The following is a 69664-nucleotide window of genomic DNA, read 5'->3' as shown; positions in this document are numbered from 1 at the left end:
GGACCTTGTGTGCAAGACTCATGGGGCCACTGTGGCCCTCAGAGACACCCATCTCCCAGGGGGGCACGTTGAGGCTCCAAGGACTGAAGGGCCCGACTCGAAGGTCAGGGGCTCTCAGGAGGGACGGGACCCGGACGTCTGAGTCTCAGAGAGGAGCAGATGCCCTCCCCTCCATCTGCGCTCATGGGAAATGGGCCAGGGGCCTCCAGCACAGGAGCCATGGCCTGCAGGGAGGACAGAAATGCCCAGGACATGGTCTCCCTGCACCTGGCAGCCCCACCTCCACCTGCCCAGCGTCTGCGCTCCCTTGTCCAGGTGGGAGCTGCTGCATCTCCCATGGAGACCCCGGGGCAGTCTGTCTGTCCTGAGGATGGGATGGCGGTGAGGATGCTCCTAGGCGCTCGGCCACACTGCCTGGCGCAGGGCTGGGGCAGAGGGCAAGGACGAGCAGTGCCGAGACCTCGGCTCCACGTCTCAGGAGAGGGACCCCCGGCTGCTGCAACCTGGGGCCTGTCAGGAGCTGCCGCGGCCTCCCCTCTCCTTAGACCCTGGTACAGAGCTGCACACAGCCAGCGCCCACGTGGTATGGCTCATGCTGATGGAGCCTCCAGAACCTGCAGGGGTGAAGCCCACAGCCCCTCTGCACTCTCCCCTGACCAAGGAGGGCCATGGGCATCAGTGTGAGTCCTTCCCCCCTCCCCTATGCACCTGCTCCAAACCTGCACACAGATGCAAAGCCAGTGTACACCCTGGCTGTCTGGGGTGACCAAGCCCCCCTGTGGGTGAGTCCCTCACCACCAAGAGGTCCTTCCACAGGAAGTCTTCTTGCTGGTGCAGATCAGGTTCCTGGGGCTTCTTTGGTCTTGTAACCTTGGCGAGCTGGGCAAACAGGGCAGCAGAGCCCCTGTGCACAGGACAGAGGTGCCCGCACTGCCATTACCCCTCCCCTGCAGACAGAGGCACCACAGCTGAGTCCCCCGCAGGCTGAAACTCCCAGTAACAACCCTTTCTCCCACCCCCGTGCAGACAGCACCTGTCTCACCTGACAGCCTTCTCAGCTTGGGCCAGGAGCCGCCATGGACACCTGCTGCCCCGCTCTGCTGAGGGACGCAGGAGCCACTGGGGACACAGAGGGCTTGGGGGACCCCAGTCAGTCCCCCCCCGGGAAGTCCCCATCCAGGATGCGATTCTGGCCTCGGGATTCTGCTCCCTCTCCCGGGGCTCCCAGGAAGGGAGACGAGTGGTGCACAAATGAAAATGCAACAACAGAAATCAAATGAACAGAAATCAAAACACAAAAATGAACAAACTCACTCTGCTCCCATCACCAACACAAAACATAAACTGTATCCACTACACCAACCAACAAGGAGACTGTTCTAGTGGAATAAAATGTTAAATGAGAAAACACAAAATGAACCATGAATGGTGGCAAGAAACAAAAAGTACAAAGTAATCAATATGGAAAAAGAAAAAACAAATTTGGCCCAACAGCAGCAGCAGGATCCGATTCTTCCTCCGGATTCCTCTCCCTCTCCAGGGCTCCCCCAGGAAGGGTCAGCAGGGCTGACGTCTGGGAGACCCTGAGCCAGCATCTGACACAGATCAGCTCTCACGGCTCAGACAACTTGAGCACAAACGAAGATGAAACAAACAGAAATCAAATGAACATAAAACAAAACACAAAATGGACAAACTCAACTCACATCACCAACAGAAAACAGGAACTAAATGAACTCAACTAGACGCACAACTGAGACTAACCCTATCGAAACAGCTAAAAGTGAGAAAACAAAAAAAGGAAAAAATCATAAAGAAAAAAATTCATAAACCTTCACCGTAATAACAATCCAAGCAGATGAATCACAGTCTTATTAAAAAAAGGGAATAAAAATGAGAAAAAAAAAACTCAAAGTGAACAAAGGGAAACCCAATAATGGGATGAAAATATAAAGAACAACCACAAACAAGAGAAAAGCCAAGGAAAAAAGTGAAGAAAAAAATCCAAATAAGAAATGAAATAACCTAGGAAAATCAATAAGAAAGGGAAAAAAGAATATGAATGCTGGAGGAAAAAAATAAATAAAATAGAAAAAAGAACAAAATAATCAAAACAGAAAAAGAAAAAATAAATTGGACCAAAACAGCAGCAGCTGGAAGAACAAAAACACAACAAGAAAACAAACAGGCAGGTGTTCCCAGCCCCAGGTCCCCGGGACAGCCCTTCCTGGGCAAATGACAGAACCCAGGCCCAGCCAAGGCTTTGTGCAGGCAGCGGGCATGACGTCACAATGGTGCCCTCTGATGTCAGAGCAGGAAACCGCAGCCGGTGCTGCCCCACGCTGGTTTGCGCAGGAACCTTTCCACTTGAGTAAGACGAAGACTGCACAATTCTGTCTCTGGTTGAAGAGAGTGATAATTATGCTTTCTGAAATTAAACCCTGTAGGATATTTCGAAACCTTTTCATTTCTAGTCTTAGCATCTTCCATAATTTTGCCTTTTGCAGACTCAATGTATCCACTCCTTTCTCTTCAACCCCTGAATGATCGCTCTCAAACCATGGTGCAGCGTCACTGGCATCGCGACGCTACATCAAATGTTCTGTCACTCAAGTCAGCAGTGCTGTGACGGAGCTGTAAAGCCACGGCTCACGGGGCCTGCGTCCCGAACGAGTGTCTGTACATGTCCCAGCTGCTCCACTTTTTGTTTTAAAGGGGTTTCTTTATTTATTTGAAGGCAAATAGATGGAGGACAGAGAGAGGGAGACAGAGAAGGTCCCCATGTTAGCACCACAAACTGTGCACAGCAGGAGCCACAGCAAACATGACTGACCTGGGCCATCCCACAGGCCACCAGTGTGCAACCTGGTGGGGAGTCCTTTCCTACAGAGGCTGCAGGGGGGCCCCTGCAGGACCTGGAGTCCCGGATCTCAGGGGAGCCCCCAGCACAGCCTCTGCCTGCCCTGAGGACTAGCCTATGGGCTCGTCCATAGCTGGGAGCTTCGCAGCCATAACCTCACTCACTCTGGCCCCAGCCTGGGAGGCAGGATGACCACCACCATTTCCCAGCGTGGGGGGTGGGTCAGGTCCATACGGGATCAATATGGGACACCCAGGGAGGCAGGAGTCCCGGCCTGGGGTGGAGCCCATAGGCCAGGAAAGGGAAGACGGCCATGAGCGACTACTGGGGGTTTCCTGTGGGAGGGGCACAGGGAGTGTCAGGTACTCCTGGCCTGGCTGCTCCTGGGTCCCCCTGAGGACAGAGAAGTGGAGAGAGAGTCCCAAATTCAGCTCTGGGTCTCCCCCAGGGGAGGGACAGAGAGGCACAGAGCAGGGGCCAAGAAGGTCAGCTCAGCAGTGCCTGCTCCCTCCTGGGCCAGCACTCAGCACTGCCCAACAGCACCTCTCCAGGTTTCAGCAGGGGGCGCTCACCCCAGGCAGCCAGTTCACAGGGCAACCCGGGGCCTGGTGCCCTGCCTCCCTGAGCCCTGGGCCCTGCATTCAGCCTGCCCCTGCCTTGAGCCTGACATCAGGGCTGGACATGGCCTGGAGACCTGGTGCCAGATGTGAGGACAGAACCCTGATCCAGGGCCCACGTCCCTCGCCTGAGTCCCTTTACCACTGGAAGGCCCCACTCTGCCCCTGAGGGCCAGTGAGCGTCTGCCACTCTCCTGACAGGGACAGCCCCATGGTTCCAATCTCCCCCAACCACAGACGCCATGCAGTGTCCTCCCTTACACACGCCCACTCTGAAGTTCTAACTCGCTGGGTGCAAAGGACCAGGGGCAGAGGTGGCAGCAGTTCCCTCCCTGGTTGCCTGGTCAGTGCCCAGGGCTGTGACCGCTGTTGGCCCTGTTCTTCCCCTGCTCCACCCTCCTGGTGGGGCCCTCACGCCGGGCAGATGTGGCTCTTCCTCTTGGGATGAGGTCACTGCCGAGGGCAGGCGAGTCCTAGCTTCTGCGGTCACCCTGTGGTAGGTCAGCTGCTGAGCGTCTGTCCCCACAGGCTGTCACAGGATGGTGACCCTGATGGCAGGTGACGGTGTCCCTGGAGGTGCACCTGCTGAGGGTTGTGTCCCTGACTCAGGCTTGTTCTGCCAACTGCAGAGCTGTCACTGGCCATTGGCTATTGAGGCTCAAGAGCAGTGGGGCCGTGTTGGGGGCCATGCAGCCTTGCTGCCTGCCTGGGCTGAGCTCTGCCTTTGGAGTGAGCTTTGAGCAGTGACAGGGGTGCACAGAGCTGCCCTGGGGGCTCCGTGGTGAGCAGCGGGAGGTGCCCCACCCACATCCACTGCTCCTCTGCTCCTGGAGGGCGCTGTGCAGCACCAGGTCTGTCTGCCTTGTCCTCCTCATGGGCCAGGGCCTGGGGGGTCTGGGCCACGCCCCCACGCCACAGCCACAGGTCTGCCTCAGTGCTGGTGGGCCAACCCCAACCCGCAGGAGCGGTGGAGGTGCTGCCAGCGCCTCCTCACTGATGGACAAGGCCGTGTCGCTGCAGGGGCCGGCATCGCGTGCAGACTGCAGGATCCGACGCTGGCAGGGCCGGCTCGGGGTCCCGGCGCTTCCTGAAGGCGGTGAACATGACTGCTGGGGCCTTCTGGGAAATGGGCGCCACATCCAAGAAACAGAGAAACCCACAGGAAAGTGACAGGCCCGTGCTCCCTGCTGGATTCCCCAGAGTCCTCAGAGGCACTGCGACACAGGATGCTGGGCTCCCCGACCTCCTGGTCACAGACGCCTCGGACCCAGGTGTGCCCTGCTCTGAGCAGTTCCCTGCACACACATGCAGGTGCTGCCAGAGCCCGAGGCCGCCCCTCTGGAGATGAGGACCCACTGGGATGGGGTCCTTGAGTCAGCCAGGGCGGTGCTGTGTCTGCTCCCACCCTGGTGAGCTGCAGCCTGCTAGGGTGAGACCGCACTCCCACGGCCAGAGGCAGAGCCCACAGGGCCCCCAGGAAGCCCCTACTCCCTCTCTCTCTCTGCTGCCCATGGCCCTGGCCCCTCCTGCCAGCCCTGGGCGGAGGAGTCACAAGCACCCGGGCCACCGGCCCTGCCAAGAGCACATTCTGGGGCCTTCCCTTGGGTTGACCCTGGAACTTGAACCCAGCAGGCACCTGTTCTGCTGGACCTCCCCAAGTCCACGTGTGGGTGTCCATGTGGACAGGGCTGTGTCAAGGCAGAAACAACCTGGGGGCCTAATCAGAGGTCCTGCATCCCCGCCCCTAGAGGACACCAGCCCCAGGCCTGCTCCTAGCTGTGCCCAAACTCACACCCATGAAACCCCCAACACTAAACAAGGCCCAAGCTCAACGTTTCCTGGGACCCAGGCGAGTCAATATAAAATATACCTGATATTTCACCCCTGCTTCTGTTTGGGGCAATGCCCAGGACTCCATGGTTCCAGCCAGCAGGTGGTTCTAATCCTGGGGCGAATGTGGGAGGAGCCACTCGCTGCCACGCCCCCTTAGTGTGCAGCAGTTCAGTGCACGCCAGTGCAAGGGGCAGCTCCCGGGTCTCCGTCCACCCAGCCACGTGGGCCCTCTTGGTTCTCACGGTCCAAAGCAGGGATCCACAGAGGCTCTGAGGACGCCTGACTGAGGTCCTTCCCCCCACCCACCTGGGAGCTTCCAGAACCAACAGAAACCCCAGCCCTGCCTCACTGGCACATGTGTGCCCAGCAAAGTCCCCAGAGGATTCAGAATCCGGTCCAGCCACGGTTCCCTGGGAGCCAAACACCTGGCACAAGAGAGCGGTGCAGCGGAAGGGGTCTGTCAGGGGAAGGGGCTCACCTGTGACAGTGGCGGCCAAGTCCCAGGGGTGGCCGTCTACCCATAGGAAACTAGGAGAGCTGGGAGCGGGCACAGACCCAGACTGCAGGACACAGTACCAGGACCCGGGAGCCGCAGGTTTTTCTCAGTCTCGGGCCGCAGCCGGGAGTCCCAGGTCACGGGTGTGAGTTGCAGAGTGGAAAAGCCACAGCACCGGGGCTCTGAGCCCTGAGGGGGAGCACTGAGACGCGCAGGCTCCATGAGAGCCCCGAGCTGCCCCTGCCCTGCGGCCCTGTTCTCTCCGAGTTCTGGGCAGCTCTGTGGTGCTGCCCACGGCGAGGATGGATCCCCTCGGGTGCTGGGCCCACTCATCTGGACTCCACAGAAACTCACAGACACCCCGGGTGCTCAGTCTTTCCCATCCAGGGGCAGGAGAGGGGGGCTCAGCACCTGCAGGGGCTCTGAGGGTCCAAGCTGCGCCCGGCTCCCCCTGCCACCCCAGATATCATCATTGCCGACAGCCAAAAGAACCGTCCCAGCACAGTGGCCCGGGTCAACAAGGAGTCGCAGACTGAGATCCTAAACACGTCTATGCACTCAGACATTCTTAATTTAATAAAACGTCACCTAGATATCTCTTTTCTACCTCTGCACGGAAAAGCCTTATCAGGTGCTAAATAAATTTCAAGGAAGACATGGACTTAGACCAGGCACCTGCACTGGGCCCAAGACCCAACTCAGACAGCTTCATCCAGGCCCTGTGCTGTGGCTGTGGCACAAGGCCCTGTATCTAGTTCACTAATTAGAAATTAACTAGTTCAGCCGTGGCCGCCCCGCAGGTGTGGGGACTGACTGGAGCCATGGCGCTGATCTCTGCACCCACTTCCCGTGGCCCAGCAGTGCTGTGCACCTGTCCTGGATGAGCCACCTCAGAACCTGCTCCATGTCCAGAGCTGCCTGGTTCTTGTATCATTGTTGTATGATGCTCTTCTCAGATACACTCCACTCCATGAACTGGCCTAAGGACGTTCCTCTGTCACAGGTGGAGCTGTCTCCTCCACACTGAGCCCCTGGGCCCAGGGCTGGCAGCTGCTCCCGGGTGCTGACGCCCCGGCTCTGCCCCAGCTGCTCCCTGGGTGGGGCAGGAATCAGCAGCCACCTGGGCCTGGGAGGAACCGTTCACTGGGGAGGGGCCTGGCTCTTCATCTCGGCCTCAGTTTCCCTGTTTGTGAAGGAGGGGACAATGCCCACAGCCCAGGTCTGCAGGGGTGGAGCTGAGGCTGTGAATGCAAGCTGAGCCTGAGGCAGAGACCCAGCACCACAGGGAGCCAGTGGGGGAGGGGCGGGCACCCAGCACCAAGGCAGCCTAGGTCCAGGCTCACCTGTGCCCCTCATGCCTGTGGCCTCTGGGGCTCTGAGTCCCCAGCAGCGCGGCTCTGTCAGTGGGAATCACCTGGCCGAGTCTCAGACACTGCACGTGGAAAGGTTCTTGGCCCAACCAACCCCAGCCTCTCCCAGCCAGGGGTTCTGGGGGCACCTGCAGAGGGCGGGGGCGTGTCTGAGCACATGCAGGCACTGCGGCCACAGACCCCGGGGCCTGGTGCTGCCACACCTTCCCCTGTGCCCAGAGAAGCCCCGACAGCTCCGTGGTATCTGAAGATGTCAACCTCAGCACTACAACTTTGCACACAGCACAAACCACAGCAGACTCAAGGGAGCAGGTCCGGCCCGTGGGCTGGCAGTTTGCAACCTGGTGTGTGCAAACTTCTCCTAAGACGGCAGGGGGACTCCTGCCTGCTCCTGGTGTCCCGGATGTCTGGGGAGATCCCAGCACGGCCTCTGTCCTGAGGATTCCTCAGATGTCTCGTCCACTGCTGGGAGCTTCGCAGCCATAACCTCACTCACTCTGGCCCCAGCCCTGGGCGGCAGGGTGACCACCACCATCTCAGGGAGGGGGCCGCGGGTAAGGTCAATGCAGGAGGTGGGACACCCAGGAGAGGCAGGACTGCTGACCTGGGGTGGAGCCGAGAGGTCAGCAAAGGGAAGACGGGCACAGTAGGCACTGGGGCTTCCCTGTGTCAGGAGAACAAGAGGGAACTCTGGGAGGTGCAGGTGCTCCCGGCCTGGCTGCTCCTGGGTCTCCCTGAGGACAAAGAAGGGGACAGAGAGCCCCAAATCAGGCTCGGGGCCTCCAACAGGGGAGGGACAGAGAGGCAAGGAGAAGGGGCAAGGACAAAGAAAAGGCCAGTGGGGTTCACAGGAAGGAGCCAGCTCCCCCAAATCCCTGGACCCACAGACGGCTGACAGCTCCCAGAACCTCGCCCAGGCTGGCGATGGCACCTAAGGACCCAGCACTACCCAGCAGCCAGGGGAGGTGGGAACTATTCTGGCTGCTTCCCGCGGCAGCCACCCTGCAACCAGGGGCGCCTATTGCTCACACCCCTTGACAGAGATGGAATCAGAGGCCAAGGGGCAGGGACACCAAGGTGGGCAGCAGCGGGCAGTGGAGCCAGGACTCAGCAAGGCCCTGGACTCGGTGTGGCTCCAAGCTGCCTCCTCCAGGCTCCCAGCGCTCTGATCTCTGTGTGAGGCCACAGGTGCCCGAACCAACACTAAGTCCTTCATGTTTTTCCATTCACAATTTATTGACCTAATGGATTTCTGTTAACTCATAAATCTGTTAACTCTAGGCACAGAGGCAGTAGTGCAGGGCAATCCATGGGCACCAACAGAGGCAACGAAGTTCTTCCCAGGCAGCAGCTGCTCCCCGGGGATGGAGGAGCCACAGGGTCCTGTCCTTGGGGCAGCGAGGATGAGGGACCTTCGAAATGTGTTCTGGAAGGGCGAGGATTCTGAAGCTGGGCGTCTCGGAGTCCATCTTCCCGTGGAAGATTGTGGTGACCTGGGGGCACCAGAGACACCACTCAGCTGCAGCATCTGCCGTGTAGACCCGTTGGTAGCCCCAGGACCCTCCTGGAGTTGAGAGGTCAGAGGGCTTGGCCAGGGACAAGCTTACATGCGAGTAATGTGGCCTTGTCATGACATAACCTGGTCCCTGGTTCCTGTCCCTGTGGGTGAGTCCCTTACCACCAAGAGGTCCTTCCACAGGAAGTCTTCTTGCTGGTGCAGCTCAGGTTTCCGGGGCTCCTTAGGATCCTAAACCTTGTAGAGCCACCTGGACTGGGCAGTAGTTACCTGTGCAGGGGAAAGAGGGGCCCGCACTGCCACCGTCCCTCCCCTGCAAACATGGGAGACCCCAACTGAGAATCCCCCGCAGGCAGAACCTCGCAGTAACAACCCTTTCTCCCACCCCCGTGCAGACAGCACCTGTCCCACCTGACAGCCTTCTCAGCTCCGTCCAGGAGCCGCCATGGACACCTCCTGCCCCGCTCTGCTGAGGGACGCGGGAGCCACTGGGGACACAGAGGGCTTGGGGGACCTGACATCAGTCCCCACCCCAGGAAGTCCCCATGCAGGATGCAATCTTGGCCTCGGGATTCTTCTCCCTCTCCCGGGGCTCCCAGGAAGGGAGACGAGTGGTGCACAAATGAAAATGCAACAACAGAAATCAAATGAACAGAAATCAAAACACAAAAATGAACAAACTCACTCTGCTCCCGTCACCAACAGAAACATGAACTGTATCCACTGCACAACACCAACAACGGAGACTGTTCTAGTGGAAGAAAATGTTAAAATGAGAAAACACAAAATGAACATGAATGGTGGCAGGAAACAAAGTAAAATAGAAAAAGTACAAAGTAATCAAAATGGAAAAAGAAAAACAAATTTGACCCAACAGGAGCCGCAGGATCCGATTCTTCCTCCGGATTCCTCTCCCTCTCCAGGGCTCCCCCAGGAAGGGTCAGCAGGGCTGACGTCTGGGAGACCCCGAGCCAGCAGCTGACACAGATCAGCTCCTACAGCTCTGACCCCTTGAGCACAAACGAAGATGAAACAAATAGAAATCAAATGAACAGAAATCAAAACACAAAATGGACAAACTCAGCTCACATCACCAACAGAAAACATGGACTAAATGAACTCTACTAGACTCACAGCTGAGACTAACCCTGTCGAACCAGCTAAAAGAGAAAACACAAATAAATGAGTAATAAAGCATAAAGAAAAAAATCCCAAGAACCTGAACTATGTAACAAGTAATGCAGATGGCCTCACGGTCTTATTAAAAAAAAATAGGAATAAAAAAGAGAAAAAATACACAGAGTGAAAAAGTAGAAACCCAACAATGGGAGAAAATGCAAAGAAAAACCACAAACAAGAGGAAACCAATGAAAAAGTGACAAGAAATCCCAATGGAAATGAAATATCCAAGGAAAATCAATAAGAAAGGGAAAAAAGAATATGAATGCTGGAGGAAAAAAATAAACAAAATAAATAAGAAAACAAAATAATCAAAATGGAAAAAGAAAAAACAAATTTGATTAAAATAACAGCAGCTTGAGGAACATAAACCAAACAAGGGAAACACAGGCAGCTGTTCCCAGCCCCAGGTCCCCGGGACAGCGCTTCCTGGGCAAATGACAGAACCCAGGCCCAGCCAAGGCTTTGTGCAGGCAGCGGGCATGACGTCACAATGGTGCCCTCTGATGTCAGAGCAGGCAACCACAGTGGGTGCTGCCCTCTGCTGGTTTGCACAGGAACCTTTCCACTTGAGTGAGACAAAGACTGCACAATTCTTTCTTAGGTTGAAGAGAGTGATATCAGTGTTTTGAGAAATTAAACCCTGTAGGATATTTTGAAACCTTTTCATATCTAGTCTTAACATCTTTCATAATTTTGCCTTTTGCAGACTCAGTGTATCCACTCCTTTCTCTTCACCCCCTGGATGATCGCCTCAAACCATGGTGCAGCGTCACTGGCATCGCGACGCTACATCAAATGTTCTGTCACTCAAGTCAGCGGTGCTGTGACGGAGCTGTAAAGCCACGGCTCACGGGGCCTGCGTCCCGTGCTTCTCTCGGGCCTGCTCTCACCCGTCTCCCGGGGTCTGTGTGGTGACTCCACGCCCTCTTGCCCCCACCACACTCCTCCTCCCAGAAACGAATGCACTGCAACATGCGGGGGGGGGGGGGGGGGGGGCTCCTGCAAGATCTGGTGTCCCGGATATCGGGGGAGACCCCTGTTAGGAAACTGGTGCAGTTGGCCGCATGGCCCAGCTACCTGAGCCAGGCTCCACCCCCATCCTAATGGGATTGGCTGCTCCTGCTTCCCTGCCCGCCCTCAGGCAAAGTTTTAAAAGGGCCTGTTCCTGCACACGTGCTCTCTTGCCCCCTCTCTCTTGCCCCTTCTCTCCTGCCCCTTCTCTCCTGCTCTCTCTTGGTTGCTCTCTAGCCTCCTCCTCTGGTCTCTTGACTCTGCTCTCCGCTCTCCTCTTCTCTGCTCTATCTTCTCTCCTTGCTAGCTCCTCTCCTCTCTGTTTCTCTCTTAGACTCTCTTTCTCTCTTTTTTCCTTCGCCACCCCTTCACTCCGGTCTGTAGGGTGTTCCCAATAAACCCTTTCCCTTACTCCGGTGTCCGGTGTGCTTTGCGACGGCTAACATTAAGATATAACAACCCCAGCACAGCTTCTGTCTGCCCTGAGGACTCGCCTATGGGCTCGTCCACTGCTGGGAGCTTCGCAGCCATAACCTCACTCACTCTGGCCCCAGCCTGGGCGGCAGGGTGACCACCACCAATCCCAGCGTGGGGAGTGGTCAGGTCCATACAGGATCAATATGGGACACCCAGGGAGGCAGGAGTCCTGGGCTGGGGTGGAGCCAAGAGGTCAGTAAAGGGAAGACAGCCACAGTAGGCACTGGGGGTTCCCTGTGTAGGAGAACAAGAGGGAACTCTGGGAGGTGCAGGTGCTCCCAGCCTGGCTGCTCCTGGGTCTCCCTGAGGACAAAGAAGGGGATAGAGAGCCCCAAATCAGGCTCGGGGCCTCCAACAGGGGAGGGACAGAGAGGCAAGGAGAAGGGGCAAGGACAAAGGAAAGGCCAGTGGGGGGTCACAGGAAGGAGCCAGCTCCCCCATAGCCCAGGACCCACAGACGCTGACAGCTCCGAGAACCCGCCCAGGATGCCCATGGCCCCTAAGGACCCAGCACCACTCAGGAGCTCAGGAGAGTTGGGAACTATTCTGGGTGCTACGGTGGGGGTACCCTCCAAGGCAGGGGCTCCTATTGCTCATGCAAGCTTGACAGAGCCTAGAAACAGAGCCCCAGGGGGTGGGAAACCAAGGTAGTAGCAGGCACTGGAGCTGGGACTCACCTGGGCCCTGGGTGCAGCTCCAAGCTTCTTGTCCAGGCTCCAGCACTCTGCTCCCCTTGTGTGACCACAGGTGCCCATTATGGTCACTGAGTCCTGACGATTTTTCGTGCACATTTCTCGACATGACATCTGTCATAAATTACAATCAGGCACATTGCGGGCAGCAGAGGCGGTAGTGCAGGGACATCCGTGAGCACCCACACAGGGCTACAAGTTCTTCCCAGGCAGCAGCTGCTCCCCGGGGGACGGAGAAACCACTGTTGTCCTGTGCATGGGGCAGTGAGGACGAGGCACACTCCACACTGGTCTCCACGGCAGCACCCACACGCCATCCAGGAGACTGATTCTGGGAGCTGACATCACCTGGTTCCTCTAGTGGGAGTCCCCAGAGCACTAAGAGCACTGAGCCCCAGGGTGCTGGGCTCCCCACCTCCTGGTCATGGACGCCTCGGGCCCAGGTGTGCCCTGCGCTGAGCAGTTTCCTGCACACACGTGCGGGTGCTGGCAGAGGCCGAGGCCGCCCCTCTGGAGATGAGGACCCTGGGGTGGGGGGCAGGAGTCAGCCAGGGCGGTGCTGTGTCTGCCCCCACCCTGGAGGAGCTGCAGCCTGCCAGGGCGGGACCACACGCCCACAGCCACAGCACACAGGACACACAGAAGACCTGTCCACCTCCCTCTCTCCACTGCCCGTGGCCCTGGCCCCTCCTGCCAGCCCTGGGCACAGGAGGCACAAGCACCAGGGCCACCAGCTCAGCCCAGAGCTCACTCCTGGTCCTGCCCTCAGGGTGGCCCTGCACCTTGCAGACCCAGAAGGCACCCGTTCTCCTGAGACCTCCCCACGTCCACGTGTGGGTGTCAGAGGGGACTGGAATTTGACGAGGCAGAACCTAACTGGGGCCTAATCAGTGGTCCTGCTGCCCTGCCCCAAGTGGACACCCTCAGCCCACGCCTGCTCCTCGCAATGCCCATGCTCACAACTCATGAAATACCCACACGACCGCAAGACCCAGACGCAACCTGTCCTGGGACCCAAGTGACTCAATATACAATATTCCTAGTGCTTAACACCTGAATCTCCCCGGGGAGATGCCCAGACTGATCCTTCCACCCAGCAGCTGGTTCTAATTCAGGGGCAACAGTGGGAGGAGCGGCCGGCTACCATGCCCCATTAGTGTGTAGCAGTTCAGTGCACGCCAGTGCAAGGGGCAGCTCCCGGGTCTCTGTCCACCCAGACACCTGGGCCCTCTTGGTTCTCACGGTCCACAGCAGGGATCCGCAGAGGCTCTGAGGACGCCTGACTGAGGTCCTTCCCCCCATCCACCTGGGAGCTTCCAGAACCAACCGAAACCCCAACCCCGTCTCTCCCCACCTCTCCACCCAGCAATGTTCCCTAGAGGATTCAGAATCCCTTCCAGCTACGGTTCCCTGGGAGCCAAACACATGGCGCAAGAGAGCGGTGCAGGGGAAGGGGTCTGTCAGGGGGAGGGGCTCACCTGTATTGGGGGCAGCCAAGTCCCAGGGGTGGACATCTGCCCATAGAAACCAGGAGAGCTGGGAGCGGGCACAGACCAAGTCCGCAGGACTCTGGACCCAGCTCAACCGGGTTCTTCTGAGTCTTGGCCTGCAGCCGGGAGTCCCAGGTCACGGGTGCGAGTTGCAGAGTGGAAAAGCCACAGCACCGGGGGCTCTGAGCCTGAGGGGGAGCACTGAGACGCGCAGGCTCCATGAGAGCCCCGAGCTGCCCCTGCCCTGCGGCCCTGTTCTCTCCGAGTTCTGGGCGGGCTGGGTGGTGCTGCCCACGGCGAGGGCACATCCCCACGGTGCTGGACACGCTCATCTGGACTCCACAGAAACTCACAGACACCCCGGGTCGCTCAGTCTTTCCCATCTGGGGGCAGGAGAGGGGGCTCAACACCTGCAGGTGCTCTGAGGCTCCACCCTGTTTCCGGCTCCCCCTGCCTACCCAGATCCAGTCATTGGTGATGCCCAGAACAACCATCCCAGTACACCGGCCAGGGTCAACCAGAGTCACAGAACCAAGTTTCTAAAACAAGGCTTTGTATTCCGATTTCAGAATTCAATTAAACGTCACCCAGCCACCTCTTTCTACCTCTAGACGGAAGACAACGTCACAGGAAGCCTTACCAGATGCTAAATAAAATTCATGGGAAGCCACGGACTGGATAAGGGACATGCACTGGGCCCAAGACCCAACTCAGATGGCTTCATCCAGGCACTGTGCTGTGGCTGAGGCACTAGGGTATGTATCCAGAACACTAATTAGGCTGTGAGCAAATAGCTAGTTAAGTGGTACCCGACTGGCAGGTGTGGGGACTGAACTGGAGCCCTGGTGCTGATCTCCCCACCTCACTTCCTGTTGTCCAGCAGAGTTGTGGCACCTGTCATGGAGTGGGGTCCTCAGCACCTGCTCCAGTTCTGGGAGCTGCCTGACTCGTGAACATTTCTCTGTGATAATGCTGTCCTCAGAGAGACTCCAGTCCATGGACTTGCCTAAGGAGCTTCCTTCAGTCCCGGGAAAGAGTTGTCTCTGAACCTGAGCCCTGAGCCAGATCCTGGCATCTGCTCCCGGATGCTGACGCCCAGGGCTCTGACCCCAGGGCTCCCAGGTCAGGGGAGGAACAGAGGACACCTGTACTGGATACGAACAGAGGACAGAGAAGGGGAGAAAGAGCCCCAAATCAGGCTTGGGGCCTCCAATAGAGGTGGGGACAGAGAGGCAGGGAGAAGGGGCAAGGACAAAGGAAAGGCCAGTGGGGGTCACAGGAAGGAGCCAGCTCCCCACAGCCCAGGACCCACAGAGGCTGACAGCTCCCAGAACCCCACCAGACATCAAGGCCTCTAAGGACCAGCTCTACCCAGCAGCCAGGGGAGTCTGGTGCTGTTCCGGGGGCTTCCTTGGAGGCAGGTGCTCCTGTCACTCACATCCCCTTGACAGAGCCAGAAACAGAGCCCCAGGGGGTGGGAAACCAAAGCAGTGGCAGCCGCGGGCACTGGAGCTGGGACTCAGCCCAGGCCCCGGGCGCGGCTCCAAGCTGCCTCCTCCAGGCTCCTAGCGCTCCGCTCCCTCGTGTGTGAGCACAGGTGCCCGAACCCACACTGAGTCCTTCATGCTTCTCCATCCACAATTTATTGACCTAATGGATTTCTTTTAAACCATAAATCAGTTAACTTGCAGGCACGGAGGCAGTAGTACAGGACAATTCATGGGCACCAACAGAGGCAACAAGGTTCTTCCCAGGCAGCAGCTGCTCCCCGGGGACGGAGCAGCCACGGGATCCTGTCCTTGGGGCATGAGGATGAGGACATTCAACACCTGTTCAGGAAGGGCGTGGATTCTGAAGCTGGGCGTCTCGGAGTGCACCTTCGGGTGGACGATCATCGGGGCAGGCAGAGTAGCGACAGAGTCCGGTCCTTGGGGCAGTGAGGACAAGGGACATTCAGTACCTCTTCTGGAAGGGCGAGGATTACAAAGCTGGGCGTCTCGGAGTCCTTCTTCCTTTAATGATTGTGGTGACCTGGGGGGCAGCCAGGGAACCCATGGGGTCCTGTCCTGGGGACAGCGAGGATGAGCGACATTCTACACCTCTTCTGGAAGGGCGAGGATTCTAAGCTGGGCTTCTCAGAGTCCATCTTCCTTTGGACAATCGTGGTGACCTGGGGGCAGCCAGAGAAGACACGGGGTCCTCTCCTGTTTGCAGCGAGGACGAAGGACATTCAACACCTGTTCCTGAAGGGCGAGGATTCGGAAGCTGGGGGTCTAGGAGGCCTTCTCGTGGTGGTAGATTGTTCTGTCCTGGGGGCAGGCAGAGAAGCTCGGGGTCCTGTCCTTGGGGCAGCGAGGAAGAAGGACACTCTACTCCTGGAGACCTCAGAGGCAAAGATTCTGAGCTGGAGGTCCTGGAGTCCGTCTTCCCGTGGGAGATGGGGAGACCTGGGTCACCAGAGACATAGCTCTGCTGCAGCATCTGCCGTGTAGACCCTTTGGTCGCCCCAGGGCCCTCTTGGATTTGAGAGGTCAGAGGGCAGGGGCAGGAACAAGGTGACAAGGGGAGAACACGGCCCTGTCACGCCATGGCCTGGTCCCTGGTTCCTGTCCCTTTGAGACCCCAGGGCACTTTGGTGACAAGGCCACAGACTAGCAGGCAGGTGGCAGGTGCCTCATCCAAGCCAGAGGAGATGCCCACTCTGGGGCTCAGCCCTCTAAGGACAGACATGGGGAGGCAGTGCTGACAGCACAGAACTATAGGGATGCCAGCACCTCTGCCAGGCCCCAGCACAGCCCTGCCGCTGCTGGCCTGGTCTACAGCTCACGGCAGGGACCTCCGAGGCCGGCAACCACAGAGCGGTCCCCTCTCTCACGTGCTCACCACCCATAGGCACCGTGCAGGACCTGTGTGCAAGACTCATGGGCCACTGTGGCCCTCAGAGACACCCATCTCCCAGGGGGCACGTTGAGGCTCCAAGGACTGAAGGGCCCGACTCAAAGGTCAGGGGCTCTCAGGAGGGTGGACCCGGACTGTGGGGAGCAATTCGGACTAGACTATTACTGGAATTAAGACTTATTCTGTGCATCTGCTCTCCCACAATATGGCGCTGGGAGAGAAGAAAACAGCTTTTACACAGCTGCCTCCAGTTCAACCAATAAACTGTAGGACTTGCTCCTGATTGGAGAGCAGCGTACTCGGCGTGTGGGCAGCCGAGTTAGGATTGGCGGAGGAGGACTATAAAGGAGGAGAGAGACGGCATGCACCAGGAACATCTAAGAGGAACATCTATCTGAAGGAACACCTGTGCAGCCTCCGAGAGAGCCGGCCGGCGGTGTGCCGCTCCCCCACGGAAGTGGGGAAAGTGGCAGGGGGAACCGCCCTTCCACGGAGGTGGAAGGGACAGTAGCCAACCCGGGAAGAACCAGCAGCAAACCCGGGGAGGGCCGAGCAGACAAAAGAACAGCGCAGGGTCCTGTGTCGTTCCTCCACGAAGAGGGGGAGCGACATAATGGTGCCGTGACTCGGATAGGAAACCTAGGATGGATAGGAAACTTAGGAGGAAAGAAATGGGAAAATACCGGAGAGAGAGACTAGCAAACAGCCTAGGGAAAAGCTGGACGGAAAAGGTGCCGGAAGAAGCTATTGAAAGCCTAGGCATAGACTCGGATATGGACTGTGGGAAAGAAGTTAGGATTGAAAGCGAAAGTGAAAGCTTTCATAGACTCGGATGCAGACTATGGCGGGGAAGCTAGGAGATTGAAAGCGAAAGTGAAACCTGGAGGAGGCTTGGACTCGGATATGGACTGTGGGGAGTAGCCAGGAGAAATGAGAGGAATATTGTTGGAAGAAAACTTAAGGAAACATACCGGGTAGAGAAAAATGTTAGGGAGGATGAAGCCGCGAGTGCAGGCCGAGGCGGAGACATAAGCCACCTTGGAATTCTTCAAGTCACCCCGGGGAGCAAGAGGCGAAGATCTGGAACCAGAGGCAGAGACGTGGGCCGCCAGGATTCGCCAGGTTAGTCCGGGGAACTTGGACTGAATGCCGGTGGTGGCGGAAACATTCGCGGAAGCCGCCGCGTGCAGAGAGAGCACGGGGCGTGAATAGATAGGGAACGCGGGGCTGGCGCGAGGCCGTGGTGCGGGCGCGAAGTGCGTGGAGACCGCGGAGCGTGCGCGCAGAGCCAGGAACCCGCCGGCGGGGCGAGGCGCCGGGAAGCCGCGCAGAGCCGTGAAGCTGCCGCGGGGCGAGGTGCCGAGAAGCAGCCTCGGGGCGAGCGCCGCCGGGAAGCCTCAGGGATAAGAGAAACAGAAGTTTAGAAGTAAAATGAGAGAAATAGGAATGTTGGCAGACAGAAGTAAAATGGGAGAAATAGGAATGCCCGGAGATAGAGAAATAGAGAAATAGAAAGGCCTCCCCACAATACTGCAATGAGAAGGCTTGGATTCGGTCTGCCTGATTAGTGAGGCGATGAGCACCTGCGGGCGGCTAGCAGCTTATGCGCTGCAGGTCACCGAAGACAGGCACGTTATCAACACCAATAAGTCACCCCACAACATGGCAATGAGAGAGCTTGGATTCAGTCTGCCTGATTAGGGCGGTAAGCACCAACAGGCGGCTCGACCAGAGTATGAGCTGCAGGTCACCGAAGATAGGCACGAATCAACACCAATAAGCCTCCCCACAATATGGCACTGAGAAGGCTTGGATTCGGTTTGCCTGATAGGTTTTGTAAGCACCTGCAGGCAGTTCTAGCAGAGTAGAGCATGCGCTGCAGGACACCGAACACAGGCATGCATCAGTGCCTAGAAACCTCCTCACAACATGGCGAAGAGAGGACCCGGATTCGGTTTGCCTGATTGATAGGACTTGTAAGAACCTGTGGCAACTCTAGCAAGCAGAGCAGAGTATGTGCCGCGGGACACCGAAGACAGGCGCGTATCAACGCCAAAAAATAAAAAGAAAGGGGGATCTGTGGGGAGCAATTCGGACTAGACTGTTACTGGAATTAAGACTTATTCTGTGCATCTGCTCTCCCACAATATGGCGCTGGGAGAGAAGAAAACAGCTTTTACACAGCTGCCTCCAGTTCAACCAATAAACTGTAGGACTTGCTCCTGATTGGAGAGCAGCGTACTCGGCGTGTGGGCAGCCAAGTTAGGATTGGTGGAGGAGGACTATAAAGGAGGAGAGAGACGGCATGCACCAGGAACATCTAAGGGGAACATCTGAGGGAACACCTGTGCAGCCCCCGAGAGAGCCGGCCGGCGGTGTGCCGCTCCCCCGCGGAAGTGGGGAAAGTGGCCAGGGGGAACCGCCCTTCCACGGAGGTGGAAGGGACAGTAGCCAACCCGGGAAGAACCAGCAGCAAACCCGGGGAGGGCCGAGCAGACAAAAGAACAGCGCAGGGTCCTGTGTCGTTCCTCCACGAAGAGGGGGAGCGACACCGGACATCTGAGTCTCAGAGAGGAGCAGAGCGCTCACCTCCGTCCACGCCCATGGGGAATGGGCCAGCGGCCTACAGCACAGGAGCCATGGCCTGCAGGAAGGACAGAAATGCCCAGGACACGGTCTCCCTGCACCTGGCAGCCCCGCCTCCACCTGCCCAGCGTCTGCGCTCCCTTGTCCAGGTGGGAGCTGCTGCATCTCCCATGGAGACCCCGGGGCAGGCTGTCAGTCCTGAGGATGGGATGGCGGTGAGGATGCTCCTAGGCACTCGGCCACACTGCCTGGCCCAGGGCTGGGGCAGCAGGGCAAGGACGAGCAGTGCCGAGACCTCGGCTCCACGTCTCAGGAGAGGGACCCCCGGCTGCTACAGCCTGGGGCCTGTCAGGAGCTGCCGCGGCCTCTCCCCTCCTTAGACCCTGGTACAAAGCTGCACACAGCCAGCGCCCACGCGGTATGGCTCATGCTGATGGAGCCTCCAGAAACCACAGGGGTGAAGCCCGCAGCCCCTCTGTACTCACCCCTGACCAATGAGGGCCCATGGGCATCAGTGTGAGTCCTTCCCCCTCCCCTATGCACCTGCTCCATTTCTGCACAAAGATGCAAAGCCAGTGGACACCCTGTCTGTCTGGGGTGACCCCGCCCCCCTGTGGGTGAGTCCCTTACCACCAAGAGGTCCTTCCACAGGAAGTCTTCTTGCTGTTGCAGATCAGGTTTCTGGGGCTTCTTTGGATCCTAAACCTTGTAGAGCCACCCGGAGGGGCAGTAGTTACCTGTGCAGGGGAGAGAGAAGACCGCACTGCCACCACCCCTCCCCTGCAAACATGGGAGACCCCAACTGAGAGTCCCCCGCAGGCTGAATCTCGAAGTAACAACCCTTCCCCCCCCCCCGCCCCCGGGGACACCACAGTCCCACCTGACAGCCTTCTCAGCTCGGGCCCCAGGATCTGCCATGGACACCTCCTGCCCCGCTCTGCTGAGGGACGCGGGAGCCACTGGGGACACAGAGGGCTTGGGGGACCGGCAGTCAGTCCCCGCCCCAGGAAGTACACATCCAGGTTGGAATTCTGGCCTCGGGATTCTTCTCCCTCTCCCGGGGCTCCCAGGAAGGGAGACGAGTGGTGCACAAATGAAAATGCAACAACAGAAATCAAATGAACAGAAATCAAAACACAAAAATGAACAAACTCACTCTGCTCCCGTTACCAACAGAAAACATGAACTGAATCAACTACACTGGACCAACAACAGAGAATGTTCTAGTGGAATAAAATGTTAAATGAGAAAACACAAAATGAACATGAATGGTGGCAGGAAACAAAATAAAATAGAAAAAGTACAAAGTAATCAAAATGGAAAAAGAAAAAACAAAATTGACCAAACAGGAGCCGCAGGATCCGATTCTTCCTCCGGATTCCTCTCCCTCTCCAGGGCTCCCCCAGGAAGGGGCAGCAGGGCTGACGTCTGGGAGACCCCGAGCCAGCAGCTGACACAGATCAGCTCTCACGGCTCTGACTCCTTGAGCACACACGAAGATGAAACAAACAGAAATCAAATGAACATAAAACAAAACACAAAATGGACAAAGTCAGCTCACATCACCAACAGAAAACAGGAATTAAATGAACTCAACTGGACTCACAATTGAGATTGACCCTATCGAAACAGCTAAAAGTGAGAAAACACAAAAAAGGAATAAATCATAAGGAAAAAAATTCATAAACCTTCACTGTAACAACAATCCAAGCAGATGAATCACAGTCTTATTTAAAAAAAAGGAAATAAAAATTAGAAAAAAACTCAAAGTGAACAAAGGGAAACCCAATAATGGGAGAAAATATAAAGAACAACCACAAGCAAGAGAAAAGCCAAGGAAAAAAGTGAAGAAAAAATCCAAACAGAAATGAAATATCCAAGGAAATCAATAAGAAAGGGAAAAAGAATACGAATACTGGAGGAAATCAAAATAAATAAAATAGAAAAAAGAACAAAATAATCAAAACACAAAAAGAAAAAACAAATTGGACCAAAACAACAGCAGCTTCAAGAACAAAAACAAAACAAGAAAACAAACAGGCAGCTGTTCCCAGCCCCAGGTCCCCGGGACAGCCCTTCCTGGGCCAATGACAGAACCCAGGCCCAGCCAAGGCTTTGTGCAGGCAGCGGGCATGACGTCACAATGGTGCCTTCTGATGTCAGAGCAGGAAACCGCAGCAGGTGCTGCCCTCTGCTGGTTTGCACAGGAACCTTTCCACTTTAAAAAAAAAAAAAAAAGAAATTCTTTCTTAGGTTGAAGAGAGAGATATTACTGTTTTGAGAAATTAAACCCTGTAGGATATTTCGAAACCTTTTCATTTCTAGTATTAGCATCTTTAATAATTTTGCCTTTTGCAGACTCAGTTTATCCACTCCTTTCTCTTCAACCCCTGAATGATCGCCTCAAACCATGGTGCAGCGTCACTGGCATCGCGACACTACATCAAATGTTCTGTCACTCAAGTCAGCGGTGCTGTGATGGAGCTGTAAAGCCATGGCTCATGGGGCCTGCGTCCCGTACGAGTTCAGGTCCCAGCTGCTCCACTTTTTTTTAAAGGGATTTATTTATTTATTTATTTATTCGAAGGCAGAGAGAGAAAGACAGAGAGAGGGAGACAGAGAAGGTCCCCGTGTTAGCACCACAAACTCTGCACAGCAGGGGCCACAGCAAACATGACTGACCTGGGCCATCCCACAGGCCACCAGTGTGCAACCTGGTGGGGAGTCCTTTCCTACAGAGGCTGCAGGGGGGCCCCTGCAGGACCTGGAGTCCCGGATCTCAGGGGAGACCCCAGCACAGCTTTTGTCTGCCCTGAGGACTCCCCTATGGTCTCGTCCACTGCTGGGAGCTTCACAGCCATAACCTCACTCACTCTGGCCCCAGCCTAGGAGGCAGGATGACCACCACCATTTCCCAGCGTGGGGGGTGGGTCAGGTCCATACGGGATCAATATGGGACACCCAGGGAGGCAGCAGTCCCGCCCTGGGGTGGAGCCCATAGGCCAGGAAAGAGAAGACGGTCAGGAGCAACCACTGGAGTTCTCTGTGGGAGGGGCAGAGGACAAGGCACAGGGAGTGTCAGGTGCTCTGCTGGCTGCTCCTGGGTGTCCTGAGGACAGAGAAGTGGAGAGTGAGCCCCAAATTCAGTTCAAGGCCTCCCCCAGGGGAGGGACAGAGAGGTACAGAGAAGGGGCCAAGAAGGTCAGCTCAGCAGTGCCTGCTCCCTCCTGGGCCTGCACCCAGCACTGCCCAACAGCACCTCTCCAGGGACCCAGCAGGGGGCGCTCACCCCAGGCAGCCAGTTCAAAGGGCAACCTGGGGCCTGGTGCCCTGCCTCCCTGAGCCTTGGGCCCTGCACTCAGCCTGCCCCTGCCCTTGGGCCTGGCATCAGGGCTGGACATGGCCTGGAGACCTGGTGCCAGATGTGAGGACAGAACCTTGACCCAGGGCCCGACGTCCCTCACCCGAGTCCCTGTACCACTGGAAGGCCCCACTCTGCCCCTGATGGCCAGTGAGCATCTGCCACCCTCCTGACAGGGACAGCCCCAGGGCTCCAATCTCCCCCAACCACAGATGCTGTGCATTGTCCTCCCTTACACATGCCCACTCTGAAGTTCTAACTCGCTGAGTGCAAAGGACCAGGGGCAGAGGTGGCAGCAGATCCCTCCCTGGTTGCCTTGTCCATGTCCAGGGCTGTGACCGCGGTTGGCCCTGTTCTTCCCCTGCTCCACCCTCCTGATGGGTGCTCTCGCCGGGCAGATGTGGCTCTGCCTCTTGGGATGAGGTCAGTGCCGAGGGCAGGCGAGTCCTAGCTTCTGCGGTCACCCTGTGGTAGGTCAGCTGCTTAGCAACTATCCCCGCAGGCTGTCACAGGATGGTGACCCTGATGGCAGGTGGTGGTGTTTCTGGAGGTGCCCCTGCTGAGGGTTCTGTCCTTGACTCAGACTTGTTCTGCCAACTATAGAGCTATGACTGGCATTTCCTGTTGAGGGCTCAGGGCACTGGGTCCATGTTCATTGCCGCCTGCCTGGGCTGAGTTCTGCCTTTGGAGTGAGCCCTGTTCTGATGGTCCCTGGGGCCCACAGCGCTGCCACTGGTGTGCTCCGTGGTGAGCTGCAGGACCTGCTTCACCCACAGCCGCTGCTCCTGCTGCTCCAGGGAGGGCATGCTGCAGCGCCCTGTCTGTCTGCCTTGTCCTCCCTATGGGCCAGGGTCTGGGGACTCTGAGCCACAACCCCACACCACAGCCACAGGTCTGCCTCAGGGCTGGAGGGCCAACCCCAACCCGCCAGAGCGGTGGAGGTGCGGCCAGCGCCTCCTCACTGATGGACAGGGCCGTGTCGCTGCAGGGGCCGGCATCGCTTGCAGACTGCAGGATCCAATGCTGGCAGGGCCGGCTCTGGGTTCCGGCACTTCCTGAAGGTGGTGAACACGATAGTGGGGGCCTTCTGGGAAATGGGCGCCACATCCAACAAAGCAGAGAAACCCACGTGTAAGTGGCAGCTCGTGGGCTCCCTAAAGCCCTTTATGGCACTGAGCCCCAGGGTGCTGGGCTCCCCACTCGTGGTCACAGACGCCTCGGGCCAGGAATTCCCTGTGCTGAGCAGTTTCCTGCACACATGAGTAGGTCTGACAGAGCCCAATGCCGCCCTGTGGACATGAGGATCCCGGGGGGCAGGGGCCAGCGTCAGCCAGGGCTACACGCACCCTTAGTGTGCAGCAGTTCAGTGGACGCCAGTGCAAGGGGCAGCTCCCGGGTCTCCGTCCACCCAGCCACCTGGGCCCTCTTGGTTCTCACGGTCCACAGCAGGGATCCACAGAGGCTCTGAGGACGCCTGACTGAGGTCCTTGTCCCCCACCCACCTGGGAGCTTCCAGAACCAACAGAAACCCCAGCCCCACCTCACTGGCACATGTGTGCCCATCAAGGTCCCCAGAGGATTCAGAATCCAGTCCAGCCACGGTTCCCTGGGAGCCAAGCACATGGCGCAAGAGAGCAGTGCAGCAGAAGGTGTCTGTCAGGGGGAGGGTCTCACCTGTGACAGTGTCGGGCAAGTCCCAGGGGTGGCCGTCTGCCCATAGGAAACTAGAAGAGCTGGGAGCGGGCACAGACCAAGACCGCAGGACACAGTACCAGGGACCCAGCAGCCGCCGGGTTTTTCTCGGTCTCGGGCTGCAGCCGGGAGTCCCAGGCCACGGGTGTGAGTTGCAGAGTGGAAAAGCCACAGCACCGGGGGCTCTGAGCCTGAGGGGGAGCACTGAGACGCGCAGGCTCCATGAGAGCCCCGAGCTGCCCCTGCCCTGTGGCCCTGTTCTCTCCGAGTTCTGGGCAGCTCTGTGGTGCTGCCCACGGCGAGGGAAGATCCCCACGGTGCTGGACACGCTCATCTGGGCTCCACAGAAACTCACAGACACCCCGGGTCGCTCAGTCTTTCCCATGCAGGGGCAGGAGAGGGGGGCTCAGCACCTGCAGGGGCTCTGAGGCTCCACCCCAGGCCCGGCTCCCCCTGCCTCCCCAGATATCATCATTGCTGGTGCCCAGAAGAACCATCCCAGCACAGTGGCCCGGGCCAACAAGGAGTTGCAGACTGAGATCCTAAAACACGTCTATGCACTCAGACATTCTTAATTTAATAAAACGTCACCTAGATATCTCTTTTCTACCTCTGCACGGAAAAGCCTTATCAGGTGCTAAATAAAATTCAAGGAAGACATGGACTTGGACCAGGCATCTGCACTGGGCCCAACACCCAACTCAGACAGCTTCATCCAGGCCCTGTGCTGTGGCGGTGGCACAAGGCCCTGTATCTAGTTCACTAATTAGCAATTAATCTGTTCAGCCGTGACCGCCCTGCAGGTTGGGGACTGACCTGGAGCCATGGCACTGATCTCTGCACCCACTTCCCGTGGTCCAGCAGTGCTGTGCACCTGTCCTGGATGAGCCACCTCAGAACCTGCTCCATTCCCAGAGCTGCCTGGTTCTGGTATCATTGTTGTCGTCTGATGCTCTTCTCAGATACACTCCACTCCATGTACTGGCCTAAGGACGTTCCTCTGTCACAGGTGGAGCTGTCTCCTCCACACTGAGCCCCTGGGCCCAGGGCTGGCAGCTGCTCCCGGGTGCTGACGCCCCGGCTCTGCCCCAGCTGCTCCCTGGGTGGGCAGGAATCAGCAGCCACCTGGGCCTGGGAGGAACCACTCACTGGGGAGGGGCCTGGCTCTTCATCTCGGCCTCAGTTTCCCTGTTTGTGAAGGAGGGGACAATGCCCACAGCCCAGGTCTGCAGGGGTGGGGCTGAGGCTGTGAATGCAAGCTGAGCCTGAGGCAGAGGCCCAGCTCCACAGGGAGCCAGTGGGGGAGGGGTGGGCACCCAGCACCAAGGCAGCCTAGGTCCAGGCTCACCTGTGCCCCTCACGCCTGTGGCCTCTGGGGCTCTGAGTACCCAGCAGTGCGGCTCTGTCAGTGGGAATCCCCTGGCCGAGTCTCAGACACTGCACGTGGAAAGGTTCTTGGCCCAACCAACCCCAGCCTCTCCCAGCCAGGGGTTCTGGGGGCACCTGCAGAGGGCGGGGGCGTGTCTGAGCACATGCAGCCACTGGGGCCACAGACCCCGGGCCCTGGTGCTGCCACACCTTCCCCTGTGCCCAGAGAAGCCCCGACAGCTCCGTGGTATCTGAAGATCTCAACCTCAGCACCACAACTTTGCACACAGCACAAACCACAGCAGACTCAAGGGAGCAGCTCCGGCCCGTGGGCTGGCAGTTTGCAACCTGGTGTGTGCAAACTTCTCCTAAGACGGCAGGGGGACTCCTGCCTGCTCCTGGTGTCCCGGATGTCTGGGGAGATCCCAGCACAGCCTCTGCCCTGAGGACTCCCCTGTGGTCTCGTCCACTGCTGGGAGCTTCGCAGCCATAACCTCACTCACTCTGGCCCCAGCCTGGGCGGCAGGGTGACCACCACCATCTCAGGGAGGGGGCCGCGGGTAAGGTCAGTGTGGGATGTGGGACACCCAGGAGAGGCAGGACTGCTGACCTGGGGTGGAGCCAAGAGGTCAGCAAAGGGAAGATGGCCACAGTAGGCACTGGGGCTTCCCTGTGTCAGGAGAACAAGAGGGAACTCTGGGAGGTGCAGGTGCTCCCGGCCTGGCTGCTCCTGGGTCTCCCTGAGGACAGAGAAGGTGAGAGAGAGCCCCAAATCAGGCTCGGGGCCTCCAACAGGGGAGAGACAGAGAGGCAAGGACAAGGGGCAAGGACAAAGGAAAGGCCTGGGGGTCACAGGAAGGAGCCACCTCCCCCAAATCCTTGGACCCACAGACGGCTGACAGCTTCCAGAACCTCGCCCAGGCTGGTGATGGCACCTAAGGACTCAGCACTACCCAGCAGCCAAGGGAGGTGGGAACTATTCTGGGTGCTTCCCGCGGCAGCCACACTGCAACCAGAGGCTCCTATTGCTCACACCCCCTTGACAGAGATGGAATCAGAGGCCAAGGGGCAGGGACACCAAGGTGGGCAGCAGCCGGCAGTGGAGCCAGGACAGAGCCCAGGCCCTGGACCCGGTGTGGCTCCAAGCTGCCTCCTCCAGGCTCCCAGTGCTCCGATCTCTGTGTGAGGCCACAGGTGCCCAAAACCAACACTAAGTCCTTCATGTTTTTCCATTCACAATTTATTGATCTCATGGGTTTCTGTTAACTCATAAATCTGTTAACTCTAGGCACAGAGGCAGTAGTGCAGGGCAATCCATGGGCACCAACAGAGACAACGAAGTTCTTCCTAGGCAGCAGCTGCTCCCCGGGGATGGAGGAGCCAAGGGATCCAGTCCTTGGGGCAGCGAGGATGAGGGACCTTCGACTCCTCTACTGGAAGGGCGAGGATTCTGAAGCTGGGCGTCTCGGAGTCCATCTTCCCGTGGAAGATCGTGGTGACCTGGGGGCACCAGAGACACAGCTGAGCTGCAGCATCTGCTGTGTAGACCCGTTGGTGGCCCCAGGACCCTCCTGGAGTTGAGAGGTCAGAGGGCTTGGCCAGGGACAAGCTTACATGCGAGTAATGTGGCCTTGTCATGACATAACCTGGTCCCTGGTTCCTGTCGCTGTGGGGGAGTCCCTTACCACCAAGAGGTCCTTCCACAGGAAGTCTTCTTGCTGGTGCAGATCATGTTTCTGGGCTTCTTTGGATCCTAAACCTTGTAGAGCCACCCGGACTGGGCAGTAGTTACCTGTGCAGGGGAGAGAGGGGCCCGCACTGCCACCGCCCCTCCCCTGCAGACATGGGAGACCCCAACTGAGAGTCCCCCGCAGGCAGAACCTCGCAGTAACAACCCTTTCTCCCACCCCCGTGCAGACAGCACCTGTCCCACCTGACAGCCTTCTCAGCTCATCCAGGAGCCGCCATGGACACCTCCTGCCCCGCTCTGCTGAGGGACGCGGGAGCCACTGGGCACACAGAGGGCTTGGGGGACCGCAGTCAGTCCCCCCCCCGGGAAGTCTCATCCAGGATGTGATTCTGGCCTCGGGATTCTTCTCCCTCTCCCGGGGCTCCCAGGAAGGGAGACGAGTGGTGCACAAATGAAAATGCAACAACAGAAATCAAATGAACAGAAATCAAAACACAAAAATGAACAAACTCACTCTGCTCCCGTCACCAACAGAAAACATGAACTATATCAACTACACCACACCAACAAGGAGACTGTTCTATGGAATAAAATGTTAAATGAGAAAACTCAAAATGCATACGAATGGTGGCAGGAAACAAAATATAATAGAAAAAGTACAAAGCAATCAAAAATGGAAAAAGAAAAACAAATTTGACCCAACAGGAGCCGCAGGATCCGATTCTTCCTCTGGATTCCTCTCCCTCTCCAGGGCTCCCCCAGGAAGGGTCAGCAGGGCTGACGTCTGGGAGACCCCGAGCCAGCAGCTGACACAGATCAGCTCTTACGGCTCTGACTCCTTGAGCACAAACGAACATGAAACAAATAGAAATCAAATGAACAGAAATCAGAACACAAAATGGACAAACTCAGCTCACATCACCAACAGAAAACATGGACTAAATGAACTCAACTAGACTCACAACTGAGACTAACCCTGTCGAACCAGCTAAAAGAGAAAACACAAATAAATGAGTAATAAAGCATAAAGAAAAAAATCCCAAGAACCTGAACTATATAACAAGTAATGCAGATGGTCTCACGGTCTTATTTTAAAAAAAGGAATAAAAAAGAGAAAAAAAACACATTGTGAAAAAATAGAAACCCAACAATGGGAGAAAATATAAAGAACAACCACCAACATGAGGAAAGCCAATGAAAAAGTGACAAGAAATCCAAATAAATGAAATATCCTAGGAAAATCAATAAGAAAGCGACAAGAGACTATAAATGTTGGAGGAAAAAAATAAACAAAATAAATAAGAAAACAAAATAATCAAAATGGAAAAAGAAAAAACAAATTTGACTAAAACAGCAGCAGGAGGAACATAAACCTAACAAGGGAAACACAGGCAGCTGATCCAAGCCCAGGGTCACCGGGACAGCGCTTCCTGGGCCAATGACAGAACCCAGGCCAAGCCAAGGCTTTGTGCTGGCAGCGGGCATGACGTCACAATGGCGCCCTCTGATGTCAGAGCAAGAAACCGCAGCAGGTGCTGCCCTCTGCTGGTTTGCACAGGAACCTTTCCACTTGAGTGAGACAAAGACTGCACAATTCTTTCTCTGTTTGAAGAGAGTGATATTAGTTTTTTGAGAAATTAAACCCTGTAGGATATTTCAAACCCTTTTCATTTCTGGTCTTAGCATCTTTCATAATTTTGCCTTTTGCAGACTCAATGTATCCACTCCTTTCTCTTCACCCCCTGAATGATCGCTCTCAAACCATGGTGCAGCGTCACTGGCATCGCGATGCTACATCAAATGTTCTGTCACTCAAGTCAGCGGTGCTGTGACGGAGCTGTAAAGCCACGGCTCACGGGGCCTGCGTCCCGTACCAGTGTCTGTTCACGTCCCAGCTGCTCACTTCTCTGTTTGTTTAAAAGGATTTATATATTTATTCGAAGGCAAATAGATGGAGAGGGCAGAGAGGGAGACAGAGGAGACAGAAATGTCAGCACCACTAACTCTGTACACAAAACCCACAGCAAACAGAACTGACCTGGCCCAGCCCACAGGACACAGTGTGCAACCTGGTGGGGAAACCTCTCCTACAGAGCCTGCAGGTGTGGTGGACTGAGAAGGCCAGGCCCAGATGGCCGCGGGCAACAGGCTGTGATTGGATGGCTTCAGAAACTGCCTGGCACAGGCTGTGATTGGTTAGGGCATAGACCGCCCCTTGACCGGATTGGCTGGCTTGGCTATATAAGCTGTTGTAGCAACTGAAATAAACGAGTCTGCAGGCTGCCTCTCTCAGGCCTGCTCTCACCCGACTCCCGGGGTCTGTGTGGTGACTCCACGCCCTCTTGCCCCCACTGCGCTCTCCCTCCCAGAAAGGAATCCACTGCAACATGCAGGGGGTGGGGGGCTCCTGCAAGATCTGGTGTCCCGGATATCGGGGGGAGACCCCTGTTAGGAAACTGGTGCAGTTGGCCGCATGGCCCAGCTACCTGAGCCAGGCTCCACCCCCATCCTAATGGGATTGGCTGCTCCTGCTTCTCTGCCCGCCCTCAGGCAAAGTTTTAAAAGGGCCTGTTCCTGAACACGTGCGCTCTTGCCCCCTCTCTCTTGCCCCTTCTCTCCTGCTCTCTCTTGGTTGCTCTCTCTAGCCTCCACCTCTGGTCTCTAGGCTCTCCTCTCCTCTCTCCTCTTCTCTGCTCTATCTTCTCTCCTTGCTAGCTCCTCTCCTCTCTGTTTCTCTCTTAGACTCTCTTTCTCTCTTTTTTCCTTCGCCACCCCTTCACTCCGGTCTGTAGGGTGTTCCCAATAAACCCTTTCCCTTACTCCGGTGTCCGGTGTGCTTTGCGATGGCTAATATTAAGATATAACAACCCCAGCACAGCCTCTATCTGCTCTGAGGACTCGCCTATGGGCTCGTCCACTGCTGGGAGCTTCGCAGCCATAACTTCACTCACTCTGGCCCCAGCCCTGGGCGGCAGTTTGACCACCACCATTTCCCAGTGTGGGGGCTGTGGGTCAGGTCAATACTGAATGTGGGACACCCAGAGAGCCAGGAGTCCTGGGCTGGGGTGGAGCCAAGAGGTCAGTAAAGGGAAGATGGCCACAGTAGGCACTGGGGCTTCCCTGTGTAGGAGAACAAGAGAGAACTCCGGGAGGTGCAGGTGCTCCCGGCCTGGCTGCTCCTGAGTCTCCCTGAGAACAAAGAAGGGGAGAGAGCCCCAAATCAGGCTCAGGACTTCCAACACGGGAGGGACAGAGCCAAAGTGAAGGGTCAGGACAAAAGAAAGGCCAGTGGGGGTCACAGGAAGGAGCCAGCTCCCCCAAATCCCTGGACCCACAGAGGCTGACAGCTCCCAGAACCCCACCCAGGCTGCCCATGGCCCCTAAGGACCCAGCACCCCTCAGGAGCTCAGGAGAGTTGGGAACTATTCTGGGTGCTTCCTGGGGTGGGGGGGGCCACCCTCCAAGGCAGGGGCTCCTATTGCTCATGCAAGCTTGACAGAGCCTAGAAACAGAGCCCCAGGGGGTGAGAAACCAAGGTAGTAGCAGGCACTGGAGCTGGGACCCACCCAGGCCCAGGCGCAGCTCCAAGCTGCCTCTCCAGGCTCCAGCACTCTACTCCCCTTGTATGACCACAAGTGCCCATTATGGTCACTGAGTCCTGACAATTTTCCATGCACATTTCTCGACATGACATCTGTCATAAATTACAAACCAGGCAGAGACATCCGTGAGCACCCACACAGGGCTACAAGTTCTTCCCAGGCAGCAGCTGCTCCCCGGGGGACAGAGAAGCCATGGGGTCCTGTGCCTGGGGCAGTGAGGACGAGGCACACTCCACACGGGTCTCCAAGAGCAGCACCCACACGCCATCCAGGCGACAGATTCTGGGAGCTGACATCACCTGGTTCTCTAGTGGGAGTCCCCGGAGCCCTCAGAGCACTGAGCCCCAGGGTGCTGGGCTCCCCACCTCCTGTCATGGACGCCTCGGGCCCAGGCGTGCCCTGTGCTGAGCAGTTTCCTGCACACACGTGCGGGTGCTGGCAGAGGCCGAGGCCGCCCCTCTGGAGATGAGGACCCTGGGGTGGGGGACAGGAGTCAGCCAGGGTGGTGCTGTGTCTGCCCCCACCCTGCAGGAGCTGCAGCCTGCCAGGGCGGGGCCGCACGCCCACGGCCACAGCACACAGGACACACAGAAGACCTGTCCACCCCCCTCTCTCCACTGCCCGTGGCCCTGGCCCCTCCTGCCAGCCCTGGGCACAGGAGGCACAAGCACCCGGGCCACCAGCTCAGCCCAGAGCGCACTCCTGGTCCTGCCCTCAGGGTGGCCCTGCACCTTGCAGACCCAGAAGGCACCCGTTCTCTGAGACCTCCCCATGTCCACGTGTGGGTGTCAGAGGGGACTGGAATTTGACGAGGCAGAACCTAACTGGGGCCTAATCAGTGTCCTGCTGCCCTGCCCCAAGAGGACACCCTCAGCACACGCCTACTCCTAGCAATGCCCATGCTCACAACTCATGAAATACCCACACCACCGCAAGACCCAGACGCAACCTGTCCTGGGACCCAGGTGACTCAATATAAAATATTCCTAGTGCTTAACACCTGAATCTCCCCGGGGAGATGCCCGGACTACTCCTTCCAGCCCGCAGCTGGTTCTAATCCCCAGGGGGAGGGTGGGAGGAGTCGCCCGCTACCACACCCCATTAGTGTGCAGCTGGTCAGTGGACGCCTGTGCAAGGGGCAGCTCCCGGGTCTCCGTCCACCCAGACACGTGGGCCCTCTTGGTTCTCACGGTCTAGAGCAGGGATCCACAGAGGCTCTGAGGACGCCTGACTGAGGTCCTTGTCCCCCACCCACCTGGGAGCTTCCAGAACCTCAGAAATCCCAGCCCCACCCTCTCCTCACCAGTGTGCCCAGAAGGTCCCAGAGGATTCAGAATCTGCTCCAGAATTGGTTCTCCAGGGAGTCAGACCCACAGCACTGAGAGGGGTGCATTGAAGGGGTGTGTTAGGGGAAGGGGCTCTCCTGTGGTGGAGGCTGCCAAGTCCCAGGAGCAGCCTTCTGCGAGGTGGGAAACCAGGAGAGCTGGGAGCGGGTGCAGATGGAATCCACAGCACCCAGGAGCCGCCAGGGTCCTTCTGTGTCTCAGGCTGCAGCCGTCAGTCCCGGGCCCACTGGAGCAAACTCCGTGGTAGGAACGCCACTGAACCTGGGGTTCAGACCCTGAGGGGGGAGAACGGAGACCCACAGGCTGCACGAGAGCCCTGAGCCCTCCATCTTCTGCGGCCCTGTTCTCTCCCAGGTCCGGCTGATTTTATGGTGCTGCCACTCAGATGCGGATCCCGATGCGTGCCCTGGCTCTCTCATTGAGGATCCACACACCGTCAAAGGTGGCCCAGGTGCACAGTCTTACCCATGCGCAGGACAGGAGGGGGGCGGGCCCAGTGTGTGCTGATGCCCTGGATCTCCACCCTGCACCCACACCCCATGTCCCCTGATCCGGTCACAGTGGCACCCGGACCAACCGTCCCAGCAGCAGGGGCCCAAGGCCAACAACGAGTCCCATAACTGAGATCCTAAAACATGGCTCTGTGCTCAGACCTTCATAACTCCAGTAAGACGTCACCAGGCCACCTCTTTTCTTCTCTAGGCAGAAAAATGATGTCACAGGAAGCCTTACCAGGTGTTTAATAAAATTCCCAGGAAGCCATGGACTTGGACCAGGCTCCTGATCTGGGCCCCCAGACCCACACAGCACAGTTTCATCCCAGCCACTGGGAGGGGAGGCAGGGAGAGGAGAAGCAGGACCGGACGCCGGCACCTGGCCCAGAGCTGTGTTACTGACCACGGCCGTCCAGGGCTCCTGATTGGACACACGAGTGCGCAGAAGGAAGGGGGTGGAAGGAGACTCCCAGGGCGCTGGGTCGGGAGTTGCCCTGCGGCGTCTCCTCTCTGCAGCCTGCAGTCGTGGGCCAGGCCTGGAACGGACAATTACAGAGCAGGTGAAGGGATCCACCCCGTGCTTGGTGGAGCCTGTGCTGATCTACCCCTCCCACTGGGCTCCACCTGTCCCCCCTTGTGGGACCCCCGGTTATCCTGGCCTGCCCACCCCCAGAGGACACAGCCTGCTCCAGAGGTGACCCTGGAGCTGGGCAGTGCCAGGAGCAGTGGGGGCCGAAACGGGGACAGAGTCGGAACGGGCTCAGCAGGACCCGGCTCCCCACCACCCAGTGTGCTGTTCCCTCCCCAGGTTGGCAGGCCCCTCTGTGACCCAGGCCACAGGCCCACGGGGGTCTCAGGGGCAGGCACTGTGACAGGTGTGAGGCTCAGGTCTGGCCGAGGAAGAGTCACAACCCCAGTGCCCTGACCCCCCTCCGTGCACGTGCGGTTCTCCACCTGGTCCCGAGGCCGCCGCTCTGACAGCCCAGACACTGCGTCCTCAGACCAGAGAGCCCCAGGTTCCGCCCCCCTGAGACTCCCCAGTCCAGGAGATCTGTGGGCAGAGAGCAGGGAGGGACCAGCAGGCACTGCCTTGGGGTGGCCACCAGAGGTCAGCAGAGGCCCAGCCCACCGCCCTGTGGCCCTGGCTCCTGGGATGTGTTCAGGAGCCACCACCAGGCAGGAGCTCCTGTCCTGGGCACAGGTGCAGCCCCTGGGGAGCCCGACCCTGATCACAGAGGGGCTGTGACGGGAATCCTGAGCTCTCAGGGGGATCAGAGCTGCCAACCCCCCTCCCAGGGACGCTCTGCCTCCTCCCCTTCCCATGGGATTTTCAGGCTGGGCTGACAAGTGTGGGGAGCAACAGAGACTAGACTAAATTACTGCAACTAGGACTAATTCTATGCATCTGCTCTCCCACAATATGGCGCTGGGGAGGAGCAAATAACTACGCAGCTGCCTCATCAGTTTGACTGATAAGCTGCAGGAGCTGATCCTGCTCCTGATTGGAGGAGAGCAGCGTGCTCGGCGTGTGGGTAGCAGAGTTGGGATTGGTGGAAGAGGACTATAAAGGAGGAGAGAGACACCATGCACCAGGAACATCTGCAGGACACCTGAGGAACATCTGAGCAGCCCCCGAGAGAGCCGGCTGGCGGTGTGCCGCTCCTCGGTGGAGGTGGAGGGGCCGGCAGTTAACCCGGGACAGCATCGTTCCTCCACGAATGAGGGAACGGCAGCTAACCCGGGAAGGGCCGAGCAGACAAAAGAACAGCGCAGGGTTTGGTGTCCTTCCTCCGCGAATGGGGGAGCGACACACAAGGGTCAGCTTCCCAGCAGTAACTGCTCCCTCCTGGGCCTGCACTCAGCACTGCCCAACAGCACCTCTCCAGGGCCCCAGCAGGGGGAACACAGCCAGTTCCCAGGGCAACCTGGGGCCTGGTGCCCTGCCTCCCTGAGCCTTGGGCCCTGCATTCGCCCTGCCCCTGCCTTTGGGCCTGGCATCAGGGCTGGACATGGCCTGGAGACCTGGTGCCAGATGTGAGGACAGAACCCTGACCCAGGGCCCCACGTCCCTCGCCCGAGTCCCTTTACCACTGGAAGGCCCCACCCTGCCCCTGAGGGCCAGTGAGCATCTGCCACCCTCCTGACAGGGACAGCCCCAGGGCTCCAATCTCCCCCAACCACAGACGCCGTGCAGTGGCCTCCCTTACACACGCCCACTCTGAAGTTCTAACTCGCTGGGTGCAAAGGACCAGGGGCAGAGGTGGCAGCAGATCCCTCCCTGGTGGCCTGGTCAGTGCCCAGGGCTGTGACTGCTGTTAGCCCTGTTCTTCCCCTGCTCCACCCTCCTGGTGGGTGCTCACCCCTCGTGTATTGGCTGTGCCTCTTGGGAAGAGGTCACTGCCAAGGGCAGGCGAGTCCTAGCTTCTGTGGTCACGCTGTGGTAGGTCAGCTGCTGAGCGTCTGTCCCCGCAGGCTGTCACAGGATGGTGACCCTGATGGCAGGTGATGGTGTCCCTGGAGGTGCACCTGCTATGGGTTGTGTCCCTGACTCTGACTTGTTCTGCCAACTATAGAGCTATGACTGGCCATTGGCTGTTGAGTCCTAGGGCAACGTGGGCCAAGTTCATTGCTGCCTGCCTGGGCTGAGCTCTGCCTCTTGAGTGAGCTTTGAGCAGTGACAGGGGTGCACAGAGCTGACCTGGGGGGCTCTGTGGTGAGCAGAGGGAGGTGCTCCACCCACATCCACTGCTCCTCTGCTCCTGGAGGGCGCTGTGCAGCACCGGGTCTGTCTGCCTTGTCCTCCTCATGGGCCAGGGCCTGGGGGGTCTGGGCCACGCCCCCGTGCTTCAGCCACAGGTCTGCCTCAGGGCTGGTGGGCCAACCCCAACCCGCCAGAGCGGTGGAGGTGCTGCCAGCGCCTCCTCACTGATGGACAAGGCTGTGTCACTGCAGGTGGACGGCATCGCGTGAGACTGCAGGATCCGATACTGGACAGGGCCGGCTCAGGGTCCCGGCGCTTCCTGAGGGCCGTGAACACGATGGTAGGGGCCTTCCAGGAAATGGGCACCACATCCAACAAAGCAGAGAAACCCACGTGGAAGTGGCAGCTTGTGGGCTCCCTATAGCCCTTTATGGCACTGAGACCCAGGGTGCTGGGCTCCCCGACCTCCTGGTCATGGATGCCTCGGGCCCAGGTGTGCCCTGTGCTGAGCAGTTTCCTGCACACACGCGCTGGCCAAGGCCCCCCTGAGGAGATGAGCACCCGGCAGCACAGTTCAGGAGGGCCGTGCTGTGTGGGCTCCCTGCCTGGAGGAGCTGCAGCCTGCTAAGTCAGGACCGCACGCCCAAGGCCAGAGCCAGAGCCCACCCGGGCCCCAGAAAGCCCCTTCTCCCTCCCTCTGTCTGCTGGCTGTGGCCTTGGCCCCTCCTGCCAGCCCTGGGTGGAGGAGTCCTAAGCACCCGGGCCACCAGCTCAGCCCAGAGCGCACTCTGGGGCTTCCCTCGGGCTGGCACTACACCTTGAACCCAGCAGGCACTTGTTCTCCTGAGGCCCCCCCACGTCCATGTTTGGGTATGGAGGGGACTGGGCTTTGCCAAGGCAGAACCAAACTTGGGGCCTAATCAAAGGTCTTGTTGCTCCTACCCCAAGAGGACACCCACAGTCCCTGGTTTGCTCCTAGCCACGGACAACCTCACACCCCTGAAATCCCCCCACCCTAACCAAGGTACAGGCTCCAGGTTTCATGCCAGGACGGCTTCATCCAGGCGCTGTGCTGTGGTCGGCTGCAAAAGGCCCGCTATCGAGTTTACTAATTAGGCTGTGAGCAATTAGCTAGTTGAGCTGTGACCGACCGGCAGGTGTGGGGACTGAACTGGAGCATGGTGCTGATTTCTGGACCGCACGTCCCGGTTTCCAGTAATGCTGTGCACCTGTCATTTACTAGAGACCTCAGAACCGGCTCCAGTTCTGGGAGCTGCCCGATTCTTGTATCCTTTGTGTTTTATGCTCTTCTCAAACACCACGCAATGTAATTGGCCTAAGGAAGTTCCTTTTGTCACAGGTCATCGGCCAGGGTCAACAAGAGTCGCGAACTTTGATCCTCCAACACAGTTTTGCACTCGGACGCTGATAATTCAATTAAAAGCTCACCCAGCCACCTCTTCTATCTCTAAAAGGAAGAACAGCATCTCGGGAAGCCTTACCAGGTGCTAAAGAAATTCACTGGAATCACGGACTTGGTCAGGACCTGCACTGGGCCCAAGACCCAACCTAAACAGCTTCATCCAGGCACTGTGCTGTCGCTGGTGGCACTAGTGTCGGTAACCAGTTCATTAATGAGGCAGTGAGCAATTAACCAGTTAAGAGGTGCCTGACTGGCAGGTGTGGGGACTGAACTGGAGCCCTGGTGCTGATCTCTCCACCTCACTTCCTGTTGTCCAGCAAAGCTCTCACACCTGTCATGGAGTGGGGTCCTCGGCACCTGCTCCAGTTCTGGGAGCTGCCTGACTCATGAACATGTCTCTGTGATAATGCTGTCCTCAGATGGACTCCACTCCATGCACCTGGCCTAAAGAGCTTCCTTCAGTCCCGGGAAAGAGTTGTCTCTGAACCTGAGCCCTGAGCCAGGTCCTGGCATCTGCTCCCGGATGCTGACGCCCAGGGCTCTGAGCCCCAGGGCTCCCAGGTCAGGGGAGGCACAGAGGCCACCTGGACTGGATAGGAACAGAGGACAAAGAAGGGGAGAGAGAGCCCCAAATCAGGTTTGAGGCCTCCAACAGGGGAGGGACAGAGAGACAAGGAGAAGGGGCAAGGACAAAGGAAAGGCCAGTGGGAGTCACAGGAAGGAGCCAGCTCCCCCACAGCCCAGGACCCACAGACGCTGACAGCTCCCAGAACCCCGCCAGACATCAAGGCCTCTAAGGACCCAGCCCTACCAGCAGCCAGGGGAGTCTGGTGCTGTTCCGGGGGCTTCCTTGGAGGCAGGTGCTCCTGTCACTCACACCCCCTTGACAGAGCCAGAAACAGAGCCCCAGGGGGTGGGAAACCAAGGCAGTGGCAGCCACGGGCACTGGAGCCAGGACTCAGCCCAGGCCCCGGGCGCGGCTCCAAGCTGCCTCCAGGCTCCCAGCGCTCCGCTCCCCGTGTGTGAGCACAGGTGCCCAAACCCACACTGAGGCCTTCATGTTTCTCCAGCCACTATTTATTGATCTAATGGATTTCTTTTAAACTTAAAAATCAGTTAACTTGCAGGCACAGAGGCAGTACTGCAGGGCAATCCATGGGCAGCAACAGAGGCAACGAAGTTCTTCCCAGGCAGCAGCTGCTCCCCGGGGACAGAGGAGCCACAGGGTCCTGTCCTTGAGGCAGCGAGGACGAGGGACATTCAACACCTGTTCGGGAAGGGCGAGGATTCTAAGCTGGGTGTCTCAGGGTCCATCTTCCAGTGGATGCTCGTGGTGACGTGGGGGCAGCCAGAGAAGCTACATGGTCCTGTCCTTGGGGCAGCGAGGATAAGTGACATTCAACACTGGAGAGCACAGATGGAAGGATTCTGAAGCTGGATCTTGGCATCTGTCTTCCCGTGGAAGTTCGAGGAGACCTGGGTTACCACAGACATAGCTCTGCTGCAGCATCTGCCATGTAGACCCTTTGGTCACCCCAGGGCCCTCTTGGATTAGAGAGGTCAGAGGGCTGGGCAGGGACAAGCTGACAAGGGGAGAACACGGTCCTGTCATGCCATGGCCTGGTCCCTAGTTCCTGTCCCTGTGACACCCCAGGGAAGTTTGAATGGTGACAAGGCCACAGAACAGCATGGAGCTGGCAGATGCCTCGTCCAAGCTAGAGGAGATGCCCACCCTGGGGCTCGGCCCCCCAAGGACAGACACGGGGAGGCAGTGCTGGCAGCACAGAGCTGTAGGGCTGCCAGCACCCCTGCCAGGGCCCAGCACAGCCCCGGCTACTGGCCTGGTCTACAGCTCACGGCAGGGACCTCCGAGCCCGGCAGCCACAGACGGGTCCCCTCTCTCACGTGCTCACCGCCCGTCAGGCACCGTGCAGGCCCTTGTGTGCAAGACTCATGGGGCCACTGTTGCCCTCAGAGACACCCATCTCCCAGGGGGGCACGTTGAGGCTCCAAGGACTGAAGGGCCCGACTCGAAGGTCAGGGGCTCTCAGGAGGGACGGGACCCAGACGTCTGAGTCTCAGAGAGGAGCAGATGCCCTCCCCTCCGTCTGCGCCCATGGGGAATGGGCCAGGGGCCTACAGCACAGCAGCCATGGCCTGCAGGAAGGACAGAAACGCCCAGGAGACGGTCTCCCTGCACCTGGCAGCCCCACCTCCACCTGCCCCGAGTCTGCGCTCCCTTGTCCAGGTGGGAGCTGCTGCATCTCCCATGGAGACCCCGGGGCAGGCTGTCTGTCCTGAGGATGGGATGGCGGTGAGGATGCTCCTAGGTGCTCGGCCACACTGCCTGGCCCAGGGCTGGGGCAGAGGGCAAGGTCGAGCAGTGCCGAGACCTCGGCTCCACGTCTCAGGAGAGGGACCCCCGGCTGCTGCAGCCTGGGGCCTGTCAGGAGCTGCCGCGGCCTCTCCCCTCCTTAGACCCTGGTACAGAGCTGCACACAGCCAGCCCACGCGGGTTGGCTCATGCTGCTGGAGCCTCCAGCACCTGCAGGGGAGAAGCCCACAGCCCCTCTGCACTCTCCCCTGACCAAGCAGGGCCATGGGCATCAGTGTGAGTCCTTCCCCCCTCCCCTATGCACCTGCTCCATTCCTGCACACAGATGCACAGCCAATGGACACCCTGGCTGTCTGGGGTGACCCCGCACCTCTGTGGATGAGTCCCTCACCACCAAGAGGTCCTTCCACAGGCAGTCTTCTTGCTGGTGCAGGTCAGGTTTCTGGGCTTCTTTGGATCCTAAACCTTGTAGAGCCACCCGGACTGGGCAGTAGTTACCTGTGCAGGGGAGAGAGGGGCCCGCACTGCCACCACCCCTCCCCTGCAAACATGGGAGACCCCAACAGAGTCCCCTGCAGGCAGAACCTCGCAGTAACAACCCTTTCTCCCGCCCCCGTGCAGACAGCACCTGTCCCACCTGACAGCCTTCTCAGCTCCGTCCAGGAGCCGCCATGGACACCTCCTGCCCCGCTCTGCTGAGGGACGCGGGAGCCACTGGGGACACAGAGGGCTTAAGGGGCCGCAGTCAGTCCCCGCCCCGGGAAGTCCCCATCCAGGATGCGATTCTGGCCTCGGGATTCTTCTCCCTCTCCCGGGGCTCCCAGGAAGGGAGACGAGTGGTGCACAAATGAAAATGCAACAACAGAAATCAAATGAACAGAAATCAAAACACAAAAATGAACAAACTCACTCTGCTCCCATTACCAACAGAAAACATGAACTGTGTGTACTACACCACACCAACAAGGAGACTGTTCTATGGAAGAAAATGTTAAAATGAGAAAACACAAAATGAACATGAATGGTGGCAGGAAACAAAATAGAAAAAGTACAAAGTAACCAACATGGAAAAAGAAAAACAAATTTGACCCAACAGGAGCAGCAGGATGCGATTCTTCCTCCGGATTCCTCTCCCTCTCCAGGGCTCCCCCAGGAAGGGTCAGCAGGGCTGACGTCTGGGAGACCCCGAGCCAGCAGCTGACACAGATCAGCTCTCACGGCTCAGACAACTTGAGCACAAAAGAAGATGAAACCAACAGAAATCAAATGAACAGAAATCAGAACACAAAATGGACAAAGTCAGCTCACATCACCAACAGAAAACAGGAACTGAATGAACTCAACTAGACTCACAACTGAGACTAACCCTATCAAAACAGTTAAAAGTGAGAAAACACAAATACATAATAAACCATAAAGAAAAAAATCCCAAGAAACTGAACTGTATAACAACCAAAGCAGACGGCCTCACGGTCTTATTAAAGAAAGGGAATTAAATGAGAAAAAACTCAAAGTGAACAAAGGGAAACCCAAAATGTAAGAAAATATAAAGAACAACCAGAAACAAGGGGGAAGCCAAGGAAAAAAATGAAGAAAAAATACAAATGGAAATGAAATATCCAAGGAAAATCAATAAGAAAGGGAAAAAGACTATGAATGCTGGAGGAAAAAAATAGGAAAAAAAAATAAACAAAACAGAAAAAGAAAAAACAAATTTGACCAAAAAAAAGCAGCTTGAAGAACAAAAACCAAACAAGTGAAACACAGGTAGCTGTTCCCAGCCCCAGGTCCCCGGGACAGCGCTTCCTGGGCAAATGACAGAACCCAGGCCCAGCCAAGGCTTTGTGCAGGCAGCGGGCATGACGTCACAATGGTGCCTTATGATGTCAGAGTAGGAAACTGAAAGGAGCCAAGAGCCACCATAAAAAAATGGGGCTCCTGAGACAAACCATTCCAGAGACGGCCTTGGGAAATGGGGAGTAAACCGGTTCACAGAGAAAGCAGTCAGCTACTAACCAGAGATACACAGAACACCTGCCTTGTAGATAAGCCCCTTCCCTACGCTTGCTCAAGGTTAACAAAGAAAGCTGCAAGGCACGTAGCAACCTATTCCTCTCTCCTAGAAACCCCCTCCCCTAATGTATCCCTTTGACCTAGTACTTTTCCACCGACATTACCACTTTTAGACTGCCATACAAGGCCCGCTACTGAAAATTATCCAATGAACTTACGCCAGCCTATAATATGTTAATTTTGTGGTTTTGCCCTTTAAAAGCTGTGTGAGATAGCTGCTCGGGGCTCCTCTCGCTTGCTTGCTGCTTGCAGCAGTAGGGGGCCCATTTGTACAAATGAAATAAAATTACCTCCTGTTCTATTGCATCGTCTGGTCCGGAGTCTGTGTTTCTGGGGTCGTCACAAGAGGACACCGCTTTTGGGGTCCTACAGAAACCACAGCAGGTGCTGCCCCACGCTGGTTTGCACAGGAACCTTTCCACTTAAAAAAAGAAAGAAATGAGAAATTCTTTCTCAGGTTGAGAGAGGGTTTGATTTTAGTGTTTTGAAATTAAACCCTGTAGGATATTTCAAACTTTTTCATTTCTATTCTTAGCATCTTTCATAATTTTGCCTTTTGCAGACTCAATGTATCCACTCCTTTCTCTTCACCCCCTGAATGATCGCCTCAAACCATGGTGCAGCGCCACTGGCATCGCAACACTACATCAAATGTTCTGTCACTCAAGTCAGCAGTGCTGTGATGGAGCTGTAAAGCCACGGCTCACGGGCCTGCGTCCCGTGTGAGTGTCTGTACAGGTCCCAGCTGCTCACTTCTTTGATTAAAAGGATTTGCTTACTTATTCGAAGGCAAATAGACGGAGAGGACAGAGAGAGGGAGACAGAGGAGACAGAAATGTCAGCACCACAAACTCTGTACACAAAACCCACAGCAAACATGACTGACCTGGGCCATCCCACAGGCCACAGTGTGCAACCTGGTGGGGAAACCTCTCCTACAGAGCCTGCAGTGTGGTGGACTGAGAAGGCCAGGCCAAGATGGCCACGGGCAACAGGCTGTGACTGGATGCTTACGAAAAACACATGACAGCGGAGTCTGCCAGACAACAGGCTGTGATTGGATGGTTGTGAAAATCACATGACAGCGGAGTCAGCCTGCCAACAGGCTGTGATTGGATGGCATCAGAAACTGCCTCTCTACAGGCTGTGATTGGTTAGGGCATAGACTGCCCCTTGACCGGATTGGCTGCCTTGGCTATATAAGCTGTTGTGGCACCTGAAATATAGGAGTCTGCAGGCTGCCTCTCTCAGGCCTGCTCTCACCCAACACCCAGGGTCTGTGTGGTGACTCTGTGCCTCTTGCCCCCACCGTGCTCCTCCTCCCAGAAACGAATCCACTGCAACATGCAGGGGGTGGGGGGCTCCTGCAGGACCTGGTGTCCCGGATCTCGGGGGAGACCCCAGCACAGCCTCTGTCTGCTCTGAGGACTCCCCTATGGTCTCGTCCACTGCTGGGAGCTTCGCAGCTATAACCTCATTCACTCTGGCCCCAGCCCTGGGAGGCAGGATGACCACCACCATATCCCAGCGTGGGGGAGTGGTCAGGTCCACACGAAATCAATATGGGACACCCAGGGAGGCAGGAGTCCCGGCCTGGGGTGGAGTTCATAGGCCAGGAAAGGGAAGACGGCCACAGTAGGCACTGGGGCTTCCCTGTGTAGGAGAACAAGAGGGAACTCTGGGAGGTGCAGGTGCTCCCGGCCTGGCTGCTCCTGGGTCTCCCTGAGGACAAAGAAGGGGAGAGAGAGCCCCAAATCAGGCTCGGGGCCTCCAACAGGGGAGAGACAGAGAGGCAGGGAGAAGGGGCAAGGACAAAGAAAAGGCCAGTGGGGGTCACAGGAAGGAGCCAGCTCCCCCACAGCCCAGGACCACAGAGGCTGACAGCTCCCAGAACCCCGCCCAGGCTGCACATGGCCCCTAAGGACCCAGCACCACTCAGGAGCTCAGGAGAGTTGGGAACTATTCTGGGTGCCTCCCGGGGTGGGGGGGCCACCCTCCATGGCAGGGGCTCCTATTGCTCATGCAAGCTTGACAGAGCCTAGAAACAGAGACCCAGGGGTTGGGAAACTGAGACAGTGGCAGCAGCCAGCACTGGAGCCGGGACTCATCCCAGGTCCGGGCGCGGCTCCAAGCTGCCTCCTCCAGGCTCCCAGTGCTCCAACTCCCATGTGTGGTCACAGGTGCCCGTAACCGACACTGAGTCCTGACGATTTTCCATGCACATTTATCGACATGACATCTGTCATAAATTACAAACCTGGCAGGGACATCCGTGAGCACCCATACAGGGTTACAAGTTCTTCCCAGGCAGCAGCTGCTCCCCGGGGGACGGAGAAGCCATGGGGTCCTGTGCCTGGGGCAGTGAGGACGAGGCACACTCCACACGGGTCTCCAAGAGCAGCACCCACACGCTGTCCAGGCAACAGACTCTGGGAGCTGACATCACCTGGTTCCTCTAGTGGGAGTCCCCGGAGCCCTCAGAGCACTGAGCCCCAGGGTGCTGGGCTCCCCACCTCCTGGTCCTGGACGCCTCGGGCCCAGGCGTGCCCTGCGCTGAGCAGTTTCCTGCACACACGTGCGGGTGCTGGCAGAGGCCGAGGCCGCCCCTCTGGAGATGAGGACCCTGGGGTGGGGGGCAGGAGTCAGCCAGGGTGGTGCTGTGTCTGCCCCCACCCTGGAGGAGCTGCAGCCTGCCAGGGCGGGACCACACGCCCACGGCCAGAGCAGAGCCCACAGTGCCTCCAGGAAGCCCCTTCTCCTTCCCTCTGTCTGCTGCCCATGGCCCTGGCCCCTCCTGCCAGCACTGGGCTGAGGAGTCACCAGCACCCGGGCCACCAGCTCAGCCCAGAGCGCACTCCCTCAGCCCGGCCTGGGACCTTGTAGACTGGGCAGGCAACTATTCTCCCCAGAGCTCCCCAAGTCCACACGTGGGTGTCTGCAGGTGTTTAGCAAGAAAAGGCAGAAACAGATTGGGGACCTGCTCCGAGGTCCTGCCCCCTGCCTCTGGAGGACACGTCTGCTCCAGGCCGGCTCTGAGCTGTGCCCAAACTCCTCTCCCATAAAACCCCCACACCAGTGCAGGCCCAGGCTCAACAGTCCCTGGGACCCGGGTGAGTCAATACAAAGTATTCCGAATGCTTAACACCTGAATCTCCCAGGGGGATACCAGGCCTCTGTGGCTTCCAGCCAGCAGGTGGGTCTAATCCCGGGGCGAGTGTAGGAGGAGCCGCCCACTACCACGGCCCCGTTAGTGTGGCAGCTGGCAGTGGATGCCTGTGCAAGGGGCAGCTCTGGGGCTCTGCACACTCAGCCACGTGGACCATCTTGGGTCTCACAGTCCATAGAAAGGATCTGGAGATCGCTCTGAGGACGGCAAACTGAGGCCCTTGACGCCTGCCCCACATGGAAGCTTCCAAACCACAGAAATCCTAGCCCCACCCTCTCCTCACCAGTGTGCCAGAGAAGGTCCCCAGAGGAACCAGAATCTGCTCCAGAAATGGTTCTCCAGGGAGTCAGACCCACAGCACAGAGAGGGGCAGGGAAGGGGTGTGTGAGGGTGGGGCTCACCTGTGATGGTGGCTGCCAAGTCCCAGGAGCGGCCAAGGTCTGTGAGGTGGGAAACCAGAACAGACGGAGCCCACTGGACCAGGACCCAGGAGACGCTGGGGTCCTTCTGGGTCTCAGGCTGCAGCCATCAGTTCTGGGCCCACTGGTGCGAGCTCCACGGTAGAAAAGCCACAGAACCAGGGGTTCAGACCCTGAGCGGGGAGAGCCCTGAGCCCTCCCTTCTGCTGCAGTGCCCAGGGCTGTGACTGCTGTTGGGCCTGTTCTTCCCTCTGCTCCACCCTCCTGGTGTGTTGCTCGCCCCTCATGGATTGGCTGTGCCTCTTGGGATGAGGTCAGTGCCGAGGGCAGGCGAGTCCTAGCTTCTGCCGTCACCCTGTGGTGGGTCAGCTGCTTAGCAACTATCCCCGCAGGCTGTCACAGGATGGTGACCCTGATGGCAGGTGTTGGTGTCCCTGAAGGTGCACCTGCTGAGGGTTCCGTCCCTGACTCTGACTTGTTCTGCCAACTATAGAGCTATGACTGGCATTGGTTGTTGAGTCCTAGGGCAATGTGGGCCAAGTTCATTGCTGCCTGCCTGGGCTGAGCTCTGCCTTTGGAGTTTGCATTGAGCAGTGACAGAGGTGCACAGAGCTGCCCTGGGGGGCTCCGTGGTGAGCAGTGGGAGGTGCTCCACCCACAACCACTGCTCCTCTGCTCCTGGAGGGCGCTGTGCAGCACCGGGTCTCTCTGCCTTGTCCTCCTCATGGGCCAGGGCCTGGGGGGTCTGGGCCACGCCCCCAAGCCATAGCCACAGGTCTGCCTCTGGGCTGGAGGGCCAACCCCAACCTGCCAGAGCGGTGGAGGTGCTGCCAGCGCCTCCTCACTGATGGACAGCGCCGGGTCGCTGCATGTTTACGGCATCACATGCAGACTGCAGGATCCGACGCTGGCAGGGCCGGCTCGGGGTCCCGGCGCTTCCTGAAGGCGGTGAACACGATGGTGGGGGCCTTCTGGGAAATGGGTGCCACATCCAACAAAGCAGAGAAACCCACGTGGAAGTGGCAGCTCGTGGGCTCCCTAAAGCCCTTTATGGGGTGCTGGGCTCCCCGACCTCCTGCTCATGGACGCCTCGGACCCAAGCGTTCCCTGTGCTGAGCAGTTTCCTGCACACACAAGCTGGCTGAGGCCGCCCTGCAGAGATGAGCACCCGGCAGCACAGTTCAGGAGGGCTGTGCTGTGTCGGCTCCCTGCCTGGAGGAGCTGCAGCCTACTAGGTCAGGACCTCATGCCCATGGCCAGAGCCAGAGCCCACCAGGTCCCCAGGAAGCCCCTTCTCCCTCCCTCTGTCTGCTGGCCGTGGCCCTGGCCCCTCCTGCCAGCCCTGGGCGGAGGAGTCCCAAGCACCCGGGCCACCAGCTCAGCCCAGAGCTCACTCTGGGCTTCCCTCGGGCTGGCACTACACTTGAACCCAGCAGGCACTCGTTCTCCTGAGGCCCCCCCACGTCCATGTTTGGGTATGGAGGGGACTGGGCTTTGCCAAGGCAGAACCAAACTTGGGGCCTAATCAAAGGTCTTGTTGCTCCTGCCCCAAGAGGACACCCACAGCCCCAGGCCTGCTCCTAGCCATGGACAACCTCACACCCCTGAAATCCCCCCACCCTAACCAAGGCCCAGGCTCCACGTTTCATGCCAGGCAAGTCAATATAAAATATTCCTCATATTGAACACCTGAAACTCCCCAGGGAGATGCCCAGGATTCTGTGGCTTCCAGCCAGCAGGTGGTTCTAATCCCAGGGTGAGTGTGGGAGGAGCCACCCTCTACCACGCCCCCTTAGTGTGCAGCTGGGCAGTGGACGCCTGTGCAAGGACAGCTCCCGGTGCTCCATCCCCCCAGCTACCTGGGTCATTTTGATTCAGAGACCACAGCAGGGATCCACACCGTGTTCTGAGGATTCCTGACGGAGTTCCTGTCCCCTGCCCCAAATGGAAGCTTCCAGAACCCCAGAAATCGCAGACCCCACCTAACCCGCACCTGTGCACCCAGTAAGGTCCCCAGAGGATTCAGAATCCGTTCCAGCCAAGGTTCCCTGGGAGCCAAACACAGGGCACAGACAGCAGTGCAGGGGGAGGGCTTGTCAGGGGGAGGGGCTCACCTGTGACCTGGGACTCTGAGCCCTGAGGGGGAGCACTGAGACGCACAGGCCCTGAGCTGCCCCTGCCCTGCGGCTCTGTTCTCTCCGAGTTCTGGGCGGGCTGGGTGGTGCTGCCCACGGCGAGGGCGCATCCCCATGGTACTGGACGCTTGCTCTGGGCTCCACAGAAACGCACAGACACCTTGGGTCGCTCAATCTTTCCCCTCCAGGGCCAAGAGCGGGGCGGGCTCAGCACCTGCAGGCGCTCTGAGGCTCCACCCTGGGCCCAGCTCCCCCTGCCTCTCTGGTTACAGTCATTGGTGGCGCCCGGAACAACCATCCCAGCACAGTGGCCCGGGTCAACAAGGAGCCACAGAACCTAGATCCTAATACACAGCTTTGTGCTCGGACATTGATAATTCAATTAAACGTTACCTAGTCCACCTCCTTTCTACCTCTGGACAGAAGAACAGCGTCATGGGAAGCCCTACCAGGTGTTAAATAAAATTCATGAGAATCATGGACTTGGACCAGGCACCAGCACTGGGCCCAAGACCCAACTCAGACAGCTTCATCCAGGCGCTGTGCTGTGGTGGGCTGCAAAAGGCCCACTATCGAGTTTACTAATTAGGCTGTGAGCAATTAGCTAGTTGAGCTGTGACCGACCGGCAGGTGTGGGGACTGAACTGGAGCCTGGTGCTGATTTCTGGACCGCACGTCCCGGTTTCCAGTAATGCTGTGCACCTGTCATTTACTAGAGACCTCAGAACCGGCTCCAGTTCTGGGAGCTGACGATTCTTGTATCATTTGTATTTTATGCTCTTCTCAAACACCACGCAATGTAATTGGCCTAAGGAAGTTCCTTTTGTCACAGGTCATCGGCCAGGGTCAACAAGGAGTTGCGAACTTTGATCCTCCAACACGGCTTTGCGCTCGGACATTCATAATTCAATTAAAAGCTCACCCAGCCACCTCTTCTATCTCTAAAAGGAAGAACAGCGTCTCGGGAAGCCTTACCAGGAGCTAAATAAATTCACTGGAATCACGGACTTGGCCAGGACCTTGACTGGGCCCAAGACCCAACCTAAACAGCTTCATCCAGGCACTGTGTTGTCGCTGGTGGCACTAGTGTCGGTATCCAGTTCATTAATGAGGCAGTGAGCAATTAACCAGTTAAGAGGTACCCGACTGGCAGGTGTGGGGACTGAACTGGAGCCCTGGTGCTGATCTCCCCACCTCACTTCCTGTTGTCCAGGAAAGCTCTCACACCTGTCATGGAGTGGGGTCCTCAGCACCTGCTCCAGTTCTGGGAGCTGCCTGACTCGTGAACATATTTCTCTGTGAAAATGCTGTCCTCAGATGGACTCCACTCCATGCACCTGGCCTAAGGAGCTTCCTTCAGCCCCGGGAAAGAGTTGTCTCTGAACCTGAGCCCTGAGCCAGGTCCTGGCATCTGCTCCCGGAAGCTTGAGGCCCAGGGCTCTGACCGCGGGGCTCCCAGGTCAGGGGAGGAACAGCGACCACCTGGACTGGATAGGAACAGAGGACAGAGAAGGGGAGAGAGAGCCCCAAATCAGGCTTGGGGCCTCCAACAGGGGAGGGACAGAGAGGCAAGGAGAAGGGGCAAGGACAAAGGAAAGGCCAGTGAGGGTCACAGGAAGGAGCCAGCTCCCCCACAGCCCAGGACCCACAGATGGCTGACAGCTCCCAGAACCCCGCCAGACATCAAGGCCTCTAAGGACCAGCCCTACCAGCAGCCAGGGGAGTCTGGTGCTGTTCCGGGGGCTTCCTTGGAGGCAGGTGCTCCTGTCACTCACACCCCCTTGACAGAGCCAGAAACAGAGCCCCAGGGGCTGGGAAACCAAGGCAGTGGAAGCCACGGGCACAGGAGCCGGGACTCAGCCCAGGCCCCGGGCGCAGCTCAAAGCTGCCTCCTCCAGGCTCCCAGCGCCCAGCTCCCCGGTATGTGAGCACAGGTGCCCGAACCCACACTGAGGCCTTCATGTTTCTCCAGCCACAATTTATTGACCTAATGGATTTCTCTTAAACCATAAATCAGTTAAGTCTAGGCACAGAGGCAGTAGTGCAGGGCAATCCATGGGCACCAACAGAGGCAACGAGGTTCTTCCCAGGCAGCAGCTGCTCCCTGGGGTCCTGTCCTTGGGGCAGCGAGGACGAGGGACATTAACACCTTTTCTGGAAGGGTGAGGATTCTAACAGGGCGATCGGAGTCCATCTTCAGGTGACGATTGTGGTAACCTGGGGGCATACAGAGAAGCCACGGGGTCCTGTCCTTGGGGCATGAGGACGAGGACAGTCAACACCAGTTCATGAAGGGCGAGATTTCTGAAGCTAGGCGTCTCGGAGTCCATCTTCGGGTGGACGATCATCGGGGCAGCCAGAGGTGCCACAGGGTCCTGTCCTTGGGGCAGCGAGGACAAGGGACATTCAGTACCTCTTCTGCAAGGGCGAGGATAACAAAGCTGGGCGTCTCGAGGTCCTTCTTCCTTTAATGATTGTGGTGACCTGGGGGGCAGCCAGGGAGCCCATGGGGTCCTGTCCTGGGGGCAGCGAGGATGAGCGACATTCTACACCTCTTCTGGAAGGGCGAGGATTCTAAGCTGGGCGTCTCAGAGTCCATCTTCCTGTGGACAATCGTGGTGACCTGGGGGATGGCAGAGAAGACACGGGGTCCTCTCCTGTTTGCAGCGAGGACGAAGGACATTCAACACCTGTTCCTAGAGGGCGAGGATTTGGAAGCTGGGGGTCTAGGAGTCCTTCTCGTGGTGGTAGATCGTTTGGTCCTGGGGGCAGCCAGAGAAGCCACAGGGTCCTGTCCTGGGGGCAGCGAGGACGAGGGACATTCAACACCTCTTCTGGAAGGGCGAGGATTCTGAGCTGGGCATCTCGGAGTCCATCTTCCTGTGGACACTCGTGGTAACCTGGAGGCAGGCAGAGAAGCTCGGGGTCCTGTCCTTGGGGCAGCGAGGAAGAAGGACACTCTACTCCTGGAGACCACTAGGGCAAGGATTCTGAGCTCGAAATCCTGGAGCGCGTCTTCCCGTGGGAGATGGGGAGACCTGGGTCACCAGAGACATAGCTCTGCCCCAGCATCTGCCGTGTAGACCCTTTGGTGGACCCAACCCTTTTGGATTTGAGAGGTCAGAGGGCTGGGGCAGGGACAAGTTGACAAGGGGAGAACACGGCCTTGTCATGCCATGGCCTGGTCCCTGGTTCCTGACCTTTTGAGACCCAAGGGCACTTTGGTGACAAAGCCCACAGACCAGCAGAGAGGTGGCAGGTGCCTCATTCAAGCCAGAGGAGATGCCCACCCTGGGGCTCGGCCCCCCGAGGACAGACACGGGGAGGCAGTGCTGGCAGCACAGAGCTGCAGTGATGCCAGCGCCCCAGCCAAGCACCAGCACAGCCCCGGCTGCTGGCCTGGTCTACAGCTCACGGCAGGGACCTCCAAGCCCAGCAGAAACAGAGGGGTCCCCTCTCTCACGTGCTTACCCCCCGTCGGGCACCGTGAAGGACCTTGTATGCAAGACTCATGGGGCCACTGTGGCCCTCAGAGACACCCATCTCCCAGGGGGGCATGTTGAGGCTCCAAGGACTGAAGGGCCCGACTCGAAGGTCAGGGGCTCTCAGGAGGGTGGACCCGGACGTCTGAGTCTCAGAGGAGAAGATGCACTCACATCCGTCCACACCCATGGGGAATGGGCCAGGGGCCTCCAGCACGGAGCCATGGCCTGCAGGAAGGACAGAAACACCCAGGACACGGTCTCCCTGCACCTGGCAGCCCCACCTCCACCTGCCCAGCGTCTGCGCTCCCTTGTCCAGGTGGGAGCTGCTGCATCTCCCATGGAGACCCCGGGGCAGTCTGTCTGTCCCTGAGGATGGGATGGCGGTGAGGATGCTCCTAGGCGCTCGGCCACACTGCCTGGCCCAGGGCTGGGGCAGCAGGGCAAGGACGAGCAGTGCCGAGACCTCGGCTCCACGTCTCAGGAGAGGGACCCCCGGCTGCTGCAGCCTGGGGCCTGTCAGGAGCTGCCGCGGCCTCTCCCCTCCTTAGACCCTGGTACAGAGCTGCACACAGCCAGCCCACGCGGGATGGCTCATGCTGCTGGAGCCTCCAGAACCTGCAGGGGTGAAGCCCACAGCCCCTCTGCACTCTCCCCTGACCAAGGAGGGCCATGGGCATCAGTGTGAGTCCTTCCCCCTCCCCTATGCACCTGCTCCATTCCTGCACACAGATGCAAAGCCAAAGGACACCCTGGCTGTCTGGGGTGACCCCGCCCCTCTGTGGGTGAGTCCCTTACCACCAAGAGGTCCTTCCACAGGAAGTCTTCTTGCTGGTGCAGATCAAGTTTCTGGGCTTATTTGGTCTTGAACCTTGTAGAGCCACCGCAGACAGGGCAGTAGAGCCCCTGTGCACAGAACAGGGGGGCCTGCACTGCCACTGCCGCTCCCCTGCACACAGAGGTGCCACAGCTGAGTCCCCCGCAGGCTCCATCTCGCAGTAACAACCCTTTCTCCCGCCCCCATGCAGACAGCACCTGTCCCACCTGACAGCCTTCTCAGCTCATCCAGGAGCCGCCATGGACACCTCCTGCCCCGCTCTGCTGAGGGACGCAGGAGCCACTGGGGACACTGAGGGCTTGGGGGACCGCAGTCAGGCCCACCCCTGGGAAGTCCCCATCCAGGATGCGATTCTGGCCTCGGGATTCTTCTCCCTCTCCCGGGGCTCCCAGGAAGGGAGACGAGTGGTGCACAAATGAAAATGCAACAACAGAAATCAAATGAACAGAAATCAAAACACAAAAATGAACAAACTCACTCTGCTCCCGTTACCAACAGAAAACATGAACTGTATCCACTACACCACACCAACAAGGAGACTGTTCTATGGAAGAAAATGTTAAAATAAGAAAACACAAAATGAACATGAATGGTGGCAGGAAACAAAGTAAAATAGAAAAAGGACAAAGTAATCAAAATGGAAAAAGAAAAAGCAAATTTGACCAAACGGGAGCAGCAGGATCCGATTCTTCCTCCGGATTCCTCTCCCTCTCCAGGGCTCCCCCAGGAAGGGTCAGCAGGACTGACGTCTGGGAGACCCTGAGCCAGCAGCTGACACAGATCAGCTCTCATGGCTCCTACAACTTGAGAACAAAGGAAGATGAAACAAACAGAAATCAAATGAACAGAAATCAAACACAAAATGGACAAAGTCAGCTCACATCACCAACAGAAAACAGGAACTAAGTGAACTCAACTAGTCTAACAACTGAGACTAACCTTATTGAAACAGTTAAAAGTGAGAAAACCCAAAAAAGGAATAAATCATAAAGAAAAAAATTCATAAACCTTCGCTGTAATAAAAATCCAAGCAGACAACTCACAGTCTTATTAAAAAAATGGAATAAAAATTAGAAAAAAACTCAAAGTGAACAAAGGGAAACCAAATAATGGGAGAAAATATAAAGAACAACCACAAACAAGAGGAAAGCCAAGGAAAAAAGTGAAGAAAAAAAATCCAAATGGAAATGAAATATCTAAGGAAAATCAATAAGAAAGGGAAAAAGAATACGAATACTGGAAGAAATCAAAATAAATAAAATAGAAAAAAAGAACAAAACAATCAAAAGAGATAAAGGAAAAACAAATTTTCCCGAAATGACAGCAGCAGCTTGAAGAAAAAAAACACAACAAGAAAACAAACAGGCAGCTGTTCCCAGACCCAGGTCCCCGGGACAGCGCTTCCTGAGCAAATGACAGAACCCAGGCCCAGCCAAGGCTTTGTGCAGGCAGCGGGCATGACATCACAATGGCGCCTTCTGATGTCAGAGCAGGAAACCGCAGCAGGTGCTGCCCTCTGCTGGTTTGCACAGGCGCCTTTCCACTTTAAAAAAAAAAAGAAAAGAGAAATTCTTTCTTAGGTTGAAGAGAGAGATATTAGTGTTTTGAGAAATTAAACCCTGTAGGATATTTCGAAACCTTTTCATTTCTAATCTTAGCATCTTCCATAATTTTGCCTTTTGCAGACTCAGTGTATCCACTCCTTTCTCTTCACCCCCTGAATGATCACCTCAAACCATGATGCCAGTGACGCTACATCAAATGTTCTATCACTCAAGTCAGCGGTGCTGTGACGGAGCTGTAAAGCCATGGCTCACAGGGCCTGCGTCCTGTACGAGTGTCTGTTCATGTACCAGCTGCTCCACTTTTTCTTTTAAAGGGATTTATTTATTTATTCGAAGGCAGAGAGAGAGAAGGACAGAGAGAGGGAGACAGAGAAGGTCCCCGTGTTAGCACCACAAACTCTGTGCACAGCAGGAGCCGCAGCAAACATGTCTGACCTGGGCCATCCCACAGGCCACAGTGTGCAACCTGGTGGGGAAACCTTTCCTACAGACACTGCAGGGGGGCTCCTGCAGGTCCTGGTGTCCCGGATCTCGGGGGAGACCCCAGCACAGCCTCTGTCTGCCCTGAGGAATCCCCTATGGGCTCATCCACTGCTGGGAGCTTCGCAGCCATAACCTCACTCCCTCTCTGCTGCCCATGGCCCCGGCCCCTCCTGCCAGAACTGGGCAAAGGAGTCACAGCACCCGGGCCACCAGCGCAGCCCAGAGCTCAGGCCTTCCCTTGGGCTGCGCATGGACCTCGAGGCCCCGGCAGCACCCGTTCTCCTGAGATCCCCGCAGTCCACGTGGGTGTCAGAGGGGACTGGGCTTGACAAAGGAGAAACAAAACTGGGGCCTAATCAGGGGTCCTGCTGCCCCTGCCCCAAGAGGACGCCCACAGCCCGTCTACTCTTCCCTGTGCCCAAAACCACACCCCACATAACCCGCACACTACCCAGGGCCCAGGTTCAACGTTTCCTGGGACCTCTGCGAGTCAATAGAAAACATTCCTGATATTTAACACCTGGATCCTCAAGGGGAGATGCCCAGGACTCTGTGGCTTCCAGCCAGCAGGTGGTTCTAATCCCGGAGGGGTGTGCGAGGAGCCACCCGCTGCCACAGCCCCTTCAGTGTGCAGCTGGTCAGAGCACGCCTGTGTCAGGGGCAGCCCCCAGAGCCCCACCACCCAGCCACGCGGGCCCTCTTGGTTCTCACAGTCCACAGCAGGGATTCGCAGAGGCTCTGAGGACGCCTAACAGAGGTCCTTGTCCCCTGCCCCACATGGAAGCCTCCAGAACCCAGAAATCCCAGACCCCACCTCTCCCCCACCTCTGCATCCAGCAATGTCCCCAGAGGATTCAGAATCGTCATGCCACAGTTCCCGGGAGCCAAAGAGAGGGTGCAAAGGAGGGGTGCAGGGGAGGGGGTCTGTCAGAGGAAGGGGCTCACCTGTGATGGCAGCTGCCAAGTCCCAGGGGCAGCCTTCTGCCAAGTAGGAAACCAGGAGAGCTGGGAGCAGGTGCATACCGAGTCCCCAGGACCCAGGACCCAGCAGCCGCCGGGTTCTTCTCGGTCTCGGGCTGCAGCCGGGAGTCCCAGGTCACGGGTGCGAGTTGCAGAGTGGAAAAGCCACAGCACCGGGGGCTCTGAGCCCTGAGGGGGGGCACTGAGACGCGCAGGCTCCATGAGAGCCCCGAGCTGCCCCTGCCCTGCGGCCCTGTTCTCTCCGAGTTCTGGACGGGCTGGGTGGTGCTGCCCACGGTGAGGGCGGATCCCCTCGGGTGCTGGACACGCTCATCTGGACTCCACAGAAATTCACAGACACCCTGGGTCACTCAGTCTTTCCCATCTGGGGGCAGCAGAGGGGGGCTCAGCACCTGCAGGTGCTCTGAGGCTGCACCCTGGGCCCGGCTCCCCCTGCCTGCCCAGATCCAGTCATTGGTTGTCCGGAACAGCCGTCCCAGTACACTGGCCAGGGTCAACTAGAGTCGCAGAACCGAGTTTCTAAAACAAGGCTTTGTATTCCGATTTCAGAATTCAATTAAACGTCACCCAGCCACCTCTTTCTACCTCTAGACAGAAGACAACGTCACAGGAAGCTTTACCAGATGTTAAATAAAATTCATGGGAAGCCATGGACTGAATAAGGAACATGCACTGCGCCCAAAACCCAACTCAGATGGCTTCATCCATGCACTGTGCTGTGGCTGAGGCACAAGGCCCTGTATCCAGTTCACTAATTAGGCTGTGAGCAATTAACTAGTTAAGTAGTGCCTGACTGGCAGGTGTGGGACTGAACTGGAGCCCTGGTGCTGATCTCCCCACCTCACTTCCTGTTTTCCAGCAATGCTGTGGCACCTGTCATGGAGTGGGGACCTCAGCACCTGCTCCAGTTCTGGGAGCTGCCTGACTCGTGACCATTTCTCTGTGATAATGCCATCCTCAGATGGACTCCACTCCATGCACCTGGCCTAAGGAGCTTCCTTCAGTCCCGGGAAAGACTTGTCTCTGAACCTGAGCCCTGAGCCAGGTCCTGGCATCTGCTCCCGGATGCTGACACCCAGGACTCTGACCCCAGAGCTCCCAGGTCAGGAGAGGAACAGCAGCCACCTGGACTGGACAGGAACAGAGGACAGAGAAGGGGAGAGAGAGCCCTCGGGGGCTCCCAATGGGGAGGGACAGAGAGGCAAAGACAAGGGGCAAGGACAAAGGAAAGGCCAGTGGGGGTCACAGGAAGGAGCCAGCTCCCCCACAGCCCAGGACCCACAGAGGCTGACAGCTCCCAGAACCCCACCAGACATCAAGGCCTCTAAGGACCCAGCCCTACCCAGCAGCCAGGGGAGTCTGGTGCTGTTCCGGGGCCTTCCTTGGAGGCAGGTGCTCCTGTCACTCACACCCCCTGGACAGAGCCAGAAACAGCCCCAGGGGCTGGGAAACCAAGGCAGTGGCAGCCGTGGGCACTGGAGCCGGGACTCAGCCCAGGCCCGGGCACGGCTCCAGCTGCCTCCTCCAGGCTCCAGCGCTCCGCTCCCCGTGTGTGAGCACAGGTGCCCGAACCAACACTGAGGCCTTCATGTTTCTCCAGCCACAATTTATTGACCTAATGGATTTCCTTTAAACCATAAATCAGTTAACTTGCAGTCACAGAGGCAGTAGTGCAAGGCAATCCATGGGCAGCAACAGAGGCAACGAGGTTCTTCCCAGGCAGCAGCTGCTCCCCGGGGACGGAGCAGCCACAGGGGTCCTGTCCTTGGGGCAGCGAGGACGAGGGACATTCAACACCTCTTCTGGAAGGGTGAGGATTCTAAGCTGGGCGTCCTGGAGTTCATCTTCCAGTGGACGGTTGTGGTAACCTGGGGGCAGACAGAGAATCCACGGGGTCCCGTCCTTGGGGCAGTGAGGAAGAGGACATTCAACACCTGTTCAGGAAGGGCGAGGATTCTGAAGCTAGGCGTTTTGGAGTCCATCTTCCGGTGGACAATCATCGGGGCAGCCAGAGGTGCCACAGGGTCCTGTCCTTGGGGCAGCTTGGACAAGGGACAACAGTACCTCTTCAGCAAGGGCGAGGATTCCAAAGCTGGGCATCTCGGAGTGCTTCTTCCTTTAATGATTGTGGTGACCTGGGGGGCAGCCAGGGAACCCATGGGGTCCTGTCCTGGGGGCAGCGAGGACGAGCGACATTCTACACCTCTTCTGGAAGGGCGAGGATTCTAAGCTGGGCGTCTCAGAGTCCATCTTCCTTTGGACAATCGTGGTGACCTGGGGGATTTCAGAGAAGACACGGAGTCCTATCCTGTTTGCAGCGAGGATGAAGGACATTCAACACCTGTTCCTGAAGGGCGAGGTTTCGGAAGGTGGGGGTCTAGGAGGCCTTCTCGTGGTGGTAGATTGTTCTGTCCTGGGGGCAGCCAGAGAAGGCACAGGGTCCTGTCCTGGGGGCAGCGAGGAAGAGGGACACTCAACACCTCTTCTGGAAGGGCGAGGATTCTGAGCTGGGCGTCTCAGAGTCCATCTTCCTGTGGACGCTCGTGGTGACCTGGGGGCAGACAGAGAAGCTCGGAGTCAAGTCCTTGGGGCAGTGAGGAAGAAGGACACTCTACTCCTGGAAACCACAGGGGCAAGGATTCTGAAGCTGGAAGTCTTGGCGTCCGTCTTCCCGTGGAAGGTGGGGAGACCTGGGTCACCAGAGACATAGCTGTGCTGCAGCATCTGCCACGTAGACCCTTTGGTCGCCCCAGGACCCCCTGGATTAGAAGTCAGAGAGCTGGGGCAGGGACAAGCTGACAAGGGGAGAACATGGCCCTGTCATGCCATGGTCTGGTCCCTGGTTCCTGTCCAATTGAGACCGCAGGGCAAACTGGTGACAAGGCCACAGACCAGCAGGCAGGTGGCAGGTGCCTCGTCCAAGCCAGAGGAGATGCCCACCCTGGGGCTCGGCCCACCAAGGACAGACACAGGGAGGTAGTGCTGGCAGCACAGAGCTGTAGTGATGCCAGCGCCCCTGCCAGGCCCCAGCACAGCCCCGGCTGCTGGCCTGGTCTACAGCTCACGGCAGGGACCTCCGAGGCTGGCAACCACAGAGCGGTCCCCTCTCTCACGTGCTCACCACCCATAGGCACCGTGCAGGACCTGTGTGCAAGACTCATGGGCCACTGTGGCCCTCAGAGACACCCATCTCCCAGGGGGGCACGGTGAGGCTCCAAGGACTGAAGGGCCCGACTCGAAGGTCAGGGGCTCTCAGGAGGGTGGACCCGGACGTCTGAGTCTCAGAGAGGAGCAGAGCGCTCACCTCCGTCCACGCCCCTGGGGAATGGGCCAGGGGCCTACGACACAGGAGCCATGGCCTGCAGGGAGGACAGAAACGCCCAGGACACGGTCTCCCTGCACCTGGCAGCCCCACCTCCACCTGCCCAGCGTCTGTGCTCCCTTGTCCAGGTGGGAGCTGCTGCATCTCCCATGGAGACCCCGGGGCAGGCTGTCTGTCCTGAGGATGGGATGGCGGTGAGGATGCTCCTAGGTGCTCGGCCACACTGCCTGGCCCAGGGCTGGGGCAGAGGGCAAGGTCGAGCAGTGCCGAGACCTCGGCTCCACGTCTCAGGAGAGGGACCCCCGGCTGCTGCAGCCTGGGGCCTGTCAGGAGCTGCCGCGGCCTCTCCCCTCCTTAGACCCTGGTACAGAGCTGCACACAGCCAGCGCCCACGCGGTATGGCTCATGCTGCTGGAGCCTCCAGAAACCACAGGGGTGAAGCCCACAGCCCCTCTGCACTCTCCCCTGACCAAGGACGGCCCATGGGCATCAGTGTGAGTCCCACCCGCCCCCTCCCCTATGCACCTGCTCCATTCCTGCACACCGATGCAAAGCCAATGGACACCCTGGCTGTCTGGGGTGACCCCGCCCCCCTGTGGTGAGTCCCTTACCACCAAGAGGTCCTTCCACAGGAAGTCTTCTTGCTGGTGCAGATCAGGTTTCTGGGGCTTCTTTGGATCCTAAACCTTGTAGAGCCACCCGGACTGGGCAGCAGTTACCTGTGCAGGGGAGAGAGGAGAACACACTGCCACCATCCCTCCCCTGCAGACATGGGAGACCCCAACTGAGAGTCCCCTGCAGGCTGAATCTCGAAGTAACAACCCTTCCCCCCCCCCCGCCCCCGGGGACACCACAGTCCCACCTGACAGCCTTCTCAGCTCGGGCCCCAGGATCCGCCATGGACACCTCCTGCCCCGCTCTGCTGAGGGACGCGGGAGCCACTGGGGACACAGAGGGCTTGGGGGACCGGCAGTCAGTCCCCGCCCCAGGAAGTACACATCCAGGTTGGAATTCTGGCCTTGGGATTCTTCTCCCTCTCCCAGGGCTCTCCCAGGAAGGGAGACGAGTGGTGCACAAATGAAAATGCAACAACAGAAATCAAATGAACAGAAATCAAAACACAAAAATGAACAAACTCACTCTGCTCCCGTTACCAACAGAAAACATGAACTGAATCAACTACACTGCACCAACAACAGAGAATGTTCTAGTGGAATAAAATGTTAAATGAGAAAACACAAAATGAACATGAATGGTGGCAGGAAACAAAATAAAATAGAAAAAGTACAAAGCAATCAAAATGGAAAATGAAAAAACAAATTTGACCAAACAGGAGCCGCAGGATCCGATTCTTCCTCCGGATTCCTCTCCCTCTCCAGGGCTCCCCCAGGAAGGGTCAGCAGGGCTGACGTCTGGGAGACCCTGAGCCAGCAGCTGACACAGATCAGCTCTCATGGCTCTGACTCCTTGAGAACAAAAGAAGATGAAACAAACAGAAATCTAATGAACAGAACTCAAAACATAAAATGGACAAAGTTAGCTCACATCACCAACAGAAAACAGGAAATAAATGAACTCAACTGGACTCACAATTGAGATTGACCCTATCGAAACAGCTAAAAGTGAGAAAACACAAAAAAGGAATAAATCATAAGGAAAAAAATTCATAAACCTTCACTGTAATAACAATCCAAGCAGACGACTCACAGTCTTATTTTAAAAAAAAAGGAAATAAAAATAAGAAAAAAACTCAAAGTGAACAAAGGGAAACCCAATAATGGGAGAAAATATAAAGAACAACCACAAGCAAGAGAATAGCCAATGAAAAAAGTGAAGAAAAAATCCAAACAGAAATGAAATATCCAAGGAAATCAGTAAGAAAGGGAAAAAGAATACGAATACTGGAGGAAATCAAAATAAATAAAATAGAAAAAAGAACAAAATAATCAAAACACAAAAAGAAAAAACAAATTGGACCAAAACAACAGCAGCTTGAAGAACAAAAACAAAACAAGAAAACAAACAGGCAGCTGTTCCCAGCCCCAGGTCCCCGGGACAGCGCTTCCTGGGCAAATGACAGAACCCAGGCCCAGCCAAGGCTTTGTGCAGGCAGCAGGCATGACGTCACAGTGGTGCCTTCTGATGTCAGAGCAGGAAACCGCAGCCGGTGCTGCCCTCTGCTGGTTTGCACAGGAACCTTTCCACTTTAAAAAAAAGAGAGAAATTCTTTCTCAGGTTGAAGAGAGAGATATTACTGTTTTGAGAAATTAAACCCTGTAGGATATTTCAAAACCTTTTCATTTCTAGTATTAGCATCTTTCATAATTTTGCCTTTTGCAGACTCAATGTATCCACTCCTTTCTCTTCACCCCCTGAATGATCGCTCTCAAACCATGGTGCAGCGTCACTGGCATCGCGACGCTACATAAAATGTTCTGTCACTCAAGTCAGCGGTGCTGTGACGGAGCTGTAAAGCCACGGCTCACGGGGCCTGCGTCCCGTACGAGTGTCTGTTCAGGTCCAGCTGCTCCACTTTTTTTTTTTTTAAAGGGATTTATTTATTTATTTATTCGAAGGCAGAGAGAGAAGGACAGAGAGAGGGAGACAGAGAAGTTCCCCAGTTAGCACCACAAACTCTGCACAGCAGGAGCCGCAGCAAACATGACTGACCTGGGCCATCCCACAGGCCACCAGTGTGCAACCTGGTGGGGAGTCCTTTTCCTACAGAGGCTGCAGGGGGGCCCCTATAGGACCTGGAGTCCCGGATCTCAGGAGAGACCCCAGCACAGCTTCTGTCTGCCCTGAGGACTCCCCTATGGTCTCGTCCACTGCTGGAGCTTCACAGCCATAACTTCACTCACTCTGGCCCCAGCCTGGGAGGCAGGATGACCACCACCATTTCCCAGCGTGGGGGGGTGGGTCAGGTCCATACGGGATCAATATGGGACACCCAGGGAGGCAGCAGTCCCGGCCTGGGGTGGAGCCCATAGGCCAGGAAAGGGAAGAGGGTCACGAGCAACCACTGGGGGTTCCCTGTGGGAGGGGCAGAGGACAAGCGCAGGGAGTGTCAGGTGCTCTGCTGGCTGCTCCTGGGTGTCCTGAGGACAGAGAAGTGGAGAGAGCCCCAAATTCAGTTCAAGGCCTCCCCCAGGGGAGGGACAGAGAGGTACAGAGAAGGGGCCAAGAAGGTCAGCTCAGCAGTGCCTGCTCCCTCCTGGGCCTGCACTCAGCACTGCCCAACAGCACCTCTCCAGGGACCCAGCAGGGGGCGCTCACCCCAGGCAGCCAGTTCAAAGGGCAACCTGGGGCCTGGTGCCCTGCCTCCCTGAGCCTTGGGCCCTGCACTCAAACTGCCCCTGCCCTTGGGCCTGGCATCAGGGCTGGACATGGCCTGGAGACCTGGTGCCAGATGTGAGGACAGAACCTTGACCCACGGCCCGACGTCCCTCGCCCGAGTCCCTGTACCACTGGAAGGCCCCACTCTGCCCCTGATGGCCAGTGAGCATCTGCCACCCTCCTGACAGTGTCAGCCCCAGGGCTCCAATCTCCCCCAACCACAGACACCGTGCAGTGTCCTCCCTTACACACGCCCACTCTGAAGTTCTAACTCGCTAGGACCAGGGGCAGAGGTGGCAGCAGATCCCTCCCTGGTTGCCTGGTCAGCACCCAGGGCTGTGACCGCTGTTGGCCCTGTTCTTCCCCCTGCTCCACCCTCCTGATGGGTGCTCTCGCCGGACAGATGTGGCTGTGCCTCTTGGGATGAGGTCAGTGCCGAGGGCAGGCGAGTCCTAGCTTTGCGGTGACCCTGTGGTAGGTCAGCTGCTGAGCGTCTGTCCCCGCAGGCTGCAACAGGATGGTAACCCTGATGGCAGGTGGTGGTGTCCCTGGAGCTACACCTGCTGAGGGTTCTGTCCTTGACTCAGACTTGTTCTGCCAACTATAGAGCTATGACTGGCATTGGCTATTGAGGGCTCTGGGCACTGGGTCCAGGTTCATTGCCGCCTGCCTGGGCTGAGCTCTGCCTTTGGAGTGAGCCCTGTTCTGATGGTCCCTGGGGCCCACAGCGCTGCCACTGGTGTGCTCCGTGGTGAGCTGCAGGACGTGCTTCACCCACAGCCACTGCTCCTGCTGCTCCAGGGAGGGCATGCTGCAGCACCCTGTCTGTCTGCCTTGTCCTCCCTATGGGCCAGGGTCTGGGGACTCTGAGTCACACCCCCACACCACAGCCACAGGTCTGCCTCAGTGCTGGAGGGCCAACCCCAACCCGCCAGAGCGGTGGAGGTGCTGCCAGCGCCTCCTCACTGATGGACAGGGCCGTGTCGCTGCAGGGGCCGGCATCGCTTGCAGACTGCAGGATCCAATGCTGGCAGGGCCGGCTCTGGGTTCCGGCACTTCCTGAAGGTGGTGAACACGATGGTGGGGGCCTTCTGGGAAATGGGCGCCACATCCAACAAAGCAGAGAAACCCACGTGGAAGTGGCAGCTCGTGGGCTCCCTACAGCCCGTTATGGCACTGAGCCCCAGGGTGCTGGGCTCCCCACTCCTGGTCACAGACGCCTCGGGCCAGGAATTCCCTGTGCTGAGCAGTTTCCTGCACACACGAGTAGGTCTGACAGAGCCCAACGCCGCCCTGTGGACATGAGGACCCCGGGGGGCAGGGGCCAGTGTCAGCCAGGGCTACACGCCCCCTTAGTGTGCAGCAGTTCAGTGGACGCCTGTGCAAGGGGCAGCTCCCGGGTCTCCGTCCACCCAGCCACCTGGGCCCTCTTGGTTCTCATGGTCCACAGCAGGGATCCACAGAGGCTCTGAGGACGCCTGACTGAGGTCCTTGTCCCCCACCCACCTGGGAGCTTCCAGAACCAACAGAAACCCCAGCCCCACCTCACTGGCACATGTGTGCCCATCAAGGTCCCCAGAGGATTCAGAATCCAGTCCAGCCACGGTTCCCTGGGAGCCAAGCACATGACGCAAGAGAGCAGTGCAGCAGAAGGTGTCTGTCAGGGGGAGGGTCTCACCTGTGACAGTGTCGGGCAAGTCCCAGGGGTGGCCGTCTGCCCATAGGAAACTAGGAGAGCTGGGAGCGGGCACAGACCCAGACCGCAGCACACAGTACCAGGGACCCAGCAGCCGCCGGGTTTTTCTCGGTCTCGGGCTGCAGCCGGGAGTCCCAGGCCACGGGTGTGAGTTGCAGAGTGGAAAAGCCACAGCACCGGGGGCTCTGAGCCTGAGGGGGAGCACTGAGACGCGCAGGCTCCATGAGAGCCCCGAGCTGCCCCTGCCCTGCGGCCCTGTTCTCTCCGAGTTCTGGGTGGGTTGGGTGGTGCTGCCCACAGCAATGGCCCATCCCCACGGTGCTGGACATGCTCATCTGGGTTCCACAGAAACTCACAGACACTCCAGGTCGCTCAGTCTTTCCCATCGCAGGGGCCAGGAGAGGCGCGGGCTACGCACCTGCAGGCACTCTGAGGCTCCACCCCAGGCCCGGCTCCCCCTGCCTCCCCAGATATCATCATTGCTGGTGCCCAGAAGAACCATCCCAGCACAGTGGCCCGGGTCAACAAGGAGTTGCAGACTGAGATCCTAAAACACGTCTGTGCACTCAGACATTCTTAATTTAATAAAACGTCACCTAGATATCTCTTTTCTACCTCTGCACGGAAAAGCCTTATCAGGTGCTAAATAAAATTCAAGGAAGACATGGACTTGGACCAGGCACCTGCACTGGGCCCAAGACCCAACTCAGACAGCTTCATCCAGGCCCTGTGCTGTGGCTGTGGCACAAGGCCCTGTATCTAGTTCAATAATTAGCAATTCACTAGTTCAGCCGTGACAGCCCTGCAGGTTGGGGACTGACCTGGAGCCATGGTGCTGATCTCTGCACCCACTTCCCGTGGCCCAGCAGTGCTGTGCACCTGTCCTGGATGAGCCACCTCAGAACCTGCTCCATTCCCAGAGCTGCCTGGTTCTGGTATCATTGTTGTTGTATGATGCTCTTCTCAGATACACTCCACTCCATGTACTGGCCTAAGGACGTTCCTCTGTCACAGGTGGAGCTGTCTCCTCACACTGAGCCCCTGGGCCCAGGGCTGGCAGCTGCTCCCGATGCTGACGCCCCGGCTCTGCCCCAGCTGCTCCCTGCGTGGGCAGGAATCAGCAGCCACCTGGGCCTGGGAGGAACCGCTCACTGGGGAGGGGCCTGGCTCTTCCTCTTGGCCTCAGTTTCCCTGTTTGTGAAGGAGGGGACAATGCCCACAGCCCAGGTCTGCAGGGGTGGAGCTGAGGCAGTGAATGCAAGCTGAGCCTGAGGCAGAGGCCCAGCTCCACAGGGAGCCAGGGGCCCAGTGGGGGAGGGGCGGGCACCCAGCACCAAGGCAGCCTAGGTCCAGGCTCACCTGTGTCCCTCATGCCTGTGGCCTCTGGGGCTCTGAGTACCCAGCAGCGCGGCTCTGTCAGTGGGAATCACCTGGCCGAGTCTCAGACACTGCACGTGGAAAGGTTCTTGGCCCAACCAACCTCAGCCTCTCCCAGCCAGGGGTTCTGGGGGCACCTGCAGAGGGCGGGGGCGTGTCTGAGCACATGCAGCCACTGCGGCCACAGACCCCGGGGCCTGGTGCTGCCACACCTTCCCCTGTGCCCAGAGAAGCCCCGACAGCTCCGTGGTATCTGAAGATCTCAACCTCAGCACCACAACTTTGCACACAGCACAAACCACAGCAGACTCAAGGGAGCAGGTCTGGCCCGTGGGCTGGCAGTTTGCAACCTGGTGTGTGCAAACTTCTCCTAAGACGGCAGGGGGACTCCTGCCTGCTCCTGGTGTCCCGGATGTCTGGGGAGATCCCAGCACGGCCTCTGTCCTGAGGACTCCTCAGATGTCTCATCCACTGCTGGGAGCTTCGCAGCCATAACCTCACTCACTCTGGCCCCAGCCCTGGGCGGCAGGGTGACCACCACCATCTCAGGGAGGGGGCCGCGGGTAAGGTCAATGCGGGATGTGGGACACCCAGGAGAGGCAGGACTGCTGACCTGGGGTGGAGCCGAGAGGTCAGCAAAGGGAAGATGGCCACAGTAGGCACTGGGGCTTCCCTGTGTCAGGAGTTCAAGAGGGAACTCTGGGAGGTGCAGGTGCTCCCGGCCTGGCTGCTCCTGGGTCTACCTGAGGACAAAGAAGGGGAGAGAGAGCCCCAAATCAGGCTCGGGGCCTCCAACACGGGAGGGACAGAGAGGCAGGGAGAAGGGGCAAGGACAAAGGAAAGGCCAGTGGGGTTCACAGGAAGGAGCCAGCTCCCCAACAGCCCAGGACCCAGAGACAGCTGACAGCTCCCAGAACCCCGCCCAGGCTGGTGATGGCACCTAAGGACCCAGCAATACCCAGCAGCCAGGGGTGGTGGGAACTATTCTGGGTGCTTCCCGCGGCAGCCACCCTGCAACCAGGGGCTCCTATTGCTCACACCCCCTTGACAGAGATGGAATCAGTGGCCAAGGGGCAGGGAAACCAAGGTGGGTAGCAGCGGGCAGTGGAGCCAGGACTCAGCAAGGCCCTGGACCTGGTGTGGCTCCAAGCTGCCTCCCTCCAGGCTCCCAGTGCTCCGATCCCCGTGTGAGGCCACAGGTGCCCGAAACCAACACTAAGTCCTTCATGTTTTTCCATTCACAATTCATTGATCTCATGGGTTTCTGTCTAACTCATAAATCTGTTAACTCTAGGCACAGAGGCAGTAGTGCAGGGCAATCCATGGGCACCAACAGAGGCAACGAGGTTCTTCCCAGGCAGCAGCTGCTCCCCGGGGATGGAGGAGCCAAGGGATCCAGTCCTTGGGGCAGCGAGGATGAGGGACCTTCGACTCCTCTTCTGGAAGGGCGAGGATTCTGAAGCTGGGCGTCTCGGAGTCCATCTTCCGAGATCGTGGTGACCTGGGGGCACCAGAGACACAGCTGAGCTGCAGCATCTGCCGTGTAGACCTGTTGGTGGCCCCAGGACCCTCCTGGAGTTGAGAGGTCAAAGGACTTGGCCAGGGACAAGCTTACATGCGGGGAACGTGGGCCTTGTCATGACATGGCCTGGTCCCTGGTTCCTGTCCCTGAGGGTGAGTCCCTTACCACCAAGAGGTCCTTCCACAGGAAGTCTTCTTGCTGGTGCAGATCAGGTTTCTGGGGCTTCTTTGGATCCTAAACCTTGTAGAGCCACCCGGACTGGGCAGTAGTTACCTGTGCAGGGGAGAGAGGGGCCCGCACTGCCACCGCCCCTCCCTTGCAAACATGGGAGACCCCAACAGAGTCCCCTGAATCAGGCAGAACCTCGCAGTAACAACCCTTTCTCCCACCCCCGTGCAGACAGCACCTGTCCCACCTGACAGCCTTCTCAGCTCGTCCAGGAGGCGCCATGACACCTCCTGCCCCGCTCTGCTGAGGGACGTGGGAGCCACTGGGGACACAGAGGGCTTGGGGGACCGCAGTCAGTCCCCGCCCCAGGAAGTCCCCATCAAGGATGCGATCCTGGCCTCGGGATTCTTCTCCCTCTCCCGGGGCTCCCAGGAAGGGAGACGAGTGGTCACAAATGAAAATGCAACAACAGAAATCAAATGAACAGAAATCAAAACACAAAAATGAACAAACTCACTCTGCTCCCGTTACCAACAGAAAACATGAACTGTATCCACTACACCACACCAACAAGGAGACTGTTCTATGGAATAAAATGTTAAAATGAGAAAACACAAAATGAACATGTATGGTGGCAGGAAACAAAATAAAATAGAAAAAGTACAAAGTAATCAAAAATGGAAAAAGAAAAAACAAATTTGACCCAACAGGAGCCGCAGGATGCGATTCTTCCTCCGGATTCCTCTCCCTCTCCAGGGCTCCCCCAGGAAGGGTCAGCAGGGCTGACGTCTGGGAGACCCTGAGCCAGCAGCTGACACAGATCAGCTCTCATGGCTCTGACTCCTTGAGCACAAACGAGCATGAAACAAACAGAAATCAAATGAACAGAAATCAAAACACAAAATGGACAAAGTCAGCTGACATCACCAACAGAAAACAGGAACTAAATGAACTCAACTAGACTCACAACTGAGACTAACCCTGTCGGAACCGTTAAAAGTGAGAAAACACAAATAAATCAGTAATAAAGCATAAAGAAAAAAATCCCAAGAACCTGAACTGTATAACAAGGAATGCAGATGGCCTCATGGTCTTATTTTAAAAAAAAGGAATAAAAAAGAGAAAAAAACACAGAGTGAAAAAATAGAAACCCAACAATGAGAGAAAATACAAAGAACAACCACAAACAAGAGGAAGCCAATGAAAAAGTGACAAGAAATCCAAATGGAAATGAAATATCCTAGGAAAATCAATAAGAAAGCGACAAGAGACTATAAATGTTGGAGGAAAAAACTAAACAAAATATGTAAGAAAACAAAATAATCAAAATGGAAAAAGAAAAAACATATTTGACTAAAACAACAGCAGCAGGAGGAAAAAAACAAAACAAGGGAAACACAGGCAGCTGTTTCCAGCCCCAGGTCCCCGGGACAGCCCTTCCTGGGCCAATGACAGAACCCAGGCCCAGCCAAGGCTTTGTGCAGGCAGCAGGCATGACGTCACAATGGTGCCTTCTGATGTCAGAGCAGGAAACCGCAGCCGGTGCTGCCCTCTGCTGGTTTGCACAGGAACCTTTCTACTTGAGTGAGACAAAGAATGCACAATCCTTTCTCGGGTTGAAGAGAGTGATATTAGTTTTTTGAGAAATTAAACCCTGTAGGATATTTCAAACCCTTTTCATTTCTGGTCTTAGCATCTTTCATAATTTTGCCTTTTGCAGACTCAATGTATCCACTCCTTTCTCTTCAACACCTGAATGATCGCCTCAAACCATGGTGCAGCGTCACTGGCATCGCGACGCTACATCAAATGTTCTGTCACCCAAGTCAGCGGTGCTGTGACGGAGCTGTAAAGCCACGGCTCACGGGGCCTGCGTCCCGTACCAGTGTCTGTTCAGGTCCCAGCTGCTCACTTCTCTGTTTGTTTAAAAGGATTTGCTTACTTATTCGAAGGCAAATAGATGGAGAGGAGGACAGAGAGAGGGAGACAGAGGAGACAGAAATGTCAGCACCAGAAACTCTGTACACAAAACCCACAGCAAACAGAACTGACCTGGCCCAGCCCACAGGACACAGTTTGCAACCTGGTGGGGAAACCTCTCCTACAGAGCCTGCAGGTGTGGCGGACTGAGAAGGCAGGGCCAAGATGGCCATGGGCAACAGGTTGTGATTGGATGGCTTCAGAAACTGCCTGGCAACAGGCTGTGATTGGTTAGGGCATAGACCGCCCCTTGACCGGATTGGCTGCCTTGGCTATATAAGCTGTTGTAGCACCTGAAATAAACGAGTCTGCAGGCTGCCTGCCTCAGGCCTGCTCTCACCCGACTCCCGGGGTCTGTGTGGTGACTCCGTGCCTCTTGCCCCCACCGTGCTCCTCCTCCCAGAAACAAATCCACTGCAACATGAAGGGGGGGCGTTCCTGCAGGTCCTGGTGTCCCGGATCTCGGGGGAGACCCCAGCACAGCCTCTGTCTGCCCTGAGGACTCCCCTATGGGCTCGTCCACTGCTGGGAACTTCGCAGCCATAACCTCACTCTGGCCCCAGCCTGGGAGGCAGGATGACCACCACCATTTCCCAGTGTGGGGGCTGTGGGTCTGGTCAATATGGGATGTGGGACACGCAGAGAGGCAGGAGTCCTGGGCAGGGGTACAGCTGATAGGTCAGCCAAGGGAAGACAGCCACAGTAGGCACTGGGGCTCCCCTGTGTAGAAGAACAAGAGGGAACTCTGGGAGGTGCAGGTATTCCTGGCCTGGCTGCTCCTGGTTCTCCCTGAGGACAAAGAAGGGGAGAGAGAGCCCCAAATCAGGCTTGGGGCCTCCAACACGGGAGGGACAGAGAGGCAAGGAGAAGGGGCAAGGACAAAGGAAAGGCCAGAGGGGGTCACAGGAAGGAGCCAGCTCCCCCACAGCCCAAGACCCACAGACGCTGACAGCTCCCAGAACCCCGCCCGGGCTGCCCATGGACCCAAAGGACCCAGCACCACTCAGGAGCTCAGGAGAGTTGGGAACTATTCTGGCTGCTTCCCGGGGTGGGGGCCACCCTCCACGGCAGGGGCTCCTATTGCTCACACCCCCTTGACAGAGCCTAGAGACAGAGCCTCAGGGGGTGGGACACCAAGTCGGTGGCAGCCATGGGCACTGGAGCCGGGACTCAGCCCAGGCCCCGGGTGCGGCTCCAAGCTGCCTGTCCAGGCTCCAGTGCTCCGGTCCCCGTGTGTGACCACAGGTGCCTGTCACCGACACTGAGTCCTGATGATTTTCCATGCACATTTCTCGACATCACATCTGTCATAAATTACAATCAGGCACTTTGCAGGCAGCAGAGGCGGTAGTGCAGGGACATCTGTGAGCACCCACCCAGGGCTACAAGTTCTTCCCAGGCAGCAGCTGCTCCCCGGGGCACGGAGAAGCCATGGGGTCCTGTGCCTGGGGCAGTGAGGACGAGGCACACTCCACACGGGTCTCCAAGAGCAGCACCCACACGCCATCCAGGCGACAGATTCTGGGAGCTGACATCACCTGGTTCTCTAGTGGGAGTCCCCGGAGCCCTCAGAGCACTGAGCCCCAGGGTGCTGGGCTCCCCACCTCCTGTCATGGACGCCTCGGGCCCAGGCGTGCCCTGTGCTGAGCAGTTTCCTGCACACACGTGCGGGTGCTGGCAGAGGCCGAGGCCGCCCCTCTGGAGATGAGGACCCTGGGGTGGGGGACAGGAGTCAGCCAGGGTGGTGCTGTGTCTGCCCCCACCCTGCAGGAGCTGCAGCCTGCCAGGGCGGGGCCGCACGCCCACGGCCACAGCACACAGGACACACAGAAGACCTGTCCACCCCCCTCTCTCCACTGCCCGTGGCCCTGGCCCCTCCTGCCAGCCCTGGGCACAGGAGGCACAAGCACCCGGGCCACCAGCTCAGCCCAGAGCGCACTCCTGGTCCTGCCCTCAGGGTGGCCCTGCACCTTGCAGACCCAGAAGGCACCCGTTCTCTGAGACCTCCCCATGTCCACGTGTGGGTGTCAGAGGGGACTGGAATTTGACGAGGCACAACCTAACTGGGGCCTAATCAGTGG

The 69664-nt window shown here is 57.6% G+C and overlaps 4 long non-coding RNA genes across 5 annotated transcripts; all 4 read right to left on the bottom strand.

Moving 5' to 3' along the window:
* Window positions 1-26671: 26671 nt before the first annotated feature.
* On the bottom strand, window positions 26672-29971 carry LOC138843976 (uncharacterized). Its single transcript, XR_011379240.1, has 2 exons — window positions 27135-29971; window positions 26672-26949 (listed from the first exon to the last, which is right to left on the bottom strand). It is a non-coding gene; the product is annotated as an uncharacterized lncRNA (long non-coding RNA).
* A 7801-nt stretch (window positions 29972-37772) lies between these two features.
* Window positions 37773-40886, bottom strand: LOC138843975 (uncharacterized). The gene is made up of 3 exons (XR_011379239.1): window positions 39678-40886; window positions 39411-39538; window positions 37773-38181 (listed from the first exon to the last, which is right to left on the bottom strand). It is a non-coding gene; the product is annotated as an uncharacterized lncRNA (long non-coding RNA).
* A 7908-nt stretch (window positions 40887-48794) lies between these two features.
* LOC138843974 (uncharacterized) lies at window positions 48795-51280 on the bottom strand. The gene is made up of 2 exons (XR_011379238.1): window positions 51114-51280; window positions 48795-49733 (listed from the first exon to the last, which is right to left on the bottom strand). It is a non-coding gene; the product is annotated as an uncharacterized lncRNA (long non-coding RNA).
* Window positions 51281-55771: 4491 nt separating this feature from the next.
* On the bottom strand, window positions 55772-67669 carry LOC138843170 (uncharacterized). 2 transcript variants are annotated; one of them, XR_011379237.1, is made up of 8 exons: window positions 65851-67669; window positions 65601-65708; window positions 65248-65414; window positions 64527-64656; window positions 63896-64050; window positions 58367-59708; window positions 58116-58223; window positions 55772-56733 (listed from the first exon to the last, which is right to left on the bottom strand). It is a non-coding gene; the product is annotated as an uncharacterized lncRNA (long non-coding RNA). The 2 variants fall into 2 exon arrangements; XR_011379236.1 differs by having other exon boundaries at window positions 65601-67668.
* Window positions 67670-69664: the final 1995 nt, after the last annotated feature.

This window comes from Oryctolagus cuniculus, chromosome 10 (genome assembly GCF_964237555.1).
Source record: "Oryctolagus cuniculus chromosome 10, mOryCun1.1, whole genome shotgun sequence".
NCBI classification, from domain to species: Eukaryota; Metazoa; Chordata; class Mammalia; order Lagomorpha; family Leporidae; genus Oryctolagus; species Oryctolagus cuniculus.
The sequence above is the reverse complement of the archived record's forward strand: the minus strand, read 5'-3'. Positions and strand labels throughout refer to the sequence as shown.